At 41.9% G+C, this 65,445-nt stretch overlaps 1 protein-coding gene across 1 annotated transcript; it reads right to left on the bottom strand.

The window, feature by feature from the left end:
• Positions 1 to 16,937: 16,937 nt before the first annotated feature.
• blmh (bleomycin hydrolase) lies at positions 16,938 to 55,054 on the bottom strand. Its single transcript, XM_074680308.1, has 12 exons — positions 54,898 to 55,054; positions 53,134 to 53,331; positions 52,916 to 53,025; positions 51,519 to 51,660; positions 51,292 to 51,380; positions 51,093 to 51,185; positions 29,573 to 29,728; positions 29,331 to 29,489; positions 29,168 to 29,235; positions 27,231 to 27,348; positions 26,853 to 26,919; positions 16,938 to 17,244 (listed from the first exon to the last, which is right to left on the bottom strand). The coding sequence occupies exons 1-12, from the start codon at positions 54,905 to 54,907 to the stop codon at positions 17,096 to 17,098; spliced, it is 1,359 nt and encodes a 452-aa protein (XP_074536409.1). The 5' UTR covers positions 54,908 to 55,054; the 3' UTR covers positions 16,938 to 17,095.
• Positions 55,055 to 65,445: the final 10,391 nt, after the last annotated feature.

Below are 65,445 nucleotides of genomic sequence, written 5' to 3' on the forward strand. Positions count from 1 at the left end.
GTGTGTGTGTGTGTGTGTGTGTGTGTGTGTGTGTGTGTGTGTGTGTGTGTGTGTGTGTGTGTGTGTGTGGAGAGATGTAAACAACAGAACAGATACAGTCAGGGCTGGACTGTGGTAGGGAGGAGAGAAAGACAAAGAATGACATCTTGATCACAGTCTCTTTCCCCTCTCCGTCTCACCCAAACACAAACACACATGACGTGAAGCCCCTCCTTCCTGTTCAACACTGGCCTGTGTGTATGTGCAACGTCATTCCAATCAGTATCAGCTGAAGTACGAGGTTAATCCTCATTGCAATGCACACAAATCCTTACACACAAGCAGGAACGCACAAACAAGCGTGAACACACCAACATGACTGAGAAGGGGAGGGGAGAGAACAATGAGAGGACATAGTGTATTATGAATACACATGCATGGTTTGAAACAGTCTAATTACTCCTGTCAAACAAACAGATGAAAACAGTCTGGAAAATGGTACAGAGAGCATACAACACAGCTTCATAATAATCTAATCTTTTTTCTCTCTACTTCATCCCAAAAATGTAAAGATACACAATTTAGGCCTGATAGGATGCTGCTGAGGCAATGTGTAGGTTTACTCTGTTGGGAGTTCCAGGAGTCTGTAGAATCTGACTGAGGCTACGGTAGGCAATTAACTAAAAGTTAGCTTAACACTGATGTCATCTTTTCCTTATCTGGCTGCACGTACCCTGGCAAAATAGGCTGCCCAGAGCTGACACATAAAGCTGATTGTCAATCTGACAAGACAACAGAAGCTTGTTCTCAGAGAAAGGGGCAGGGTTTACAGCAATCGACTAATCCCTGAGATTTACAAGTCAGCAGATTGTTATATTTTTCTCAGAGCAAACTGTGTAACAAAAATACTGTAGGAAAATGTAGAAAGATGCAATCCAACAAACAAACAACAGTTACTGTGTGAATGCCCTCAAGCCTTGCTGTATCTCTTGGATCTCTTTAGAATGGAACGTGAGAAAAGTTATTTGTATTGAGCGTTATTCTAGTTTCAGGCAAATATTTAAGCCCTTTTTATCTCGTTCCATTGGCAGATTTTTTTCTAGTTACAAGCAATTTAGACCTCATTTTTGTCTTTAATAATTTGAAATAAGACATTTTTCTGGACTGATAAATTGAATGTGGCTCATATCAAGTGTAATAAGACATTTTTTACTTAAAACAAGACAGAAACACTTGATACATTTTATTTTTTGCAGTATAATAATGAAAATTAACACATACTCAGTGAGTACATTTTCATTTGAAGCTTACTTTCATTTTTTCAAAGAGCTTAATCCATGGAAGATGAAAAATAAGCAGAGATGTGGGCTACACTGGGTAGATCATCAGTTTATCACAGGACTTACCCAACCATCCACAGACACACTCACACCTAGAGTTGCACAATTCCAGAAATGTTCATGATTTGAAACTTTCCACAGGAATTTACAGGAATGAAAAGTAATGTATGGAAGAAAACTGAACTATAATAAGGAACCTAGGTTGGGCCATGGTTCCTAAACTTTTTACTGATTTTTTTTGTGGCACAATGATGTCTCTGTGGCAAAAAAAAGTTGTCTAAGTTTGGTTGTGAGACGACAGTGTTTTTCTCTGCTGAAAACGATTTCTGATTAATTTTGTAGTGATGGTGGACACTGGAGCCTATGTGTCAGACAGAAAATGTACAGAAGAGCAGAAGAAAGATAAACAGGAGAGTGATAGAGCATGAGGTAAAAGCTAAAACACTTGCTAATAACTAAAACATGAGTTAAAGGCTAAAACAATAGCTAAAGGCTAAAACATGAGCTAAAGGCTAAAACACATTGTTTCAATGTTCCTTCCAACTCACAGTCAGCAGTTATTCTGCAGTGGTCTGTTCAAACTGGAGTCTATCAATAAATTGAAGAGTGAAGTTACGTTAGCTCAGAGCACTGGGCTGTGAGAAATGCAAGCTACTAGACTATGGTACAAACTGAGTTTACACAGTTAGCTTATTGTCATGTTTCAAACAACAGTGCTACCACACTATTGATAAATATGTTACCTCATTGCATTTTATCTGTTAAAAATGTGTCTTGGATAAAGAAAGTCGGCCATCTGAAGCTCTGATCTGTGCTTCAGATCAAACACGCCTAGTTGAGGTTTATGTCATCAGTGTACCCACAATTCCAGCCAAAGGTGATGCTGCATTCCACTCCAAAGGGATGGTCCTCACAGCCTCTTTAAATTAAAAAAAAAAAAATTCATGTCAGCTCGCAAAATTCAGATTCAGTTTTACAATTCAACTTAAATTCAGAGTGGCATAGAATTAGGTTTAATCAGGTTTACCTTGAACTTCAAAGTTCATACAAACCCCTTTTCTTTAAGCAGACCCTTCAGTTTTATATTATGACTATAAAAATTAACTTACTAACATGTTTTGTAGTATGTTGAAAGCATCAAACAACCAATTACTGGATCACAATTGATTATGAAGGGTAACTACTCAGCCATTTAGAGCTAACACTTAAGATCATGACATTCCCAGACTTCATAACTACCACACATATAAACAAACTGTGTACATATGCATACTGTTACTGGCCAGCCCTGCCCCTTTAAGGCGGCGACAGACTGTGTGTGTGCGTGAGTGACGTAGACCGCAGGAGGGAGAATGTGAGTGTGGAAGACCGTCCGAGTGCTGATTATGTGTGAAGCAGGAGTTCTGCAGCAAGGGTATGATATTCTGGCTCTCCGTTATAATAGTGTCCATTACCTGGCCCAGAGTTAGCCGAACTGTTCTATGTGCCGACAATAAATGTGCGGCTGTGCACGAAGAGCACCTTTTTCTCCTGTTTTCCTCTTTTCCCACACTTTGGCCCGGACTCCTAGAAGCCGGTTACCAGCAACGAGCCAAGTAAGAAACTAATTCAGCTCTCCCAACTACGGTTCGGAGACAGACTGAACCCTAGGAGGTAACACTGGGGGCTCGTCCGGGATTTTAAAAAGTTTGCCTAAGAAGAAAAGGAGAAAAGAGGCGCGCGCGAGGGACCACATGGCGGCTAACGGAGGTAACGCTAATGCTGCTACAAGGAGACACATGAAGCTCATTAGCACCAATCCGTTTCTAACGGACCTCAGAGAGACAGTTCGAGCAGACATGGACTCGGCCGATCCAGCAGGCGGCACATACCTCGGCGGTGGAGAGAGCAGTAACCCTTTCCTAGAAGGTATGGAGCTAACCACCGGAGCAACGGAGCTAGCTGCCGCGGCTCTACCCCAGATAGTGCTGTTCACCGGAGCATGGCCACCGACCCCACCTTCTTCAGTACCTGCAAAATCTCTGCTAACACCAGTAAGGCAGGAGAGCACTGGGGGCGGTGAGTCTGTGTTTTCCCCTCAAGATGGTAATGACTGTCCCCAGATTATGACCTCTACCCCGGCTGCAGCCGTGCATTATGGCGCGGAAAATAGCTTTGATCAAACGTTTAACTACCCCCCAGCTAACCCGTTTACTCCTGTGAACAATCACTATGCCACGATAAATGCCCCATCCACTCCAGCCCATGCATCAGTCTCACGGCCCGCCATGGCCCTCTTCACACCATGTATACCTCACCATGTGGGACGTAGTTATCCAGACCAGGCTCAGGATTATTATTCAGCCCCCTGCCATGATGAGAAACTTAATAATGTTAAACAGCCTGGCCCCTGTGGTTGTGGACAGTCTAGTGACAACAGAGCCAAGCCTGCACCACGACAGTTTTCCTCCTGCAGAGTGCGGGGCGATGACTTTATGGACGGCAGCAATGATGAACAGTACGAAAGGAGGGAGAGAATCCCTACACTACTGCCTGGTCATTTTGATGGGTCGGGCTCATGGAAAGACTTTCTGCACGTGTTTGAAAGCTGTGCACATGCTAATAACTGGTTGGAGAAAACTATGGCTGTGCAGCTCAGGTTCAGTCTCACTGGTGCAGCTGGAGCTATCGTTCACAAGAACCCTAGAGCTGCTCAATGGAGTTATCAGCGGATCGTGGATGAGGTGGACGCTGCCTACGGGCCATGTTCAGAGCATGCAGCCGCCATAGGCATTGAACTGAGGCAGAGAGTCAGAGGGCCGGGTGCAGCACTGCATAGTTTGAGAGATGATATCTTGGAGAAAGTTTCTATAGTGTATGCTGATCGTACAGAGAGGGAGCAAGACATCATCAGTGTGGAGATCTTTACCAACGCTTTGGCTGACGCTGAGGTGGTTCAAAGACTCCTAGAGGAGCAACCTCGCACCCTGGCCAGAGCATATGAAATAGCACACAGATATGAGACCATCAGAAGAGCTGCCAGAGCCGTCACCCAGCTGATGCAACCAGGTCATCGGAGCTCAGCAGAGCGGAGAGCCAGAGCAGCTATGGTACGTGAAAATGCAAGTGTAATGATGTGTGATGAGCCAGCGGGGGTGGCCGCTGAGTCCACCAATTCACCCACTAGAAAACCCAGATATCACCAGCAGTGGCAGCCAAAGAAAAGCAGAAATATCAACATGAACTCAGCAGAGGTCGTCTGCCACAACTGCTCTGGTTTAGGGCATCTTCAGAGGAACTGCCCTTCTCCCCGTCGACCCAAACAGCACAGCTCAAGCATCAGCCCGACCCCAGCTCCTGACCCAGGTACAGTAGTTACCTGTACCAAAAGCCTGGAAAGTGAGATGAGTGTTAAGATAATGATACATGGACTGGAAATGTGTGCCCTGTTGGACTCTGGTGCCCGCAGAAATGTGCTACCTCTCCACCACTTTGATTCCATCCCTGTTGAGTCCAGACCTCCAGTACAGCCGTCAACAGCACAGGTCCTGCAGGGCATCGGACCCGAGGGCTTAACAGTCATCGGAGAAGTCACTCTGCCAGTGCATGCTGGGAGCAGAGTAACTAATGTGAATTTCATCATGGCCGACATGGCTGAGAGCACTGAGGTCATCCTGGGGCACCCTTTTCTGCGGCAGGCACGCGCCCACTTGGACTATGGCCGCCGAGAAATAACCCTCTTCGGTGAGAAGGTCCCCCGCTATAGCCCAAATCACCAGACTGGGACTTACATTGTCAGAGTGGCCCGCACAACAGTGTTAGAGTCAGGCCGTGAATATGTGGTACCCGGCACGGCCCGCCACAGCCCTGCTACTGATGGAGACATGATGCTGAGCCCCACCAAAGGCTTCATTTAGAAACACCATGTGTTAGTGGCCCGCATCGTTGTTCAAACGCAACAATCTACTAACATCCCCATCAGAGTCTTCAACCCTGGCACTGTGCCTGTCACCCTAAAGAAAGGAGCTGTGGCTGGACTCCTTCAGCCAGCAAAAGTTATGGGAGAGACAGAGCTCCAGCCAGCAGGGGTTTCAACAGTGTCTGAGCATGTTAATTCTATTTCTGCTTCTGTCCCCAGTCACCTGCAGTCCTTGTACGCAGAGAGCTGTGCCAGCCTGTCAGAGTCTGACCGTGCTCGGATGGCCTGCCTGCTTCAGTCATACAGTGATGTCTTCTCCACGGGGCCCACAGATCTTGGCCGCACCAACCTCGTGCAGCACAATATCCTGACCACCCCAGGACCACCCGTAAAACAGCCCCCACGTCGCATGGCCAACGATAAACAGCTTGCAGCAGACCAGCAGGTGCAGCAGAGCCTGGAGAGCGGCATAGCACAACCCAGCAACAGCAGTTGGGCTGCACCGATAGTGATGGTAAGAAAGAAGGACCAGAGCCCACGACTGTGTGTGGATTACAGACCTTTAAATGAAAGAACAATTAAAGACGCTTATCCACTGCCACGCATTCAGGACACACTAGACACGCTCTCCACTGCAAAATACTTTAGCACACTAGACTTAACATCAGGCTACTGGCAAGTTGAGATGACACCAAGGGCTCGCAAAGCTGCTGCATTCTGCACCCGTAAAGGGCTTTTCGAGTGGAATGTGATGCCGTTTGGACTTTGTAACGCTCCAGCCACGTTTCAAAGACTTATGGACCGTGTTCTTGCTGGACTGCAATGGGAGACATGCTTGGTGTATCTAGATGATATCATCGTTCTGGGGCGGGATGCTACTGAGATGCTGGAGCGTCTCAGTCAAGTGTTTACTAGGTTACGTGAAGCCAACCTTAAGCTGAAACCTTCCAAGTGCTGTCTGTTCCAGGAGCAAGTGGCTTATCTGGGGCACATCGTCTCTGCCAGAGGAGTCGCCACCGACCCCGAAAAGGTGCATAAAGTGGTAGAGTGGCCAACACCCCAAAACATCTCAGAGGTACGTCAGTTTGTTGGCCTGGCTTCCTATTACAGACGCTTCGTGCAGGATTTTGCCACAATTGCTAAGCCCCTCCACGAACTCACCAAAAAGTATGCACGTTTCAACTGGACAGATGAGTGCCAGAAGGCATTTGAGACCCTGAAAAGTCGACTAACGACAGCACCTGTGCTAGGCTATCCCCTCGACAGCGGCGAGTTATTCCTTGACACTGATGCAAGTGATTGGGGAATCGGGGCGGTCCTTTCCCAAATACAAGGGGGCGAAGAGAGGGTCCTGGCCTACGGGAGCAGGCGGCTGTCAGCTACAGAGCAAAATTACTGCACCACGAGACGTGAGCTCCTAGCAGGGGTGGAATTTACATCACACTTCAGACAATATCTGCTGGGGAGATCATTCACCCTCCGGACTGATCACAGCAGCCTGCGCTGGTTGACCAGGCTGAAAGAACCAGAGGGCCAGCTTGCCCGCTGGCTGGAGAAACTGGCGGAGTACGACTTCCAGGTGGTCCATCGGCCAGGGAGGCACCACCAGAATGCTGACGCTCTTTCCAGAAGACCGTGCCGGGAGTCATGTCCGTGCATGGTGGCAGAGCCTACCCTGAGCATCCAGCATCAGCATAAGGCAGTGCAGTACAGCCTGGATGATATTCAAGCTGAAGGGGTCGCCATGGTGTCCTGTGCGGTTCAAGCTCCAGTGGGGGTAGTGAAGCCTGATGACAGCTGTGAGGTCTGGCTAACATTTGAGCCAGAGTCTGCCCCCGTGGGGGTAGAAAACACCTCCAGAGATGACAGCTGCAACGACGCTCTCACCCATCCAAGCATCCACAGAGTAAGTGAACCACCTCAAATCAACATGTTCTGTGGTTGGACTCAAGAACAGTTGAACCAAGCCCAACTAACTGACCCAGATATAGCACCAGTGAGAGAATGGATGGATGCAAGGAACCGACCACCGTGGACTGAGATCACACACTGCAGTCCAGCTACCAAAACTTACTGGGCACAATGGAAACGACTCTTCCAGAAAGACGGAGTCCTGCTGAGGAAATTTTACTGCTCAGAAGGCAAAGTGTTCTACCCCCAGATTCTACTGCCCCACGTGTACCGTACCTCTGTGATGGAGCAGATGCATGATGGCCCTGTGGGTGGTCACTTTGGGGTAGAAAGGACTCTAGCACGCCTTAAGACCAGATATTTCTGGTACAACATGAAGGACGATGTAACACTGTGGTGCCGCACCTGCACCAGTTGTGCTGCCAGGGCCCGGCCAAAGAAAACTCCTCAGGCTGCTATGGGCACAGTGCGGGTTGGAGCGCCCATGGAGAGGATCGCAGTTGATCTGATGGGACCCTTGAATGAGACAGCCAGACATAATCGCTACATACTAGTGGTGCAGGACTACTTCAGTAAGTGGGTGGAAGCTTACCCTGTCCCCAATGAGCAGGCAACAACAGTGGCTGAAAAAATCGCATCAGAGTGGGTATGTAGATATGGGGCCCCACAGTGCCTGCACAGTGACCAGGGCACTAATTTTGAATCAGCTGTCTTCCAGGGGATGTGTGAGCTGCTGGGGATTGACAAAACGCGGACAACACCTTTTCATCCCCAGTCTGACGGCCAAGTGGAGCGCTTCAATGCCACCCTTCAGTCCATCTTAGCCGCCACTGCTGAGCGTTGCCACTGGGATTGGGACCTTATGATTCCTTTTGCAGTGATGGCTTATCGGGCGACAAAGCACAGCTCCACAGTTCTGACGCCCAACATGATGCTCTTTGGGAGAGAAACAACTGAGCCAGTCGACCTGGTTGCTGGTCTCCCTCCTGATACTGAAAACCCCATGACCCATCCAGAGTACGTCCAGCAGCTCAGGGAACGGTTGGAGCTCTCACACCAGCTGGCACGGGAGGCTTTGGGAAAAACTGTTGAACGTGCCAAACGACAGTACGACAAAAACATCTGTCAAGTCCAATACAAAGTCGGAGATGCAGTTTGGCACCTGATAAAAGGCACCAAGAGGGTGAAAAACAGAGTAAGAAAGTTCCTGCCATCCTATGAAGGTCCCTATTTCGTTGTAGGACTGCTGGACGACTTGGTCTACAGGATTAAGAAGAGCCCAAGAGCAAAAACCAAGGTAGTCCACCATGACAAGCTGAAGGCCTACCACTCCAGGGCCCCGCTGGATAACAGCTGGGTTTTCCAGGATGCTGACACCTGGACGCCAGTGGAGGTGCTACCACCTTTACCAGACTCTGGATCCTTCACCCCGAATGTCGGGCTCAGCGAGTTGAGAGAGACCCCATCAGACACCGAGGATGCAGCCCTGGAGTCAATTCAAAGTCTCTACTCGCCATCACCGCATCAGAGCAGCAGCCGGGTTCCCGACCTACCTCCTCAGCCTCAACTGGATGAGGCTGGGACCCAGTCTTTTGCAAGGGGATCAAGTCATCGTCCTCTTTTGAACTTAATGCCTCTTCGAAGAACCCAGAGAAGTCACAGACCACCCGACATGCTTGGTGACTGGATTAGTCACTGAACTGAGTTAAAAAGGATCTACCCCAAGGTAGGGTGTAGGCGGATCGCTGCCCTCCTTGGAAGAGAAAAAAAAAAAAAAAAAAAAAGTTCCAGAAATGTTTAAAGCTGTAAATGTTCTAAGAGTTTGCATATCTTCTTTGCATAATGTTCCTTGTATGGGCCTATTAGTTAGCTTGTTGACAGAAGTAATTTGGACACTGTTTAACTTTGCCTTTAAGTCATGATATCCTGCATGTTTATGTTCTAAAATGCTAAGACTTCAGTAGAGGTAGACACACGCAATTGAAGAAAAAAAAAAAAAAGATTTCAATTTGCTTACATGTGTTGCTAAGGTATAGTCTCATTTTCTCCTTTTTGAGTCTGATGTCGGAGGGTAACATCACATAAAGGTTTGATTTAAGTACTCTTAATGACAGCATCACTCCTTTTCAAGTGTGTGTATACTGCGGATGTTGTATTTTGTATGTGTTTGGTTACATTCCTACAGGAAGGTTATGCAGTATGCTTACATTGGCATTACATGGGCATTGTTTTCACCTGAAATTGTTTTACTACAAGAGGAGGACTCATTCAAGGACTGTGGGAAACAAAGGTTGTTATGTGGCATGCTTTATTTTGTAATGTTTTATGTGTACCTTCTATAGGAGTAACATGCTGGAGTGATGTTAAGGTTTTAATCATCATCCAGAGTGGGGGTAGTGTTACTGGCCAGCCCTGCCCCTTTAAGGCGGCGACAGACTGTGTGTGTGCGTGAGTGACGTAGACCGCAGGAGGGAGAATGTGAGTGTGGAAGACCGTCCGAGTGCTGATTATGTGTGAAGCAGGAGTTCTGCAGCAAGGGTATGATATTCTGGCTCTCCGTTATAATAGTGTCCATTACCTGGCCCAGAGTTAGCCGAACTGTTCTATGTGCCGACAATAAATGTGCGGCTGTGCACGAAGAGCACCTTTTTCTCCTGTTTTCCTCTTTTCCCACACTTTGGCCCGGACTCCTAGAAGCCGGTTACCAGCAACGAGCCAAGTAAGAAACTAATTCAGCTCTCCCAACTACGGTTCGGAGACAGACTGAACCCTAGGAGGTAACAATACTCAAAAGAAAAAAAAAGGTGGGGGGGGTGTCATATTGATGTGTTGTGATATCCGTTCGGTCACCGTGTTTAATCGAAAAGTCAGATCTACAAAATGTGCACGTAGCATATCCCGTCCCCTTTGCGCTGTCCCGGATAAACGGGAATTCTCTTTTCCACTCATTCTGGAATTTACATGAGTACTTTCTCTTCTTACTCATTTCTTCTTCTGCTTCTTCTTCCTCTGTTCTGTTTGCTGCGCTTGACTTTGAGCCGAGGTGTAACCGCTGTTAATGAGAAGGATGGTGTAGCACTATTGTTGTCTGGGTGGAAATCGTGAGAATTATGGGCCCAGGAGATTGTCGGGAGGGGCACTGAAATTCGGGAGTCTCTCGGGAAAATCGGGAGGGTTGGCATGTATGTACATATGTTTGTGACAATGCTCCAAGGGTCAGTGCACATGGTACCAAGAGTCAAACACTACTGGGGAGGGAGACGACTAACAAATATCTTAATGTTTGAATGACACGTGGTCTACTCCAACTACGTATTGGGCACCTTTGAGAACCCCGAGTTAAGGTAAGCACAGTGTACGATAACATTGACTAAAACAACTAGATTTAGTGCAAGTTCACATCAGAAGTAGGGCTATTGAGGCCACACTCCCTGAAAGCACTGTGTATGATGCCCTCAGCACAAGATCATTAAAGGCACCTCTTGAGGACTACACACACACATACACGTAAGAAATTAAACAAAACATCCCATCAACATAAAATCACAAAACACCCTTTTCTTGGGACATAAGGAAATAACTAATTTGTTATAATAAAAAAAAAGAAAATATAATAATGTGATTTTTTGATAGAAAAAGTATATTTAAAAATTTATGGATAACGAAGAAAAGGGTATTTTAGCATTGTATGTATGTATGTAGTTGATTATCAAAACACCTTTAAGTTTCTGTAAGGGTCAACAGGATGTTTAAGCTCTCTAAAAACGAATAATACATAAATACACTTGTACATACATACATTTCTACATACATACACACATATATACTGTTAATTATGGGCAGTGGTGGCCTGATACATTTGTTTGGCACTGTATGTCCATGCTTCCCGTCATGTATACTGATTTATTCCTTACCATCATGGAAACTGGCTGTTAAACAGTGAGTGCGCTGATGACAAACTGGATGGCCTCTACCCTCTTCAGTCTGGGTGATGCAGCATCCATAATTTTTAAACAGAATTCCAAATTCTGACCACTCAAACATTAAGACAGCTTTCCACTTAGAACAGAATTACACTGGATTTAGGTCTGCTGCCCTTTCTGGCCTCAGCTAATTCATGATGGACAAAGGCAAAGTGAACATCAGCAAATATATATTACAAGTGCTTTCACTACTAATCTGAATACATGTTTAATAAACTCTTGATCTCTCTACAGTACCTTAAAGCAGCTTATTCAATGTTCTCCTTATATTTGCACTGAGAGACTAGTTGTTTGTTTGTTTATCTGTTTTTCTCTCCCAATGACCTTAACTGCATATCAAAGTTAGCAGACTATTTTTCAGATAATAATAAGAAAATAAATAAAGCAGATGGTGAATCAGTGGTACCTGCCAGTAAAGACGAGCAGATTACCTTTTGTGAGTTAAACCTAAAAAACAGTTTCAGTAAACACAATTGAAAACAATTTCCATTCCTTTTAAAGGTGAATTCTAGACTGGGCAATGTTATCAAAAAACGTTCATCTTACAGGAGCATTTTTCTCACATCAGTAGGAGGTAATTTTTCACAAAACTTACAGTCATGAAAATAATTTTAAAATAATCCATAAAAAATGCCAATGTGCTTAAATCTAAGAGGACAAAATTCATCTTCTTTTGAATAACAATTAGAGATTGGTAGATAGAAGACAAAGCTTTTAGTTTAAGCCCAGTAGCATGCACAAGATAAGACGCGAGGAAAAGAAGAGATGAGATACTTTTGTTTTGGTATTAGGATTATTATTATAATCATTTTAGTTGTCCAGCCTCCATTTTTTGGATGACATTTGGAGACACCTGGTGGCCTAAAACCACTGCATAAAGTGTAAGAAATGTAAGTATTTCATACCTTTTTTAAATTTAAAAGTAATGATTAAATTAACTGATAGGACTTATGCATGACATTAAGTCCAAAACTGATAAAGGTATCAGAAACAGAAATATTTAGCAATTAGGAGGGGGGGTATATGTGGCTATATAAACTTTAACTAGGTCTTTATAAATGCTTCATTCATTCATTCATTCATTCATTCATTTATTCACAAATTCCTTCATATATACATATGTAAATACAAAATACATACATACATACATATGTAAATACATACATACATACATATGTAAATACATACATACATACATACATACATACCAGTGCCAAATACCAAGACATCTCCCTGAATAGCATCCTCTTCACAGGGACAAACTTCAATAGGAGTATGGTTATTTTTGACTTCCTACAATTTGTGAATAATGACTTAACAAAACAAATGACTAAACATCAAGGTGCAGCACAGATGTTTGGTAACAGCGCCACATCAGCTGGGGCCTGTCATGGCCTACACTGCACAAAACCACAATCTTATCAAGTGTTTTTGTCTTATTTTAAGTAAAATTTGTTTTGTTCTATTTGATATTAGCCACATTTAAAGGGTCATTCTAGAAAACATGTCTTGTTCAAGATATTTAATGACAAAAAAGAGGTCTGAATTGCTTGTAACAAGTAAAAAAAAATCTGCCAATGGAATCAGAAAAATTTGCTGGAAAATTTGCTTGAAACTAGAATAATGTCATAATACAAGTACCTTTTCTCTTGTTCCATTGGCAGATTTTTTTTTTTTTTTAACTTGTTACAATAAATTTAGACCTCATTTTTGTCTTTAAATAAAGTGAAATAAGACATTTTCTCAGCTGGTCAGGTGAATGTGGCTCATGTATAGTCTTAATAGACATTTTCTACTGAAAATAAGACAAAAACACTTCATAAGATTTTTTTCAGTGTCAGTTGGCAGGCCCAATGGGGGAAATGGGCATGCCCAGGTTCTGTTATGGGTGGCATTTTTGTGAAGAGTAGAAATAGAAATAGAAAATACTTTATTTATCCCCGAGGGGAAATTCAGGAGTCACCGCAGCATTTAAGAAAACAAAAGTAAGAAAGAGTATAGAAAGTGCAAAAAGGTCCATAAGAAATTAGATGACGACATCCCGTCCACCACTCGTCCACCACTCTCCAGCCCAGCCAGTCTCCACCTCCACAGGGTCCAGGACTGAGCCTCCCCAGCAGTCTGTTCAGTCTCTGTCTCCTGGATCCTGTCTGCTCACAGCAGGCGAGGCTCCTCCAATGTGGGGCCGGCGTCCGATGTCAGCTCCGTCAGCCACGTCCGTGAACAGCAAGATGCCACTGGGTTAGCACAGCTGGCTCGTCCATCCCCCGGAGCTAGATCCCACGTTCCCAACAACGATGGATGGAAGGACAGGTCCACGTCATCACCTCCCAGCTCACATCCGAGAACCAGCACGTCGTCCTCACCTCCTCCTCCTCAGCTCGAGGGAAATCATCAAGCCCTACACTAGTTAGCATTGACATGCTAGAGGCTGCTAACAGCTAATTTCGCATGTAAACAATGCAGCCATGGTTACATGTAGGATCTCCAGACAAACACAGGAGAAAAGTAGTAAAAAAATATCGCAGAAGCCACAAAAAGTTTGGTGTCTGTGACCGACAATGAACCATACAAAGTGATGATCCACTCCAAATACAAAGATTACGAAAAAGAGACGAAAAAAAATTATGAGAAACGGACAAAGATGAGAGAGCTGCTGCAACAGGCAGCTACTTGGGCAGCGCCTAGCAAGGGAGTAGTCTTTTCTCTTTCCACATTGCATTGATTCTCAGCAAAGAAAGAAGGGGCAGTTGTTTTTACTGGAACTAACTAGGAAAATTTAAGCCCAGTCAAACATTAGGCTACAGGAACATCTCCACAAAAGAGTGCTCTTCCTTTCAAAAAGAAAAAAGCATGCTGTGGGAAGCCAGAGGAGATGCCTTCACAGAACTTCAGTACCTGCTTTCTTATTTCTCTGTATGCCACTGTACAAAGAAATAGATGTCTTTTTGGATGCACTGACTGTTGCTATAGGATCTGTAACTATCATTTGGTCAGTTGATACAATAGGACAGTCATATTGGGTCATTCAATGGGCAGTCTGAGATTGCACTATTTCCTATTGACACAGCCCCTCATTTGAAGCTTTGTGCTCTTAGCAGTGGAGATTGTAGACCTAACAATGGATAAAACCCTTAGAGACTTTTACGAAGTCAAATTCTACACAAAGAGCAAGATTGCACTTGACTACATTCATCCTCTGACTTAACGTCTATGTTTGCAAACAGAGTTCCAAGATTAAGAAAGTCTACCTATCTAGATTTTGGAACTCGAAGAACACCAATCAAATGTTGCCGAGGATCACCCAAATAATTTCTGGTAGGACCCAAGATAGACAAGTTTTTACAGCAAGAGGATGACCTTTTACATATTGAGATTTCAACAAGACTTCTTCAAATGTCACTTTAAAAATAAAAAAATAAATACAATCTTTGGAAGTTTGACTCAGAAACATACCCGTCATCATTCCCAAGGGCCTTCATGTCACTACCTTTCAGATATAACACTGCCACAAAAAGGTTACCAACCACCTTACTCTATGTGCATTTCTGATAATTGGACTGTGGATAACATACAGGTGTTTGACAAATGGAACTGGGGGAAATTTCAAAGAGAAATTCCCTCATGTCTGACTTTACATCTCTTAAATAAAATCAGTCTCATTAGCCCAACAAATGCATGGTTGCTATGTTCACTTGTCTGAGTTTATCAGCAGTGCACATTCAAGCCAAAGAGTCAATGTTAACCTTTTGATTTAGTGATGCTTTAAAGAGACTTGCCACTCAAAGAGTGCTGCAAAGACAAAAAAATAACTGTTGAAACGTAACAGTTTTTTCTTATGTTTACTTAATGTAGTTTTGTCATTAGCCCACAGTTCAAAAGCCAGCCTCTCTTACAGTAAAGACACATGTGTGCCCATGGCATGCCTAGTGCCAAGCCTGGTCTAGGACAATGGCACAATGCCATAAATGCTAAGCATTAACTACACTTATCACAAAAAAGTGAGGAATATTCAGCTTTAAGGTGAAATTTCACAATGCACCTCAAATGCACTACAGCCTTTACAGGTGAACTTAATTTGACCCTCTCTAAAATTTTTAATGCACATGTCCAACTTTTTTGGTTCTACTGCATAACATACTGTTCTTCAAGAAGATAATCAACCCATGAGTGTCTGATCCATGAATCAACCTTTTAATGTTGTGATTCAATAACAATTTGTATACAAACAGTCCTCTTCATTATGCTGATCATACTTTGACACCATCATATCAAGACGACGTTCAACTATTGGCCAACAATACAGAGTGTTATTAGCAGGTTTTAATCAGACACCGAAAGACTGGCAGAGTCACGGAAAAGCATAGTGGTGGATGTCGTTTTAGCCATGCTATCAACTGCCTCATTGTAAACGATGCTCTGTGGAACTGGATGGTGATAGCCACTCAATTTCAGGCACATTTAAGTGAGAGGAGTGCTATGTCAGATCGTTGAAAACTGCTTACATGAGCATGGTCTGCATGTTAGACAAGGGTACCTTACCAAAACTCCAGGTACAGGCGTCATCATCTTATATGGGCCAGATAGAATTTGCACTAGGTGGGTAAAGAGCAGTGCTAGTCTCTGAAGAAAGTTGATTCACACTGAGCAGAAAGGATGACCGCTAACACTTTTTGAGACATCAAATAGAAATACTTTGCATCAGCCTCAGTTGTCACCAAGATGGACATTTGGAGGTGGTGGTGTGGCAGTCTGGTCAGGTGTGTAATGTCAATACAAAACTGCCCTCCACCTTGTACTGCAACAAGTTGATATTACCTGAATAACATCATTAATCCAGTGATTGTGCCGCTGCATGAGGAACAAAGGCCTGATTCTATCTCCATCTTGAGGCTGCATCATCAGGAAACTGCTGCTGGAGGCAGGGGGACTTCAAATAGAATAGCTTGCACTCTCTGTGGGCCTGAGTCCCACAGAAACCTGTGAGATCAGCTAAGTCGTCATGTAGAAGGGCATAACACTGCACGCTTCAATGACCTGACTGGACAGCCCTTCAAGAAGAGTGGAATGCTATAACTTGGCAGACTGTAGGTCGACTTGAAAACAGCATTAATTGATGCTCAAGCACAGCGAGTTTTTGTTTTGGTATTCTCACAATTGTTGTTAGCTTTTGTTTCATTAAATTGTATGAGATAAAAAAATCATAATCCAGATATAATTATAGCATTAACCTTTTTACATTTCTTTTATAAATTTCACCTGAAACAGCACAGATCTTTGCACATTTACTCCTCGGGCAGGTGTGTCGGATGAAGAGAAAAGAGCCCAAATTTAACAGAAGAAAACAAAAAATCCAACACACTGGCCAACTTCCAGAGAGAAAAAAACTTTAATAATGCAATGTTTCGGTCATAGACCTTTGTTATTAATTTCACCTGAAAGTCAAATACCCCTCAACTTTTAGAGTAGTTTTCAGGGTTTTGAACTAAACCCGCTGCCATCCAAACGAAGCAACTTACAGAAAACAACAGCCTAAAAAAACAAGAAGATGCCAAACTACGCACCACTGTGGGCATGGCTCTGAAGTAGAAAAGTCTGGGTGCATATAGCACTTCATCTCAAAAATATGACAAAGACTCTGAACTGCTGAGCAGCTAGAATATTATCCCATCAGGCAAGAATGGGACATTTTTTTTTCAAAACTGGTCTAAGTTGTTACTGTGTTGATGAATAAAGTGGCGATACACCTCAGTGGTAAACATGCCACTGTTCCATATATTCCAACTCCACTGCCTGGAAACACAAGTAGACAGAGGACACATGCAGTCAAGTAAAAAAGAAAACAATTTTTTTATTATTATATCTAGAATAACAGGCTTGTTTGGAAGGATGAGGGGAGTAGTAATTGGAGAAGTGAAAGCAGCCAAACAAAAGGGTGGAGTTGAAAAGACCCAAGGTTGGAGCATAAATTTTTATTTCCGTAGTTAGGCCAGAGCCCCCATTGGATCCCAAGCAGGAAGAACAACTGGCTCCTGTTCCATCACTTTAAGGACTTCGGAGGATAGGAATCTTTTGTCTACCACCACTTCGTACACATACTCGGAGAACCAGTCGTCCGTCATTATCAGGTAACCTATGGAGACAGAGCAGACAAGCAAATGAAGGTATACCGTGATTAAAGATCATTTGCACACAGTCATAAATCAGAAGATGAAAACCAAAACCAAACTTGGACCCCAGGTCGTAGCTACGCTGTGCAGAGGGTACTGCAGAATACTGCTGCCGATACTGTTTTTGGTTCAGGAAGCCTCTGACTCTGGATGACTCCTTTCCTGGTCATCTTTATGGCATTATATGCATTTCTGTTGTAAAATATTGTTCAATAATGGTGATAAGGGTATGGTACCGCAGTGTGTTTCAGGACTACTTTCACACAGATATGGTTCTCAACAAAACCTGAAGAAGGGGACTTATGGGAATTGGTAGCATTATCTTTCAAGGCTTCTTCAATCCCCAGGGCAACTGTCTCTGTACATTGCTGCATTCATCTTTCCCTCAGGCCTGACTCGTCTCCCAGTTCCTTTTACTGAAAAACATCCCCACAGCATGATGCTGCCACCACCATGCTTCACTGTTGGGATGGTATTGACCAGGTGATGAGCAGTGACTGGTTTCCTCCACACGTGACGCCTGTCATTCACACCAAAGTCTGAGAGTCCTTTAGGGTGCTTTTGACAATCTCCAGGTGCGCTTCCATGTACTTTTTTATTAAGGAGTGTACAGATGATGAAACCACTAGGCTCATTGGGACCTTCAAAGTAGCAGAAATGTTTCTGGACCCTTCCCCAGATTTGTGCCTCGATACAATCCATTCTCAGAGGTCTACAGACAGTTCCTTTGACTTCATGCTTGGTTTGTGCTCTAAATGCACTGTCACCTGTGGGACCTTCTATAGACAGGTGTGTGCCTTTCAAAATCAAGCCGAATGTACTGAATCAACAGATGGACCGCACTTGAGCTGTAGAAACATCTCGAGGAGGATCAGTGGAAACGGGTTGCACCTGAGCTCAAATTTGAGCTTTGTAGCAAAAGCTATGAATTCTTATAAACATTGGATTTCTTTGCAATTTTTTTTGTCATATTGTCACCATGGGTGTTGAGTGCAAAATTTTGAGGGCTAAAATCAAGTTATTCCATGTTTAAATGAGGTTGCATCATAACAAAATGTGGAAAAGGTGAAGTGCAGCAAATACTTTTAAGATGCACAGTACAATGGATGACTTTTAATTTCAACTATGAACATCTTTTGGAATAAATGAATATTTTAGGATGAAAATGATAGGTTTAAAGACTCACAAGAAAAAAAAGATATGTCTGAGTTTACAGAGATTCTTAATGACAATCATTGCAAGGTTCAATATAGCAAACTTTTTTGCACATTTCCACCGTTTGTTTTAACTTTTATGTTGTACTATATAAATGAAAAATTAAATCAATTACTGGTGCAAATAAACTGTTATACCTGTGCCTTGTATCATAAAAATAGACTGAAGTATGGATAAAGACAGGAACCCACCCCGTCCTGGGTTATGCCTACCCACCCTGCAGAGCTGAATGTGTTCAACTAATCTGCCATCACATGTGGTAAGGTCTGACATAACCAAACAATGACTGCTTTTTTCTGAAGCTTTGTGTATGTAGTCATACAACCACAATGGAGCTCAATCTGGTTAAAAAAGCGTATCCTCATGGCCCGTTTTGGGACAGACCGTACTGAACCCCTTACATTATACAAGAATACTACTCCCAATGTAGTAATACTACATGAACAATACCTTTGTGTGAGTCTGGGATAAAGTATTCCAACAAAATATCATGGCCAAGGAATCACGTGAAACCACAGCAGCTCATACCACGCTAATAGAAAAAGAAACACACAATGGAAGCTGGATAAAAACGTACAACCACAACCAAGAGTGAATAAACTTTTTTTACTGCATAATCTAACTTCACTCTTTTTCTTCCTCTTAAAGTCTTCTCTCCCTTTTCATGCTTTCAGAGTTAAGTAAATGAAAGCACTACTCCTACTACCAGGTTGATTGCGCAAAGACGTCAGGGTAACCACAAGAACGTGTCACAATTCAAAACAATGTGCCAGGGGTGGTGTGCCTATTGTGAATATGACATCTTCCAAGAACGCAAATCTTACATGACGCAGTGCCTGATTCTCACTGTGTCTGTGTGTTTATGTAAGGTTTCCAGGAACTGGCGTGTTGGGTGGCATGTTTTGTGAGAATGTGTGTGAATGAATGTTGGGTTTCATTATTTGTTTTTAGGGATAGGCTTACTGTCCCATCCTCAGAACAGATGGATGTAGTGTAGGCTAGAGGAAGGTCTGGCAGCCCTCTTGTCTCCCAGCCTTAGCAGCAATCCTTAACATGGGTCTATAACTTGAAAACATGGATCCCAATGTTTTGAGGAATTTTGCAATCACAGCATTTTAACAGGAGATATATTTAACATCTGTTAACAGGTTTAAATTCTAGATTTTGGCATTCAGTAAGACTTTCTAAGCCCATATTATCAATATAAAGTGAGTAAAACCAGTGTCTTGATTTTGAAAATCACTTGATTGCAATAACATGTACTTAATGAGCATAGCTTCATTATTGCTGTGAATGCATTGCTGCATTCATAACATATGTTCTTTGGGGCCCAAATTCTTTCATCCTCTTTGTTTTTACTTCTTCTTCCACCCATATTTTTTGGGAGCGCTACTCCTTCAACAAACTACTACAGATTTTCACTGTTCAAACTCCAAAAAGTGCGTCTCATTCAGTCGCATTCACGACTGCTGTAACTTTTCACATTGGTTTCACTAATACTTTCAGAGATATTTAGGTTTTTTGCATTTTCGGTCCCAAAGAGACTGAATGCGGAATCTTCCAAATTTTCTCCCTTCAGCACATTTTTCAGCCTGCTTCAGATGGGGGCGCGCACAGACGCAGCTGCTTGCAGCTCCGTGCTTTTCCTTCTTTTTTTGTGTGTTTCATATATCAAAACTCATCTACAGCTGCCAGGAGCTACTGGACATTGGATTTAATTCAAAACTGACAATAACAGCAGAGTCAAGCTGTTTTTACAACATTCCAAACGACATAGAGAGACCACCAGGTGCTTTGTGGATTGTTGTCGGCCCCGGCAGGCAGCGAAGAGAGAGGAAGCAGAAGCGAGGCTGCCAATCCGGTTTGCTAGCTAGACTGAGGAGAAGCCCACACAAGCCTCCCCTTCTGAGCATGTTTCTGACCAATGCACGATATTTAATCCACAAAATGGACGAGTTAGAACTGCCCATCGAAGGAAATCAATATGTGAGAGACTGCTTTGTTTCAATCATATCAGAAACCTGGCTTCACCCGCTGATTCCCGATGCTGCTGTACAGCTAGCAGGCCGCTCCATACACCGATGGGACTGAAACAGTGACTCCGGTAAGAGGAGAGGAGGTGGCCTGTGTATTTACGTACACAATGACTGGTCTACTAATAACATAATTATGCACACATATTGCTCACCGGACATAGATTTTATTTCTGTTAAAGCCTGTCCGTTTTTTCTGCCCAGGGAGCTAACAGCTGTGCTAATCACGGCTGTTTACATACCACTAGCTAACACTAGCATAGCTCTCGCGCTATTAGCAGACACATTAAATAAACTACTGCAGTCTCACCCCGACGGTGTACACATTGTTGCAGGAGACTTTAACCAGGCAGGTATCAGCCCAATTCCAATCTTGGTCCACACCTGGGCTTGAACCAGCGATCCTCCAAACCCTAAGCCAAGTCCCTACAGACTGAACTACTGCCACCCCAAATTCAGTATGGGGAATGTAACAGTGGATAAACGCATCAGAGTGTTCCCAAATCAGAAGCCCTGGATGAACAACCAGGTCAAGACACTTCTCAAAGACCATGACACCGCCTTCATGTCTGGAAACAAAGAACTGTACAGTGCTGCCAGAGCTGACCTAAAGAGAGGAATCAGGAAAGCGAAAGCAGAGCACAGACAAAGGATTGAAAGCCATCTCTCTGACAACAACTCTGCGCCGAACAACTCTCACAAGTATTCACCAAAATCTTCAGCCTCTCCCTGACACAGTCCACCATCCCAGCTTGCCTGAAGTCTGCCACCATCATCCCGGTGCCAAAGAAATCTGCCACCGTCAGCCACACAAAGCTTTGATAACAAAGCTTTGTTATCAAAGCTTTGTGAGCACTGAATCACAAAATGGCAAACTTTCAGGAAAAGTACAAAAAAAATCACCCCATGTACTTTAATATCAATCCCTGAGGGGTTTTCTCAGAGGTCGGTGGAGGATCACTCATTTGTTTTGCTGTCATGGCCACATTTCTGGGTCTACCAACATGAAACTAAAATGGACAGCTTCCTCAGGATCTCAGGACTCTCACTGTTGGGTCATTTTTCTGATTGCTTCTGCTATTTTGTTAGAATTAGAGGCACTTTAAGACCATGATTTCAGTGGGAATGTGTTGGGAATCAACAGACTCCAGTTGGTTAACAATGATCACCATGGCAACATCAGGCTTCAGACAAGCCTCAGCTGATAGGCTTACACTTTGACTGTATTTTAGAGATAAGACTTCCATTCCCCTTCAGTTAGGTCATTATTTCCATAAATGTTCTTTAAATTTTAAATCATTCCTTTAATTTTTGAATAGATGCAGCCATTTAAACATTAAATTCATCTATTCATTCCATTGATTCACCCATTTGTTTCCTTTCATCCAAGAGTTCATAGCAGGCTAATTCAGCATCCTGCATTAGCAATTGAGGGCAAGCTTCTCAGGACTTCTTTCAACCATTTTCAGACATATCTTCAGTCATTCATCTTCAGCATTCTCAATCAGCAGTTCAGTGCAAGCTGCTTCAGCATTCTGCATTCACGGTGCAATTTCTTCAGAAACTGCTTTTCCAGTTCAACTTGATGTTATTACACACAGCAGGCTGCTTTTCACTGCTTGATAACCTGGTACATCATCTAAAAAGGTAGCATGAGTTGGTTTGTTTTTCAGGTTATCAGAGTTATACATTTCTTAAGAAATGCTTGAAGTATGTTAAAGTAAGGGCTTTCCAGATTCTGTTTTTTGGAATTCCCCACCAGTCACTTTGTGGGCTCATGCAAGTATTATAACATCACTAGCTGCAGGGGTTCAACAGCAAGCCTTGAGTGAGTCAAACCTGAAAGAAAGCTTTGTTGATAAAGGTTGATAAAATCACCCCTAACAGAAACCAACTGCACCTTCTGACAGAATAGTGAGGCAAAACTTTGATTCTCATGACATGTTTTTTCAATCCATCATGGCCATGTTGTCCTTCTTTGAGGATGTCCAGTAACATCTGATAGTAAACTACTCTGTGCCTTCTGTTGCTGGTATTCTCCTCTGGAGCCACCTTCCTTCTCTTGCTCAGTAAAATAGTAAATGATGTGTGATCTACTCCCTGACTGAATACAGCTGAATGCAGCTCTTGGCTGTGTTGTAGAGTGATTGGTTTAGCTAAAGCATTTTTTAAAGTTATGTCCTTAAAACTGGAGACAGACCCAGGGCTGGGCGATATGGCCTAAAAATAAACTCTCTGATTTTTTCACAAAAATTCGATTTAGGATTTTCGGACGATTTATGTTTCCTTTTAAAGAAAAAAAGTACAAATGACAGAGATAACTCAAAACCAGTTTTGTTTTAATTTTTTCAAAAACTTAAAGTAACCTCTATTTGACTCTTGTAATTGAATTTTCAGCTTTTCTTCTGTTTCAGTAACTTCACTTAATAGTTTTAAAGGAGGCACATTCACATTGAGAGCTGCACCATTTTGTACATTTTGAATTTAAAAATACTGCTAGGAAAAGCTTGTACAGTACTGTTTCAGTGCACTACAGCAATGTCCAGTTAAATTCTACTTTTAAATGATTTTAAAAAAAACAAAACACTTTGTTTCTGTCTAGTTTTATTTTTTAAGGCAGTAGCCTGTTTATCCTTTAATTTAAATACAAACAAATGCTATTTATTCAAGTGTGGGCTCACAAATTTCATGCCTTCCTGCACAAGTCCGTGCCCTGGTCAGGGCACTCCAGTCTAAAAAGTCTTGTCCGCCCTTTCTTGTCAAAGCGCACCTCGATGCTGGTTCGTTATGTTGCTCTGCTCGTCAGCGGATGGATTACTGCTGAATGGAGGATTTAGTTGGCGGAGCAGAGGGAGTTGCAGGGAAAGACAGGACTCAGCTTTACCCAGGTAAAAGTCAAACAACTTTTCAGTCATGTCTGTCCACGCAGCGCACCGCTCTGTTCGATCGCCCATTGTCATCCCGTCTCCCACCCTGCAGTCTACTTCAACAAATCATGATTCATCCAAACCACCATAAGAGGGGATTTACTTCGGTAGAGTGAGGATGTCCTGAGAAAAACTAAAGTACATTTCTTTCCTTATTCAAATTTAGAAATGATCAGAGAAGAACTTAGAAGAGCAGCAGGTTTTACGCGCGGCAATCACATCATTAATAATCTGCAGGTGGACCTAAAAGGGTCCCTTGCTTTGTAAATGTATTTTAGTCAAAGATCTAATCAAACTCCTGAAAGGTGACAGATAGAAAACAGAGTAATGGAGGAAAGGGATTTGAACGTCTTCTGACGGGAGGTCTAGTTTAACCTCTTTGGGCTGTTGATATGGACTATCAGGAACATGTGTCCGTCAAGGTGCTGGGTCTCCAAGATGCACAAGAACATTTTTATGACATTTCGGTTTCTGTTGCTTTGTTGAGGATACTGTTAAATCACGCTGCACACACGAGGAGTCACGCTTTCTGCGGTATAAAAGGTGTGAAATAGTGGGGAGAAAAATTTGAATTTTTCATTTTTTAAATCTTCCACAAGCAATAATTCGAATTAATCGATATAATCGATATGTTGCCCAGGTTTAGACAGACCGATGTTTTTTTTTATGGCTGTTACTGATTCTCAGTAGTCAAAGAAGCCAATAACCAATATTTTTGGGGCTGATATTCATTTGCAGTCAAAGTGAAAATATTGTTGTCAAAATTTGGAATAATACAAACTCCAACAAATAGCTCCCTAAAGTTTTCTACAGTTTTCCCCAAAAAGGCTCTACGTGTCATCAGTTAGATCAGAATAGCGACAGAATAGCGACTGCAGACAGAGAGAAGCAGCTGGTTTAAAACCAAAATAACAGTCTTAAAGTTAATTTCTTATCGACTGCCAGATTTTAAAAAAAGGCAGATGCCAATAATAGGTCTATCCATACTTAAAACTAATATTTCTGTGGTTTCTAAATGTAAATGCACATCCACATACAGTGGTGGCCAAAATTATTAAACGTCTTATGAACTGGGTAGGTATCAGGGACACTGCACTTAGCTGGTTTCAGTCATATCTTTTAGAGCAAACCTTTGCGGTCACCATAGGCAATCACAGCTTCTCTACTTCTGCCGTTGCCTGTGGTGTACAGCAAGGTTCAGTTTTAGGTCCAATTTCATTTTCTATTTATATACTGCTCTTTGGCCAATTAATTCAGCTCCACCAGGTCTCCTTTCACTGCTACGCAAACAACACACAGATATACCTTCCTCTGAGACCTGAGGACACACAGGGCCTAGCTGCTGTCATGAACTGTCTCAGTGATATCAACTGTTGGATGGCAGAAAATTTCCTTCAATTAAACAACTCAAAATCTGAAATAATTCTCTATAACATACCAAATTCCCCCCTGATACAGTCCTCTCTATGTCCACTCTCAGTAAACATCAAACCATCAGCCAGAAATCTAGGAGTCATCTTTGACTCTAAACTCACCTTCTCCACCCACATCAATAAAATCACCCAGTCCTGTTTTTTCCATCTGCACTCCATTTCAAAAATTAAACAAATACTCACCCCTCCAGATCTTGAAAAAATAATTCATGCATTCATATTCTCAAGACTGGACTATTGTAACTTCCCCCTCCCTGGTTTAAATAAAAAAAATCTCTCTCTCGCCTCCAACTAGTACAGAATGCAGCAGCCAAGGTTTTAACTGGTTTTAATAGACAGCATCACATCACTCCAGTTTTAGCCACCCTCCACTGGCTTCCTGTCAGTTTTAGAATTGATTTTAAGATTTTATTGATCACTTTTAAAGCTCTCACGGGACTTGCCCCTACCTAGATTTCTGAGCTTTTAATTAAATATGAGCCAGCTCGCAGCCTCAGATCCTCTGGCGAAGGTCTTCTGGTTGTTCCAAAGTCGAGGCTCAAAACTAAAGGTGACAGAGCTTTCTCTGCCACAGCTCCTCGAATTTGGAACGACCTACCAGAGGAGATAAGGCATGCAGAGTCTGTTGCTTCTTTTAAATCACTTTTAAAAACCCACTTTTATAGGCTGGCTCTTTTGTGATGCCGTCTTTCTTCTTTCATTCTTTCATTTTTTGCTCTCTTATTTTGCCTTTATTGTTTTTTAGCCTTTCTGTATTCTTATTGTTCTTACCTTTTTAAATCCATGCTCTTTTGTTTATATGTATTTATTTATTTATTCCATTTTATTTTAGCATTATTGTAAATACCTTCTACTATTCCTGATTTTACCTGACTTATGTTTCACGCTTGTTTCACTTTTAACCTTTTCACTTATACCCTTTAGGCCTTAAATTGTTTTACTTTTGTTCATATCTTTGCTGAATTATAATTATTCTTTTATTATTTTGCTCACATTTATTTTAAAATTGTATATATTTATATTTGATGTCCTGATTTTGTCTGTAACTATCTTTTATTGCCCTTTGCATTGCCATTTTCTTCTTTCTCTCACTGAGTTTTATGTTTTTAGCTTTTATTTCTGTCCTCATGGTCTCATTTTATGTTGTATGGTTCTTGTATTGTCTGGGTCCCTTTGCTTTCTGATATTTTCATAAATGTTGTCTTTCTGCTTAAGTGCCTCTTGGAACTGTGTGTTTTGTTTTGTTTTTGTGTTTCTGTGCTTTGTTGTCATTTGTTAAAGCACTTTGTAAACTTTGTTTTTAAAAGGTACTATATTATAAATAAACTTATTATTATCATTATTATTATAAGACTTGGCACATTTAAGAATTTTCAGTTGTTTTATTAAATTGGCCATTAAAATATCCACATATTAAATCCACATAAAAAAATGACTTTCATTATAATATCTTCAAAGTCATCATGACGCTGTGATGCCCTGTATCATATAGACATTTATGTCATTTTAATTATTAAAAGGAACCCTGAAATTGATGGACCAGCCCCCTCAAGTCCAGACCTAAAACCTATCCAGCAAACTTTGGCGAGTTGGAAGGTTAACAGAAGAGATCTATTGCACAGTCAGAGGAAAACCTTTGGCTTGAGTTGCAGAAAGCATGGAACCACATTAGTGTTGAAGTTCTCAAAAAAAGAAAATGTTGACACTAGTCAGGGAAACGTGCAGCTGTACCTGCTGCAAAAAACAGTCAAACCAAATTATAAAGTTAAATCAATGTTTTTATAAATAAAAACAGTCAATTTCACATCATTTTTGATCATGTTTTGGATGCAAAAAAAGGTCCATACTTTCAGGTTGCTTTGTTCTATCAATTTTGGCCACCACCATGTTTGGCCATGTTTTAGCTACACTGAAACCACAGACCATGGACATGACTAAAAGACAAAGTTCAATCAAATGTTACCTTTGTTCCCACGATCATCTCCCCAGGAGTTTTCCACCCTCCACTTCTCGTAGCCGTTTTTCTCATCCTGAAGGAGGGAAACACAGAAAATGATCAGGAGATAAGAGTGAGAAACAGAGAACAGAGGAACGGAGAGTGTCCCAGCAGCTGGGGTTACTTATACAGCGAGAAATTGACATCATTTGAAAAACTGAAGCTGATTATAGTATCATTATCATTGACCTCCACTGCATAAACATGTAGCAAGGCTTTGATATATTACACCCCAGAAAGCTCTAAATGTGTGTATCCTTGTTGGTTTGCTTATACATGAGCTGTGTGTTCAAACAAGATAACTGAGCTGTACCACATCTGAACTGTGTGCTTGTGTGGAGGTACCTTGTCTGTGACTGCAGTGAGGATCATGGCGTGGGTCATGAGGGAGTCTCCGTAGATCAGCCGCTCTGCCTTGGAGAGGTTCTTCACAGAAATCCCAAACACAAGCTCATGGTTGAACCTGCACATAAACACACAAAATAATCACAGTGAATACATTCCAAGTCTATGTTAAACTGGATTTAAACACTGGAAAATTCAGACAAAGGCCAGGTTTTGATACCTTCATGGAATTACTCCCCATACCACATCTCCACATGTCGCATAGATCATACAGTGTTTGTAAGACATACTTTTTAAAACCTTTTTGTCATCTAAAAGTGAGCTGCATCTTGCATAACAGTGTGACTAATATATAAATGCAAAGAGTTGATTTAAAGGAACATGTTTTTGGGACTTTTTTGCTGATATATAAAATAACTGAGAAGAGAAGGAAGTAGAGAGTAGGGCACAACATGCAGTGAAATGTCTGTAAATATAAGACTGCATTATGCATTTAACTCTTTCCAGTAATGATCTGTCGGCACCAGAAAGGAGCTGCCTGGAGGATGGGCCTCCAGAGAGACTTCCAGACTCACGGCACCATTCTGGTTTGGTTAAGTGTGCAAATTAATGCCTGGCGCCAGCAACTCAGACACAGATGTTTCTGCACCTGCAGGACAAAGATAAGCAACTTCTCCCATACAGAGAGATTGACTAATTATAAGGGAAGATAAAGTCTGGTCCTGCAAAGTTACATTACTGGCACACAACTAATAGGCCAGTTCCTGAGCTGGCTGGGAGGTAAAATCATGATAAATGAAAAAATAATAATTTCCATATCTTATTTATTTTTTCTTTGAGTTCTTTTACATTACTCAAAAATGACAAGTCCAAGCTCACAGGCAAAATTTCTCTTAATACTTTAATAACAGTTGTTGCTTTTCAGTTGCACGCTAGAATTGAAACAGGAGTTGGCAGAGACCTAAGACATTGTTCAAAAGTTAATCAATCTCGTATGTCAACATTTTGACTTACAACAAAAATTACTTTGGTTTTTAACGGTAGAGTCTTCAGGATTTTCCATTAAATATAAAATGTCAACTTTTACAGGAATAATCCTGCTGAATTATCTCCTCTGAACCTCTATAGATGTGTGTCAGTGTCTGTGTCTGTCTCAGCCCCCTCCTCTACCTGTATGTTGATGTTTTGGTTATATTAGGATGTTTCTGGGCAGAGTGTAAGCGTAGTTACATCAGCCACAGCGTGCCCAGTGTGCATGTGACTTTAGGCGTCCATGATAGTGAGTGGAAAAAGGCATCCTGAGCAGCTACGATAGTGGACATAGCATGGAGGAAGAAAAACACAACCAGAGTAAAACAAAACTCCAAACAGATAAAGCTTTTCTTTAATGAGGGTGAAGCTTGGCTCCACTTTCACTAGCTTTCAGGAACTTGGAGAGCAGCACGGGAGGAAGAGCGATGCAAGTTTGCTTTCTGCTAACCAGGTATGGGTCAAATACCTGTGATTAGCCTGTAACATATGCTATATACATATGTGTAAAGTATGCTAAGTCAGGTGCACGGCTCTCCAGTCTCTCCCACGTGGAAACTTGATGCTACAGGTGGTTGCTGGGCAAGTGAGTGTGTTCACAGAGTCACGGTCAGAGATGTGTGCTGACACTGGCACTGATCCAAGGGAGAGGAGCCCAACCTTTCCGTTACCTGTTAGTAATGGAAATTCCTGAGACCCTACCTTCGGTACACTTTTGCATTCAACTATATGCTTTTCCCCACCAACAGATTTGGAATTACAGGCCTATGTATGGAAAATCCCAAACCATCAAAATGATCCCTTACAGTTTACACTTTATTTGGGAGTTTGGGATTCTTATCCCCACTAGGATACAAGCATTTCAAAAAGGACACAACAAACACCAGATGTGTTGAAATGATACTCACACATTCAAGTCATTAATGCCCAGCTTGCCATGGAAATGTTTTCCGACATCACAACCAAACCAGACTGCCTAAGGAAAAACACCAGGCATGTAAGATTTATTAGGTCCAAACAGCAGGCGCTGTCAAATTTTATCTGTACAGTTGTCTGTTTTCACAAACCTACCTCCCCCTCCTTGATGGAATCAGCCGCAGCCTTTTTCAGCAGCTGGATGGGCTGATTGTTGTACAGAGTCCTGCGGCCCTCAACCATGTTACCTAGAAACTCCACGCTGTACAGCTTCCCATAAGGGTTTTGGGGTCTGGGATCATTGACAAGGCAGACCTGAGGAAAGAGAGGAACAATATAATTATAACAAAGGATTTAAATTCCTACAAGTGTAATGTCCAATGTAATGGCTCTCATACTTTGTCCTGAATGTTGTATAAGGGCTTGACATGGTCTCTGTAAAACTCCTGAGGGGTGAGGGGTCCTACGCGGTGGAAGTTCTTGTCCTTGTCTCTGTACTCCCAGCAGATCGTCTCAGGGGGACTTCCAAGACAAACACTGGCCACTCGAAACACCTGCACATCAAGGTTACAACATCAACATTTTTAACAGATGTACTGTGAAAAAAAAGCTCTTTACTTTGGGTTAAACTCATATTTAACAAGTGAAGATGGTTATCAATTTGATCAGAGGCACAGAAAGGCTCTAAACAAAGGTGAATAGAAAAAAAACCTGAGGTAAATGCACCAGGGGTGTGGTGGTCAGACTTTTACAACAGACGAGGGCCATGGTGTTATTTTTCCATTTACACAGTCAAATCCCAACACTGGCACTTGCTTTGAATCCTTTTTTTTTTACTGCAGTCTAGGGCATATATGCTTATACCTGATGAGAGAAGGCACTGTTGTGTCTTAAGGCCCTCATTGTGTTCTCATCCCAGAAATCTAGCCCAATGTTTGTCCTTGAATCAACTCATCAGTCAGCATCTGCACCTCTGTCAACACCCCCACCTCAGCCTGATTTCCCCCTCTTTCACATCTGCAAAGCAATCTAACATCTACATTTTTAATATCCTTTCATCTCCCCATTTACCTACCCCAGCCTTCCCCCTTCTCCACGTCTCCTGTGGCACGAAAGTTCAGAGCGTGTTTCTGGAGGCAAACTGTGATTGTTTGGACTGCCTGTCTTTCAGGCCCCTTTAACTTATGATAAAGTCATCTCAGGAATTTTCCACTTTTGCTTTTTGACTCAAGACAGCTGGATCTGGTTGATGCTTTTATTTTCAGAAAGGAGCTCAGAAATTGAGATGTGGCTCAACTTCTTTTAAGTGGCCGTTAAAAATTTGTTGGAAAAGCAAGTGATGTAGGCTACTGATTTTAAAAAACAGCCTGATGTGCATGTATCATAAGCTACAATAAAGAACTCCAGTGAGTAATGACTTAGCAATGAGGATTTATGGTGAATCATCACAACTTTGGATGTCACTCAAGCTGAGGTTACAGATAGTGAAAGTTGCATTATGTTGACTGAAGCTACTGATATCAGGACAAAAACAAAGTTTTCAAAGTAGAGCTGAAACGATTCCTCGGATAATTAGAGGTACTCGATTACAAAAAATGCTTAAGGAATTTCCTCCATCTCAAGGAATCGTTAGATTTTAAAAAAGATCAAAGAGTGGTATTTCAATTCGATCTGACGCTATATTTAGAGTTTTCAGACCCTTCAAGCCACCTTTTTTTTTTTTTTTTGAAAATAGCGACTGACAAATCTAGCTTCTTTTCTGGAGTTTGGAGACTGATATGAAAGCATATATTGAGCTGCATCAGCTGCTTGTCAACGAGCCGCACGTGCTGAGCCCCTCCCCTACCCAAAATTTTTCACACATCACAGACAGATGTATCACTCGCAGCAGTCTCTCATCGCTGTCACACTGGTTATCTGAACTGTTTTCATGCACTCTTCAAAGTCCATTTTGCTCCAACACGTTCACAGACACACAAACACATGTGCGCATTTACACACGCAGACAAGCTCATTCCCTAAAGAGGACAAATAAACCACACCACCACAAGAAACATCTCCCAATGCTTTCTCCGTGAAGATCCCACTCTCGTTCTACTGCGCCCCCCCCCCCCCCCCCCGCTGCTGATAACGTCGCTGCTCCACCAAACTGTTCACCCAGGAGGAACACTGATGTGATACACGCTTTCTGTCCCTCATACATTATTATTCCTCTCTCCTTCAGTGTCCACAACCGTGACATACAAATGACTTGTTATGCAAATTAGTTGATTACTGATTTAGTGTTGTTGATAATCTACATAACACAGCACTGAAGAGTGGAGAAGCTGAAAACAAAAACACAATAGAGTTAACTGGGCAGGTGTCAAATTCAGCTCACAGGTCAATGATAATAGATAGGTGATAGGTCAATGATGAGGGATAAAATATCAAGTAGAAATGGAGCCCTATGTGCATTTTAGTCTGAACCATAGACTTTTAAAAGAACGGACTTCTGCTTGCTCGGCTTGAAGTGAGGTCTCCACAAAAACTGCTTTTTTGTATTCCAATTTGCCTGATCTCAAAACTTTTCTCCTGGGGTGCATGGACTTCAAGTGGATGCTCCTTTTGGTGTAATCAAGCTCATCAAGCGAAAGAGCGGCAGAGGAGATCGGCATCAGGTTACGTGTCTTTGGCTCAGGTCATGTTCCCACGTAGCAGGGTACGTGGAAAACCGCATATACTTTTATACATTTAGGCCTGTAGACCAGACGAAACCGCAGTTTTACATAGCTGAAAATAATTTTTTTGTTTAACTCCAGCCAAAGTGAAGATTTTGGAAAATTCCGGTTTCATGGGTTTATGTTTGAAAATACCCGGCTTCATGTACAAGGCCTCAGACAGCTGACTTCTGCCGTCTGTTTTGGTTTTATGGAGGCCGAAGCCCCGTTCTGCTGCTAAACTACAGACTGGAATGACCACTTCTGCTTCAGCATTTTAAAGTCTAGAAACATGCCCGCTCGCCACACACTGGACAGGGGGTGAACTGCAGGCATTGTATGTCATTAATGAATAGTTGTGTGACAGTGAAAGCAATGGACTGAATTGCTCTTGGTGTTCCTAATCCGTCAAAATGACAAACAACCTTCAGATTTTTCTGTCATTGCTCCAAAATTCGGTCTAAGACGGAGAATAATCGGTTAATGTGACCTCTAATGGTGGGCCAGTCTTTTGCTGTACTATCAGTATGGTCCACAGGACTGAATGACAGTAAACACGCCTTATACCATTTTAATTCTAAAATAAAGACTGGGTTAATACCAAATAAATTAAATGTCCAACTTCATTAGCCTGTTACGAGGTTGTTACTGTTACGTACATGGAGGAAATAAAGTGTTTTCAATAACAGTTATTTGCACAAGGATTTTAACTTCAAGCATAACAAAATCTGAATCAAAATCTGCTCATAGCAAACTTTGATATGCATGTCTCATTTGTTCTCTGTGGTCAATTTATAACTCGTTTCCAAAAACTGGACTTGTGAGTGTAAGCAAATGACACCATACAAACAGTTTGGATAAAAATGAGCAAGGTTTTGATTAAACTTCCATGTTTTGTAAACACGCAACACATGTGGTCATTGTTAGATTTTAACAGAAGAGGAAAAAAAAGCCAGAATGTGAGTGGACATCCCTGACCGGCAAAGCTACCGCACGACCCCTCGAGACAACGTATCTACAGGAATTCAGCAAACAGCAAAGTGAGCTCATAGCACAGCAGTCTTCGTGATTTTGATGGCTGTCTCATAAACTAATGTCCACAGAACCCCTCTCTTTGCATTCAGAGCCAAGACCAGAACCACACATGGTGTTTCTGATTCCATGACGCAATGGAGCATGGAAGGGATACCATCTGTGTGCACTCATGTGTTTGAAGAACAGTATGGCCCTGTACACTCCTGTGTCTGAAGATTTGTATGACCATGAACAGTCAGTGTGTATGTTTCCCCAAGTGAAAGTTGAGAAATAAGGACAAATACTGGATATGTATCGAAGAAAAAGACTGATACTGAAATGAAAACAATTCTTCTCTGCATGAATAATGCAGTGTGTGGATTCATCATCCTGAAAGCTTCTATCTAAATACTTTAACAGTGTCTGACACATGCCTGCAGGTTTTAATAAAATGTAAATTTAAAAAACAATGTTAAAACATTTCTGACCCATGTGAATTTGGAGAATTAAACCCAAACATAGGTTCACTATAAGCAGAGTGAGTGAAAGCGGAGATGTTGACCCCGGTTGCCTGTCATGAGAGTGTGAGGGGGTCTGACATGATGAAGTGCAGGCTATAATCACATCTGCCAGGTAAGGAGAATGGACAGCATCACATCCATACATGTCAAAGTAGGACTGACACTTTGATATTGAAAAACACTTGAGCGCATCAAGATGAAATGAATGTAAACATGCAAGAAAAACAATGTTTCCTGATGTTAAGGATACATAAAAGCCCACAAAACCCAACCAGAACACAACTCGCACTATAAAATTAACATTTTCTATTGACAGCACCTTTGTAAAAAGTGAGATAATGCAAAGTTTGTGGGTTATTATAACAAAGAGACCCCTATAAGGTAAAGCAATTCTTCATCCTCTAGTCAGGGTCATGAGCTCAGCCTGTCAAGGGTTTCAATTAGGGGTGCTGAAAAAAAAAGATTATCAATTGACTGAGATTATGTCACGGGAGAGAATGAACTGATCATTGAATTTTCAAAAATTGATTCTTTTTCATCATTTTATTTTTTTTAAATGTTATCCCTGGTCAATGGGAGTTAAACGCTATGTATGTGCCCAGTGCAATGGCTAGAGCAAGTGACCGGTGCATGCAACTGGGCATGAAAATTGACGAAGAACAACCAGAAATCAACCAATCCACTGAGCCCGATCCAGGCTAAAAGTGAGCATGTCGATTCATTTTGGATTTCATGGATCGAAACATGTGGAAAAGAAAACACGCCATTTGTGGGCTGCGGGCAGTGTATCAGCACAACAGAGCGTACTCACACACAGTATATGGGGTTCAATGTTTCCCTTGGGTTTACAGCCTTAGGGAGGCGGGGACGGCAGGAAAGCGTTTCTTGTGGTGGTTTTGACATTGCTTTTCCCGACTCTCTGTCCCCTATACAGAGTGTGCTGCTCTTCAGTGTGTGTGGGCACATGTTTGTGTGTCTGTGAAGGCATCCGGGCGTGAAGGAACTCTGCTGTGCACAATACAGAGAGCAGAGGAGAGTTTTGACCACGCTACCATGTAGCAACAGAAGTAACAACCCATTATGTCACAGGAGAACCACCAAACGCCATGGGAACATCCTCTAAAGCGCCCTTCACACCGCCACGCGGTAACCGTCCCCAAAACTGCTTCTCTGCCGGCAGAGACCCCTAAAATGCAGAGCATTTTTCAAAGCGGGCGGCTGCCGCCAGAAAGTTCAACACGCTGGACTCCGGGCGGCAGGGGAAAATCTATGCGCGTGCACGTGGGCGGCAACTGCTTCTGGGTCCTACCACCGCAGCCAAAACCGCCTGCCGTCTGCCGCCCGACCCTCATTAAAATGACTGGAGGCGGCGCGTTGCCGCGCGGTGGTGTGAAGCCCCCTTAACTCTGTCTTCTTCATTCACCATGTACACAATAGGGTTGCACGGTACACCGATACTGAGAAAGTATCGATACTCCCTGTTTTCAAAAATGAAACAATACCACGCGTTTTAAGTATTGATACCCCTAGGCATTTTTTTTGTCTGGATCAGAGACATTCTGGCTCAGGTAACTTGTGAGTCTGCAGCCACCGAGCTGGGTCCTCTCTCTTCTCTGGGGAGTGGGAGACTTGCTCTCTTTCTAAAGTGTGTGTGTTGTTGTGAAGTTCGACAGCGAGCCAGTATTAGTTACGCGTGTCGATGCTTGGTCGTTTTTAGTAGTTGTTAATGTGCATCTTAATCATCCGATCTGATTATCTCACAGTTTGATTTCTTAAGCTGCATGCAAAAGTACAGAAGGAGTTACAGACATGGCTAAAACTTCCAGCGCTCCTGTGAATCGGCCGCAGCTTGTTGAAAAAGCCGGTGCACGGAGCGAAATCTGGCATCACTATGCTTGCGAGCTGACAGTCGGTGCGACTTCGTAAGCTAACACATTTCAAAGCCCGTCTGCAAAGCTTACTACTGACACACACATGGAGGAAACGCTACAAACATGATGAAGCGCCTCACCGTTCAGCATCCTCACCTCCTTAAAGAGCAAGAGTGACAGATTCAAACAAGGTGCCCAAACACAAAGGTCAAACAAGTTTCAGTTACTTTGAGACAAGCAAACTAGTCCACCACTGCTTGTAGTTGATTCGACAAATAATCAGCGTCATACACACATGAGCTGCAGGGAGCACACGCAGCCCTGAGTCACAGAGCTGTGTGGCGTTGACACAGTTCAAATAAGTGACAAGTAGTTTTCTAACTTTAATGATGATAGAAACCTTTAGGAGACACTCAAGTGTTGCATCTGTGAAAGAGCTTAAATAACACCGGTACATTTTTTGTAAGGTATTCATGTTAAAAGTGTGCTTTTTAGTGTCTCAACACACACAGCGTGAGCTAAACTACAGTGTGCTAAGCATGAAAACAACTGATGGCTGTTAAAGTCTGGCAGTGTTATTTTACCTGCTCATTACTGTACAACAATGACTATTTTCTGGTTTTCTATTTCATTGAACTATTTTTGAGAATAATAAATGAGTTCAGGTTCCCTCCAGGAATTGATTCTACATGTAATCTATGAAACTTTGTGTGTGTGTGTGTGTGTGTGTGTGTGTGTGTGTGTGTGTGTATTTGTATATGAAATATTAGCACAATTTACAAATCGCCCTTAGCCCCACAAACACAAAAGGAGATGTCAGAAAACTTACTTGAGGCAGCCTTCCTGCCAAGCTGCTTTTTTGAATTTATTTTCTGATGATTTAGGTTTCGCCATGATATCAATAAAGTATCTGTATCAAATTTTTTTAGGCAGGTACCGTATCGAATCTCAATTTTGATGTTGTGACAACACTAGTACACAACACACACGCCTCCCTCCACAAGTGTCCTGCTGTACTCCTTCACCTCACTTTGTGCATGCATATTACGGAACCACACACACTCAAAACTGAGTAGCAGTATGACGAAAAAAGAAAAAAAAACGAACCAAACGACGTGCACCCTAAACCAAGTCGAGTTAACTGTTTAGATATCAATAACTATTCCATCACTGGAAGCTGGTAAAGCTTATACTTTTTGCCATTCAAGTAATGATGAAGGTGCAAGGCATTACACAGCTGTGAACACATAGTTCCAAAACTGCATTTATGTTCTACGTGGAAAAAAAAAAACTGGACATTTATTTGCAAGTGTTGACATTTTTTTTCCCCCAAGTTAAATGATTCTGAAATTCAATTACACTACAGAAAAAGTACTTTGAGTTGGTACTCGATAAAAGAGAAGTAACTAAGCAAATGATTCTTTTTTTTTGTTTTTTTCGTTCGAAGTCTCTCACCATCTTCTTAGAGTTGTGTTCAGGGCAGCCTCTGACTTTCACATGCTGTATTACATGCATTCAAGTTGTCCACTGTTTAGGATTTGCTGAAAGCCTTGAGAGGCATAGACATTTTTTTTCCAACTATATTTAGCCAGCAAACCGGTCATTTTCTGCAAATGTTCTGAGAAGACATGAAATTCAAAGCAATGTTGATGAAATTCTACCGTCTTTTGCGTCATTTTAAGTAGGGCTGCAACTCACGATTATTTTCTTAATCGACTAATCGGGCGATTATATTAGTGATTACTCTATGAATCGGATTATGACACATTTTTGCACTTTCCTTTGCAATTTGGCTTTTTGCACTTTCCTTTGCAATTTGGCTTTAAATTGTTTTAGGTATTTTCTAAACAGCAATGAAGACAATAAAAAGTATTTTTCCTTTAGTAATATTTTATTACAGATTTTTCTTTCTCTGAAGTAGTGCTGAATCTGCAAATAGAATTGGCCACTGACTCATTTTCTGCAAACAAACTCATTCAATAACAGCAAAATATTCTTTTCTTTTTTTTTTTTTTTCTTCCGTTAACCAAGGACATAACAGTATAACACAAACTAAAAAAGAACAGAAGGGTGCAATTTGTAAACAGTGAACACTGCAGGGAAAGTTTGTGTGCCATTGAGGTAGAAAGGCTAGTAGTAGGCTACATGTTCATCATATCTTATTCAAAGTGAGGAATGTCAGCATCTCAACATGTTCTGGCGCAAACATTCCCTGCTGCAGAAAAGATTTGTTCTGTCGAAGTGGATGTTGCAGGAATGCAGAGAAATGATTTAGCCAACTTTGTCAGTGTGGGAAAACTCTTCTCATTTCCCCCCCACCTGCTGATCTTCAATCCTCACTAATTCAATCTTTTTGTCCTCCTGGCTTTCCTCTTCTTCATCATCCGACTTTTCCGTCTGTCTGTGTCAGAATTATGGAGGTAATCCAGTGCGGATATTTTTGCTTGAACATCTGTGGTTTTCTGCAGTGGAGAATCTCCAGCGCTGTTGCTCTGAGTGCTCTTTACTTCTTTGATGGCAAGGACCTGAAGAGCTCCTTGCACCCTTGTGCATTCTTCTTCAGCTGCCAGAAATGTCATTTTCTTATACCTTGGGTCAAGAGAAGCTGCCAGAAGAATTGGGTCTTTCTCTAGGTCTTGGTGTAAATAGTCCCCCATATTTCAGTTATCCCTTTTTTATGCGCTGGACAGAAAGGCTTTTCCTGAGCTCGTCTCAAAGCAGCTTTTCACTGTGGACAGTTGCAGCTCTTTGACAACCTGTGGGAGACAGGAGACAGTTGCATACTCCGCATCACTGTGGCAAACTGTAGCTGTTTTAAAAGGCTTCAGCCCCTGCACCAGCTCTTCAAGAAGTACCCACTGCTATGGCTTTAGATCCAAGTAGTGTTTGTGCTTTATTTCAGGATCAGAGAGAGTTGCAGTGACTGGCCAATGCTGTTCCAGGAGTCTCTCGATCTTGTAGTAAGTGCTGTTCCACCTTGTGCTCACATTCTGGATCAGCTTGTGATTTTGTGTGTTTATCTGATGCTGTTTTTCCTTCAGTTTTGTGGAGGCCTGCTCACTCTTGTGGAAGTATTCCACTATGCTTCTTGAGGCTCCTAGAGCTCTTAAGACATGTTTCCAGCTTTGTATGCGACACATTCATGTATCATTGAAAAATTGAGAATCTGACAATTACCCTGGCGTTTTCAGTTTTTGGATTGGACAAATGGCTTGTAAATGCCAGTCATTTAAAAATAAGTGGTAATTTGATCCCACTGACGGGTTTGGGATCCAGAGGGTTTTAACTTCAAAATTAGCTGGACTAAGTTAAATGGACTTAATAAGCTTTAACTATTATTTTTACTATTCTGTATCGTTTACACACAAAACAAAATGACTGTGCTGCTTCACTTTCTCAAAGTTTACTTCAGCAAAGTTTATCTCCAAACCCAAAAATCTGAACGGGACTCGGTATCGGCATCGTGGGCAAAAAATGCTGATCGGGACATCCCTAAAATTGATTAGACCCCTGTCCTAAAAATGAGAAAACCAGCCAGCATCATCAATGCTTAAATTCAGACTCTCTCTGTGAGTACTCACGCTTCACCATTGAGACCAGGAGTGAGGACTTCTAAACCAAATTCATGTTTTTAAGCACAATTTAAAGCCAGTACACTGGAATTCTCTGAGAAGTCACAAATTAATCAAGAAGAAATATACAACCATGTATGTTTGTTTGGGGATGCAAGTATGAACTGTAATTGGACAACCAAAAAATAATGATGGGCTTTACTATATTTTCCCGTTTTTTGTAGTTGTTTTGTTTTTAAAGGTAAATTTAAAAACTCAAAAAAACTTAAATTTCATAATTAAAGATATCGTTTGATTATAGAGCTTGCACAAACTGGTGAACAGACCTGATCATAATCTTCAGACCAGTTGAAAAATTGCTAGAATTTACCTTTTGCACATTTGGATCTTAATGGGGTTTTAAGCAGAGCTACAATATGTAAAAGCGAGAAGGGGGAGTGTGACAAAAAACACTTTGAACAAGTAATTTCTTAAAACAAGTAAACTGGAATAGGTTGTTTATCAGCTGATCAAAAGTTTAGACCGTTGCTCAAAAAATTACAAAAAAAACAGAACCAAACCAGAAACAAAAAAATCCTCAGCAGGACCCAGTAATGGGTAGCTCCACCATTCTAGTTAATCACATCAAAAATTAGTTTGTGCATGCTTGATGTAAGTGTTTCCAGGAAGCTTTTGGGGACATTGCTCCAAGTAGTGAAGATGGCTTCATGAAGGGCATCAACTGTCTGGAACTGACGGCCATTTTTATAAACTTTCCTTGCCATCCATCCCCAAATGTTCTCCATTGGATTTATATCAGGGAAACATGTAGGATGGTCCAAAAGAGTGATGTTATTCTCCCTGAAGAAGTCCTTCATCAAGCCAGCATTGTGAACTGCAGCGTTGTCCCCAATGAAAAAAACAGCTGTTACCACACAGACCAGGGCCCTCAGTCATGAGGGATGCCCTCTGCAACATCTGCACGTAACCAGCCGCCGTTTGACCACCTTGCACCACCTGAAGCTCCAGTGTTCACTGAATGGAAAAGCCCCAGATCATGATGGACCCCCCTCCACTGCGCCGGGTAGAAAACATATCAGGTGGGATCTCCTTTTAATGCCAGTAACGTTGAAGCCATCTGGACCATCAAGGTTCAATTTTTTCTCATCAGAGAATAAAACTTTTTTCCACCTTTTTAATGTCCCATGTTTGACGCTCCATGGCAAAGTCAAAATGGACAGTTTTGTGGCATTGGAGACGGGTCTTCGAATTCATTTTTTGTTTTTGAAACTCTTCCCACAGATGCCATCTGATGGTTGCTGTGCTGCAGTCGGCTCCAGTAAGGGCCTTAATTTGTGTCGAGGAACGCCCTGTGTCTTAATGGACAGCCAATCTGGCTCCGGCTCAGTGCATGTGTAATTTTTTGGGGTCTACCACTTCACTTTTTTGTTCCATAATGCTCAGGATCTTTCAAAAAATTTAGAATGACTGTCTTACTGTGTCCAACCTCAGCAGCAATGGCGCTGTGAGAGGCCTTGCTTATGCAACACATCAAATCACATCGAAGACGAGACAGCTTCTTAGCTTTAGCCATCAGGAGGGCAAGACCGTGTGACTGCCTGACAGAAAATGAAAATTTTCAGCAGATTTTGGCTTTAATAGCCTGTGGTCTTAAAGGTGTTAAACAACTTATTTCATTTTCTTTGTTTTTAAATTACAAGTTCCAAATGTTTTTCGTTGCACTCCCATTTCTTGCTTTTGCATATTGTAGCTCTACAAAGAACCTCATTAAGGTCCAAATGTGCAAAATGCATATTATAGCAATTTTTCAACTGGTCTCAAGATTTTGATCAGGTCTGTATTAACCATTACAGAAACTCAAAACTATTTCTATTTTCTTTCTACTTGTGTGCTGGTTCTATTCTTTGGTGCAACTGCTGCTGGAATCTGAATTTCCTGGGGTAACCTTCCCGAGGGACTAATGAAGTTCCTGTATATCTATCTATCTATCTATCTATCTATCTATCTATCTATCTATCTATCTATCTATCTATCGATCTATCGATCTATCGATCTATCGATCTTAAAGGACTCTGGCTTCTGGTTCGATTCAAATGAATATCTTTTCACTACAGTAAATGAGGTTCACTTATTTTTTTTTCTGCAACTTACACATCGTAAAAAAAAACAATAATAATGGACACACAAAAATTTCCCAACAACTCTCAAATTTGGATAAAAAGATTTTTTGCTCTCATGAGGTTATGTTTCAGAGAAGTTTATTACAAAATATGCAATGGAAACACCTTTAATCGCAAAAATATGTCATCATATCATAACAACGCAACTCCCTCACCTTCACGTACGTGTCACAAACGGACTCTGGCGTTCATACTGTAACATTTCTGTTGTTAACTCTGTGTTCAGTGCAGATGTTTGTGTTTTTGACCGTCAGTATGAAGGCATCATGACGGCTGTGAGCGGGTCAGAGTCAGAGAGCAGCAGGAGGGAGGGGCGGAGGTGTGTGTGAGTAAGATCTCACTCAGTGTGTAAGTATGTGAGCTGGAGATGATGATTTTCATTTAGTGTTTTGTTCGTGCCTATTTTGAGTCAGCGTGATCACAGTTTGAGCCGCGAATAAAAACAGTAATGTTCATGAATCGTCATCGTCAGTGCAGAGTCCGAACAGACGTTACGCCTTTCTGTACTCAAGTTGTGCTTGATTCTAGTCATAATGGAAACGCCAAGGCGCAATTGTACTTTATAATAACTTCTGAAATATCGCTTTTATTTCGAAAAAAGGTGTAATGGAAACACAGCTACAGAGAGAGAGAGAGAGAGAGAGAGAGAGAGAGAAGGAGAGGATAAACTACAAGCTTTACTACTTATAAAGATGGCACATGTTCTGACCTGACAATGTATTCTTAACAATTCTTAAATAACCTTAGCCCGTGGGCCATGTTCGGCAAATTTCTTGGATTTTTCAAGTGTGTAAGACCCAGTAGCTTCGTTACGGTTGGCTTTACATTATCAGCGTCTTTAGCATCCCAGGTGTCCTCATACATTCAAAACTCTGTCGAAGCGATGGTTGCGTTTCAGCTGACTGATTAGGTTTGAAGTATAGTGTCCCTTTTCCTCCTCATGGAACTTTCCTGGAATAACTGTCTTCTTCAGAAACTTTAAAGAGGTCCCACACAGTCAACTCCATGTTTTCTCTTTTGAAGCGTCAACATGCTAGGCGCTACCCAAGTAGCTGCCTGTTGCAGCAGCTCTCTCTTCTTTGTCCGTTTCTTGTAATTTTTTCGTCTCTTTTTCGTCATCTTTGTATTTGGAGTGGATCATCACTTTGTATGGTTCATTGTCGGTCACGGACACCAAACCTTTTGTGGCTTCAGCGGTATTTTTTACTACTTTTCTCCTGTGTTTGTCTGGAGATCCTACATGTAACCATGGCTGCATTGTTTACATGTGAAATTAGCTGTTAGCAGCCTCTAGCATGTCAATGCTAACTAGTGTAAGGCTTGATGATTTCCCTCGAGCTGAGGAGGAGGAGGTGAGGACGACGTGCTGGTTCTCGGATGTGAGCTGGGAGGTGACGACGTGGACCTGTCCTTCCATCCATCGTTGTTGGGAACGTGGGATCTCGCTCCGGGGGATGGATGAGCTAGCTGTGCTAATCCAGCGGCATCATGCTGTTCACGGACGTGGCTGACGGAGCAGACATCGGACGCCGCGACACATCGGAGGAGCTTCGCCTGCTGTGAGCAGACAGGATCCAGGAGACAGAGACTGAACAGACTGCTGGGGAGGCTCAGTCCTGGACCCTGTGGAGGTGGAGACTGGCTGGGCTGGAGAGTGGTGGACGAGTGGTGGACGGGCTGTCGTCATCTAATTTCTTATGGACATTTTTGCACTTTCTATACTCTTTCTTACTTTTGTTTTCTTAAATGCTGCGGTGACTCCTGAATTTCCCCTCGGGGATAAATAAAGTATTTTCTATTCTATTCTATTCTATTCTATGCTGCTGTGTTGTGATGCATTTAGGGCTTGACGGGAAATCATGGTTCCTACATTTGCTAGTCCTTTCGCTTTTTGAGTTTATATTTGGGGGGGGGGGGGGGGGGGGGGGGGGCGCGCAGGAGAATGAGTGTGGCATCTTTACAGAGAAAGCATTGGGTGTTTGTGTGTCTGTTAAACCCGTGGGAGCAGAACTTCGCCATGCCCTAAAGATCACGCGCTCTTTCTCACACTGTAAAGTTCTACAGGGAGAAATGTGAACCCAATGATGTACAAACGACATCCCATCATAAAATAAAGAGATATAGAGACAAATAACGTAAGGCTATTTAGTCTGTTAGATTAAAAAAAAAGGTATTGACCTGATTTATGAAAGAGGGAACTCTAACTCACTTCTGCTGTGATCTGGTGCTGTATGAAAAATAAAATTAACTGGACATTCAGGGGAGCAGGCAGCCCCCCTGGATGTAATGGTAGGGGAAACACTGCACACTGTTAGTGTGTTTAGAACTACAGATAAACTTTGTTTGATTGACTCTTTTTGAATATCGATCCTCCTCCACCATTCATTTATACGCAGTCTCCTGCACGGTCACTCTGGCCACCCAAGCCGTGCCATACTCTACCCGCCTGCACAATGAGGCACAGAGAACACTGCTACAACTTCAGTGACTTTTAGGCTCATATTAAGCAATCGTATGACATTGATCATACCGGATGTCCGCGTTTGTGCGCGTGTATGAAGTGTACCGTGCTCCTAAGGTGCCAAAGAGGAGAAGAGAGCCTTGTGGTCACACTGGTGAAACAAAATGGACTTTGAAGAGTGCATGAAAACAGTTCAGATAGCCAGTGTGACAGCGATGAGAGACTGCTGCGAGTGAGACATCCGTCTGTGATGTGTGAGTGATTTTAGGTAGGGGAGGGGCTCAGCACGTGCGGCTCGTTGACAAGCAGCTGATGCAGCTCAATATATGCTTTCATATCAGTCTCCAAACTCCAGAAAAGAAGCTAAATTTGATGTCTGTTGCCATTTTGAAAAAGAGGTAACTTGAGGGGTCTAAAAACTCTCTAAATATGCCGTCAGCTCTGATGGAAATACCACTCTTTGATCTTTTTCAAAATTAAATGATTCCTCTAGGCTGAGAAAATTCCTCGAGCATTTTTTCTAATCGAGTACTTTGAATTGTTCAAGGGATCATTTCAGCTCTAATGAAAACTATATCGGGCTGTGTACTGAATATTTAATCATATCCTGCCGGTATGTGACGCTCCATGAAGAACAGCGAATACCCCAGTAAACAAAAAGGAATAATCTGATTGGTCAATTCTTCTATTGGTTGATCCGCAAAATATTCAAGAGCAGACAGAGATCTGTGAGCAGAAATTCCCTCAGTGCAAGAGGAAGAACCTGAGTGTGAGCGCAGGAAATCTGTGCGAGCAGCATTATAACCAAGTGCACACAGTTTGAGCACGTGCAGAGCAAGTTGCACAAGAGCAGAGTTTTGAGAGACAATATCACGAAATCTGGGCTTGAAATCGATAAAAACACTCAAATTGAAAATGCTCTTGATTTAAGATAGGAAATTAATTCCATAATATTGATGTTTATAAATTTAAGTAAAAAAAAAAGCACACTGACATATTCACATTCAGCAAACCTGTAACACATTTTCCTGAATGTAGTTAAAGAATACTCTTGGGGAACTCCACTGTCCCTATGTTGAGCGTTCTCTAGACATGACCTAGTCTTTTATTTCCACTTGGCTTTGACAGAGTGGTGCTTCACAAAAACAAACCAATTCCAGGTGAACAAACAAAGACAATGACAGCCCTCCACCCTCACACTGTCGTGCAGTGTGGTGGGAACAGACTTAACTGTTGCACAACGTGTTTGTGTGTGGGTGGTGACAGCTGGGCATCCATGAAAGCACATTGAGATACAAACGACTGTTTAAACAAGCAACCATCCAGCAGCAACCATGCAATGAGCTCACAACAAAGGCTGTTAAACAGGACCCCTTCTCTGTGTGCTCCACCTCAATAGGAGGCTGATTGACTGACTGTTTGTAAAAACACACAGGAAGTATAGACCATGCTTCTCATGTGAGCTTTCAGAGTTGAATTATTATTGTATCAAACTGTCACAGTCCCAAAATATGACCACAGACTAGTGCCGCACGATTTGGGGAAAAGGTGCGATTTGCGATTAGGTGGACAATATTGCGATTGCGATTGTGCTTGCGATTTAATAAAAAAAGTGGTGTCATGATGAGTCTACAGACTTGCTTGGTTATCATGGAGAAAAATCTGAATTGCATGTGCTGACATTGCTATTGCGATTGCGATAACCTCTTTTGCGATTACGTAATTGCATGCGCTGACATTGCGATTGCGATAATCGTGCAGCCCTACCACAGACCCATCTAAGCACTCATGACCAGGGCTCAACAGTGCAAGGAGGTACTCGCATTTGCTACTAAAAATAATACAGTGCAAGTTGTGATTTTAATTTGGTAGCACCTGTGCAACTACGCATGACCGTTCATAACATGTTTTATCTTGTGTTGAATACGTTGAAAGTTGTGGCCGGTGTTATTCCTGAATGCAACCTCAGCTGAAAACGTGTTCAGTTTTGAAACGTTTGACCTAACTGCACCGCTAGCTAGCCTTTAGTACACCCGACATGCCTCCTCGCCCTGCCTGAGGTACAGACAAACATAACCAGACGCTCCCAAAGCCTCATCTCAACCAATCACAGCAGTGGGATTGGTTGCCGGGCAACATACACTGACAGAACAGCGAGCAACATTTTTAAGTATTTTAGAAGAAAGACCAAACCATTAATAACACCAATATGAAGCCACCAGCTATTATTTTAAAAGACCTACACAACAGGCTCATGTGGGCTCTGAATTGAGGCAAGAGGAAGAAATGGAGCAAGGAGGAGAAATTGACGGCAAGGTAGAGTTTGTGTTAGATTCAGACATTGTGTCTCAAGACCCCGAAGAGGCAACAACGCTGTGTAAGAGATACAAGTTAAATGCTGACTGGCAGAAAGCTTTCCCTTGGCTCCTCTACGAGAACACATTTACGTATGGTAAATACTGCATGGCGCATAAAAAAACAGCTGGGAAGTCTGATTTTGTCACCCTAATCTTAAACGAGATACTGTAGTGAAACACAGTAAATTAAACAGTCATGTCGCATACCGAGAAGCGTAATTAAGCGTCCTTTGTAATTAAAGGACATACATTGATGGGAACCCTTCCCTCAAAGTTCAAGCACCTTCTGTAAAACTTCATTAATGTTGTATAGAGAGATTATCAGTCTGTCATCATAAAGATGCGCACGCATCTCGACCACAGAAGCAGCATTTAGCTCCATTCATTCAGACAAGTTAATGTTTTTTAAACACTAAACTCAACCTGTTAGAAGCATCAAAATGTACATTTTTTATGTGGACAGCTATGGGGTTATATTTGTGCCATCAGAAACGAAATTTGAATTAAAATATTGCATTCGAAAAGCATGATGTGTAATGGAATTCAATGTTTTGAAATTGAATTAATTTTTTTAATTGAATTAATTTTTTTGTCTGAATTTGAATTTGTATTTTGCCTATGGAAATTTGACCCTTTATAAACTTTAATTCAACTATTTTTCAACTTAAAATTCAAAAACACAGAATTCAATTTCAATTCACAAAAAGCAGATTCAGTTTTAAAATTCAATTTCAATTCAAAGTGACACGACCATTAGGTCATCTTGTGCCTGTAGGGAGATTAATCGAGCACAGATTTACAGACACCCTTTACCGCTACACATCTCTGGACTCTCCTGTGTTGTGTCTAGCTGTACTCCTCCTCCCCTGAGCTGATGGTGAGTTCAACGCTGGCTGAAGACCAGCGCTTGAATAATCAAGTTTGAAACCACATTATACACATGGTTGTCTGTCTACTATGTTACCCTGCGATCGACTGGCGACCGGTACCGCCACTCGCTTAGTGACAGCTGGGATAGGCTCCTGCACCCGCCCCGCAACCCCGAAAGGGGCTAGCCGGTATAGAAATGAATGGAATCTCATACACGCCCCTCACCACCCCCGAGTTGACAATCGAAGATGGCTGCCTCCCATTCTAAACAGTTATCAAGCTCCTGTAATAATCAGTTCATAAGCACTTCTGACAAATATCCGTAACACTAAATCAGCTGTATACATAGTATCATTAAACTTATATGTGTAGAAATGCTGTCACAGTGTTATTAACATCCCTCATGTGGCATTTGTGAACAGGACGTGCTAACAACAGCTAACACAACAGCCCTGGTTTGTCTGCACTGTCAGCAGGCGTGTAGAAGGTGTCTGCGAATCTGCTCGATTAGTCTCCCCAACGGGCACAAGATGACATAATGGTCGTGCCACTCTGAATTGAAATTGAATTGTAAAACTGAATCTGCCTTTGTAAATTGACATTAAATTCTGTGTTTTCGAATTTAAAGTAGAAAAAGAGTTTAATTTTTCTGTTTTTTAATTGAAAGTATAAAAAGAGTTGAATTTTCATAGGTAAAATACAATTTCAAATTCAAATAAAAAAATAACTTCAATTAAAAAAAAAAATTAAATTTTAAAACATTAAATTCCATTACACATCATGCTTTTTCAAATTCAATATTTTAATTCAAATTCAGTTTCTGATGGCACAAATTTAACCTCATAGACAGCTGTCAAAAACAATCCTACACAATAGAGGCAACTACTGTCAAGTTTTGACCATTACAGCGCACCATGCTTACTGGTGACTTTCAGTCGTGATTAACAGCCGAGAGTCACCAGTTACACTTTACACTGATACACCAGCGACATCTGCGTGTGTGTAATTAAATGTGTATTCTTTATCCAACCTCAGTTAACCAGGTTTGACTGCAAACAAGCAATAATAACAGCTGTTATTCAAAATGAAGATTTCACTTTGCTTATCTAACGAAAAAGTTGGTTTGGGGCTGAGGTTCTGACCAAACATGGACTCAATATGGACAGTAAATAATGAGTGAACCTATAAATTATTATTAACAGAGACTGTTTTTATGACCAAAGTAAAATTAAGGAATATTAAGAAACAATGTTAACATCTTGGTCTGTCACAGCCTGATAAGTGTCCATGGATAATGCAGTAATGAGCATCAAGTGAGAGTTGTGTTTCCTCTCTGGGTACACACTAGGTTTCTCTGCTAAAAACGTCTGTCTACCTAATATCTGTCCTCTGCTGATCTCTTCTGTCCACTTACTGCTGTTTCACAAACCTGGGAGCATTTTACCATCCATCAAAGTGATGACATTGAGGCAAAATGTGTTTTTTGGTGGTCAACTCCCCCATGTCAGTTGACAAACCATTATACTCAACAGTGCTTCTGCACCCAAGTTGCGCGTGCATCTGCCGTTGTTGATAAACGAATAATCCCTCTGTATTACAACACAGTTTAAATAAGATTAAGTCTGTTAGAGAAAAGTTTTGGGTTAGGATTACTCATTAACAAAAAGCATTTGTTATATTATTATATTTTTTATTGTCTTTTTTTTATACCATTCCCAGGGCTCTACACTAACTTTTTCACTGGTATCACTGTTTTACTGGTTTCACCATTTATTTATTTGTGTGAAGTAACTCTTGCTATGATTTTGCTAAATATTTCACTGTAAATATGAAGTTTGTCTGCAACAAGCTCTGGATGACAAAACAGGTTATTTCTTTTGTGTAACTCTAAAAGAAAACAATAAAAATGCTTCTTAAATAAAAGCAAATAATAACAACAGACATGCATGTGTGTACATATCTGGGTTATTATAGTTAAAAACATTTTCGTTGAAAAAACAAAATATAAAATAAAAACTAGGCTTTAAATAAAAAAATGACTAAAATCCCTACGTGAGTTCAAAAAACTTACTTAAATAACCTAAAATGATACAGAAAATGTCTTAAGTTTTTCGTCTTTGTCAATCTGTCTCATACATAAACTCGTTACTTTTACCAATCAAGAGTGCTGGCAGACTGCCAACACTCCTGAATATGGAGGGAGTCTCTCATCCTTTCACCCTTTTTCCGGCTCTTCTCCTGGCTTGTGATTTCTCCTGATTGTCCCCCAACTTTAAGTATGCTCATGTGAGCGCTAATATTTTTCTAAGTCAAATCAAGTCCCGTACTTGTGCATTATATCAAAAACTCAAAGACTATCCACCCCTCTCTCTTTGTTGGTTTGATCCAAAGACGCTGCAGGAGACAGAGACAGATAACTGTGCAGCACTTGTTGATGAAGAGTTTATCAGAGCCTTAGCTGTTTTCTTTCTTTCTTTTTTAAGTGATATGTTGTGAGTTAAACTAACGTAGCTCTGCTCTAACGTAGCACCCTCTTCAATAAGGAGAGTTTAGAACAGCGTGAATCTTACAGTGAGAAGGCTGACTCTAAAATAGTGAAACACGTGTCGTGAAGATCTGTCTGTCTTCGGTGTGTGATGCGCATATGCGCTGCCCGTGTACGCGACGGTGCGCTCTCTTTGGAACAGGAGAGAGTTTAGGTGGAGGAGACTGACTGATCCAGTGAAAGAGAGAACAAATTCAATGTACAATGTCTTGTTCAGTGCCCGTGATAGAGTATTAAAACACATGCACTCGCACGAGTGCGACCAGATGAATTTTTTTACTCGCACACGCTGAAAAAATGGTTGCATATGCAACCAATTTGGTTGCAGTCTCGAGCCGATTCCTGGGTTTCACTTAGCACATAAATTCACTATAATTCACTTTAAGTCTATGTTCATGTCACTTCTGAATGTATATTTTTTATTCAAATAAATTAAATTATTCTGCTTACCAAGACCTCCTCCTTGACCGCATATTGTTGTATTAAAGAAAAACATACTACTTGGTAACTTTTCATTGTGCTACTAAAAATATTTGTGTGCTACAAGATTTTTCAACTTGGTAGCACCCGTGCTCCTTGGGAAAATTCTAAGCGCCAAGCCCTGCTCATGACACCTGTTCAATTTAGTGAAGTGATAAAAGAAGAAAAAGTATGAAATATGCTTAGACTTTCATAAAAAAATCCTTTGTGTGTAGATGGTGCTATAACAATGTGTGCGTTTTTAAAAAAATCAACAGCCTTCACTCAAAACTTGTTATAGACCTTAATCACAATTTCTGCAGGAAAAGTTCAAACCAAATCATCCATACTCTGACATCACTTGGAGTTGCTGTTCCAACAATGTATTGTTCAACAGCCCCCTCTTCTGGTCAAAGAAGAACTGTGCCACAAAGTCCGAAAAATACACCTATATCGTCCTTGCTATTGTATAAAACTGCTCTGATTAAACATGTACAAGTTTTCAAATACAGATTTTTGTCCAGGGCCTCAAATTTGAATTTTAATGTTTTTGAGGCGAAAGTCAAAATAGGTTTTTATTACTTGCCCATTAAATTCAATAGAAGATAACAAAATAAGAAGCACCTCTCGATACAGTTCAACTCATCAAATTCTACCAGTGGGTCTACTCATATCAGAGGTGCCTGCAGGTACAGTGGTTTGTATCCCCACATCTCAGAGTGGATATGTAGTGGATTAACACCATGGGATCCTACGTCATCTCACAAGGAAGCCAATGTAAACAAAAGCACAAAAATGGAGACAGACGCAGTGCTGCTGGCTGCAGCTGTTATTTGCAGTGAAAGAAGGAAAAAGAAGAGTGAACGCATCTGGATGAAGAAGTGTCTGGACAGGTGTAGACACCTTGTGTTGTCTGGTTATTGTGGGTCCCTATAGGTGCCTCCCTCTGATTGGCTATTGTCAACCTCAGCAAATTGAATTATTACATGTAATTAAGGGGCCGACGAGTCTGTTAGCCAATCGTAGGGCTAAGATTGATCCTTCCCACTCACACTAAAAGATAATCTGGGCCGAAAATGGGGCTGACCTTGGTCCCGAACCAGATTCCTTTGCCTTTTGTTGGGAGCCGGGAAATCATGCAGTGTGTGCAAGGCTTATGAGAGATTCCACAATTGTACAATGTCAGTTAACAAAAGCTTTCATCTAAATCGACATACAACACAAGCATGAATTTAGACCAGAGATAAAACTTATTCAGCTTCCCCTCTTGTGGACAAAGGTCACTCTTGAATCCTCTTTTGTTCCAAACGCTCCTACTCATCTGTAAAACCCTCCATATGTGATGCTGAATGTGGTTTTTCAGTCTCACCTCCTCGATCATGGTGTCCACTGCATCATGCAGCTCAGCCTTGGATGCATCACTTGCCACCATGTTCCTCAGTCTTAGGCAGTATTCTCGCAGCTAGAAAACGCATTCAGACATCAACCACATTGTTACCTTCACAATCACATGGTGCACCAATGTGTGAGCTTTGCAAGTTTGAGCTGAGGGATCTGTGAATACATACCTTATGGTTGAGGATGTCATTCATTCTTCGGGAGGCCTCCGAACTGTGAGACTCTGGAAAGCACTTCTTTGGAATGACTCCATATTTGTCTGTGCACAGATTCACACATCAAGAGTCCGTTAGGGCCCCACTTCCAAATATATGTGTATCTGCACAAAATAATGGGATATAGCAAGGCAATCAACTTAAATGTTTCAACGCAAGCATGATCAATGAGGGAAACTAACTGATGAGGTTGGCGAGCATGTCCCACTGTCCTCCATCATTGGTTGGATTTGAGAGTAGGAACTGAACAAGGCGTCCATCCACTGGTTCCTTCCTCTGTGCTGTCTCCACACAGGCATTGAGGAAGTAGTAGCATCGCTCAACCTAAAGAAAACAAAACAGAAATACAAACTGATCCAGAAACTGCTGTGCTGTGCATTTTATGAATTCTATCTGTAGGGTGTCTACAGAAATGAACACTTGATTGGGCTTTAAGTTTCTCCAATATCAAATCATTCTTTGTATAGTATCAATTGTATAGTATCAAAAGTAAAAATTGTCTTTTTTAAAACTTGTAGGGCTAGGTGAAAAAAATTAATGTATCGTGGTATCAGGATTTTTCGTTCAACGATTTTAAATCAGGACTTTTTTTTGTTCAAAAATCTTTTTTTTTTCTTTAAATTTAAGTTCATTTTACTCTTTGCTTATAAGCTGGATTGGAAAAAAAATTGAGATGTCAGATCCCCATGAAAAGTCTTAAAAACTGACACATGTGATGTGCATTTTTTGGGAAACAATGGTTTCTGATAGTCTGTAGACATCATCATCATCATCATTCAACTTTATCACTTGGTCTCGTGTTAAAAAAGCAAACTAAAACTCTGAAATATGGAAGAATTACAATTTAAATGGGATTGACACCCCAAAAATCATAAAAGAATCAAATCAGGGGAAGGGCATATCGTCCCAGCCCTGAAAACTAGCAGTATGTTTACATCTGAAAAACAGTTCAACTTCTTCTTGAACTGAACTTAATTTTCTGTATCATTGGGTTTATCTATTAACCGTTGCACATTATCTCTAACTGTATAAATCTGTTGACTAGAATGTGTTTTTGATTGTACTTCATGACAGTTTTAGTACTTACAAATAAAACAGGAAGGTTCAACTCAGTGCTTAAACATATTTGGGAAAAACTATTCAGCCAGTTTAAAGCAGATTTAACACTCAACTATGTTTTCGCTGTGATTTCAATCCTGAAAGAGCATGTTACCACACAAAGAGGGTTTTAGGTGGACAATGGTGGTAAAGCAGTGGACCACAGGACAAAACCACAGTAGTACATACATGGGTATAGTCACAAAAACAATATGTATTGACTGCAAAACGGTAACAGTGCCCATTTACCACAAGCCTACAACACTTGTAAGGCAGATTTCAAAAGGCAAAAAAAGAAAACAAACACACTTGACAAAACGCCTAAAACACTATCATCAAACAGTAAGTTTTTCAATGTCTACTAATGTGAAAGTCAATAAATGAGGATTCAATAAATCTACAAAGGACAGAGAGCAGACATACAATGGACTTTTATGAATATGAAGAGTGAAAACATGGAAAGAGTGGTCCCATGTCTTACCTTGTCCCAGAAAAACAGATAAGATTGACTAAACTCAAACTCCTCTATGTTAAACTTTTTCATGAAGGGAAGCCGCATGACATTGAGACATGAGAAGATCCAACATCTCCCTGATGAAAGAAAGAGGACAAAAAAAAATAAAAATAAAAAGTGAGAAGTTTGCAGGCAATGCAGAGTCCAACGCTTGTATAAAGACATCAACATTTTTGATCATATACCTGAGTTTTTCTGGTTGGTGATGGGCTTGCCCTCAGTGGGAATAGAGTGCTGAAAAATATGCACTGTGTCCTGGACAGTCTGCCGGTGCAAACAGACCTCTAATGGGTCAATGCAAGTGGATACATTCTGGGCCAACAGGTAGCGTGGCTCAGCTCGCAGCCGCTTAATGAAAGTGGCTACCTTCTCTGGACTCAGACCTTGAAAAGATAGAAGCATGAGACAGAGAAGTCATGATAAAGAGAATGAGAACCAAACAAAACAGGGGAGTGCCTGGGTAATAGCAGAACTTGCTAAACTTGTTGTTGCTTATGCTCATGAGACACAATAGATGTCCAGCAAATTAATCTATCATGGCTCAACTTCAGAGGCTTTGATAACTCAAGGCCTTCAGAGGCTGTAAAGTTGCACACTTCCTGATTAGATCACATTTAAAAGCACTTGACTGGGAAACTACCAGTTTATACTGCAACTAAGTACAGAGAGCCTGATGGAGAATCAATGACATGCTCGGAGAAGAAGAGAAACAAGGACAGAATCCAGAGTGCATTCTAGTGAAGCTACAATTGATCTGGGGAAGCTGAGGGCTAAACAGATCTAACTGCTGCGCATTTATTTGGCTCCCTGTTTGATAAGAGCACTCTAAAAAGCTTGTCTGGGCTCCCTGGAGAGGAGGTTAAACACAATCCTTAACAGAATGCGTTCACTGACATGTGGTCTGTAGATGTACTGCATAGCTTTGTAGAACACTTAAACTATACAGAGGACTTGCTAAGTTATGCATGCTACCCAGACCTTAACATCCTCTTAGTCAAAGCTTGATGGCTGTCCATCCACACTGAGGTGGGAGATAAATTGGGATAGGTCCACCGTCATCAAGCTAACTCTCCCAGAACTTTGTCATAAAACAGGAGGACGTGGCATTAGTTTGGGAATACCTGAATACCTGATTTTTTTTTTCCTTGGGTCCCTACACTTAAAAAAAAATCACTGTTCTGTCTATGATGAAGTCTGTCAAACCATTCAACAAGTGCAACCCTGAGTAGTGGGCACAGGTATCACAGCAGTTTTCTATGGCGGGAGGCCAAGCGCAGGCTAGCAGGGTAAATTCACTACACAATAGTAGCCACTCTAATGTTGTTTACTAGCTTAACACTCCACGTTGCCCTTCGTGTGCAGATGGGAAAAATGGCCGACACTTCGCCAAAACTGTAATACGAAACCAAAAATCTTTGAGCAATAAAGTCACAACCATCACTTAAAAAACAACATAGCCCAACAATCCTGGACCAACTTCAAGAGTTGCTACGACTTTAACGGGTATAGGTGAAGTCTAAGGTAGTCCTCCAAAGCAAAACAAAACAAGACACAAACACCGTCAAGACAAATCGAAACTATCACAGAGGGTTTGACAGCTCCTGATATTTCTAGCTTCATTCATTACTAGCCAACGTTAGCACAGGCTAACATTTCCGGGCTCTTGTTCCGACAGCAGTCCGAGGATATTAAAGTCTTTACCTCCATTTACTTAAGCTGAGCTGTCAGTACCCTCTTTCAACACCATTTAAAAACGTTAATAGCGTATAAGAGGGACAGTTAAGTCTTGCTGGTAAGCTGCCATTGTACGCGACTAAAGCTAACTTAGCAGGTAGACGTTAGCTTGCTTAGCTGTCCAGCTGTGAATCCAAGCTGCGTTCAAAGCTAACGTCGACAAAAATCTCCATCATCAAAACAGTTTCAGAAGAAAGAAACTAAGATCAACCCACCGGTTTCCATCTTTAAAATTTTCGGGGAAGTTTCTCTGTTTTCCGGAAAGTCGGTGGGCTCTTTGTTTCTCTTTTTCAGCCACAGTCTGAACACAGTGGGTGCGCACAAGGTGCGCTCGTTTATCTCCCGACGGTCTGTTTCTGACGTAGAGGCTGGGCGGAGTTATACTTGTGCCCAGTTCACTAAAGTCTATCATTTACTACACCTCCTTCGCCCAACGGTGTCGCACTGCCACTTGTTCTCACCTGTTGTCAAATGAATTACCAACACTCAGACTGTATGTTAACACATCACTGTTCTTCACTCATACAGCATGGGGCAGACTGATCTGGAAGCTCTGGTCAGAAAGTCGAGGGCGCCACACAGTCTTCTTAGTGTTATTCGATGTATATTTGTTCATTTTAAACAGCGCCGAAAAGGTTCTCGTTGCATCCGCAGTGTTAGGCATTATATTTTATTTAGAGACTAAATTATACCTAAATCCAAGTCCACTACATCGGACATCATGCGTACAATATTTTAGGTAATGTTCAACAGGCTGTTGTCTGTTATTGCTGCTGTTCTGAAAAAACGCCATCATCCGAACAAATTTTGTTTGTCTTTAAATAAACTTGTTTATGCTTTTAAGAGAATAAAAGTTTTGTATTTATTGCTGAGCTCAGGCTTGTGGCTGTGATCCTCTGATTCTTTAACTTGTGAATTTTCTTTTATTATTATTATTATTATTATTATTATTATTATTATTATTATTATTATTATATATTGCAATAGACAAAAGATAATTCACAACTCCAGACCACCTATGTTGGGTTTCCATTGCTCCATTGAAGTGACCATAAGGGATATTTTAGATTGTGTGGACACTTAAATATGATCATAAATCTGTTGGTTTTCCTTCTCTTCATAGTGTAGTAGTGAGCCCCTTCAGCAGTGTTGAGTAGCTAAGGTATTTGAAAAAAGGAAAGAGCTAAGCTACCAGTTACATGGTGTTGAATCAAGTTTCACTACAGTGAAGCTGTGACCCACATAAATGAAACAAGCCAAGTTAAAGCAATATGGACAAAGCAGCTTAATACATTCATGCCTTCATACATGAAAATACATGCGCTTGTCTCCAGCAGGTTAGATTACTGTAACGGCCTGCACACTGGACTCTCAAAACGAGCTGTAAGACAGCTGCAGTACATCCAGAACGCTGCTGCTAGGGTCCTGACCAGAACCAGGAAATACGACCATATTAGTCCAGTGCTCAGGTCTCTGCACTGGCTTCCTGTGGCTCAGAGAATAGACTTTAAAACAGCTCTGCTTATTTACAAGTCTCTTCATGGTTCAGCACTAAAGTTCATCTCTGACATGCTAAAACCATATGAACCTCAGGGAGGGGTCTCCTGCTGGTGCCCAGAGTCAGGACTAAACATGGTGAGGCTGCATTCCAGTTTTATGCTCCCTAAATCTGGGACAGTCTGCCAGAAGATGTGAGACAGGCCTCAACTCTGACATTGTTCAAATCCCGGCTGAAAACAGTTCTGTTTAGCATAGCATACAACAACTGAAAGTATTTTATCTGCACTCCCCTCTTTTAATTTAATTAATCATTTTTGATGTTTTATGATATGATTATATGCAATGATTTTATTTTGCCTTTTGTGATTTTATTTTATTTTAGCTGTAAAGCAATGCCTTGTGTTTGAATTGTGTTCTACAAATAAACTTGGCTTGCCTTGCCTCGCCTTCAAGTTACATTTTTCTCCACACTGAACCAACTTAATTCACACAACAATCAGGGTGTTGAGTTTTGTGTTCCCATTCACAGATTGTTCATTCAGCTTTTATTTTTGGTAAATCCTGTGAAAGACTCATTCTCAGTTTTGTCTTGAAGTATGTTAAAAGCTGTCGTAATGTTTTGATTTACGAACCACTTTGTGCCATTGACGTATTACGTTACCCTGAATTGTGGAAGCGGAAGAACGTGATGTAGCCACTGAAGTGAAGACGTACCGGTGGCTATGAAAGACTGTAAAATAAAAGTTCCGAGTGAAGACATCAAGCGTCATCTTTGCTAACAGGGCTGATGAAACAGCAACTACAACACAGGGACTACTTACTGCTTTCCTACTGTGACACTTTTCTGCCTGCTCTCTCCCCTGCACAGACTTCTCTGCTTATATTTCCTTAATTTCCAGTTTCTCATCAAATAATCAATAGCGGTGGCTCCTGGAGACCTAAAAGACCCAGGATTAACATTTGTTTTTCGAGATTCAAGGGACAATTTTTCGACTTCCCTGATGCTGCATGAGGGCGGCCTGCCAACCGCACTGTATCAGGATGCCTCCGTTTCCCTCGATGAATATGACTATCACAGGCTTCTCCAGGAGATAGCAGTCCTGGAAACAAAATTCCTCTGGCTCGAAATAAATGCAGAGGTACCCTTACGAAAGAAAAATACATGTACCAATATATTTTTTGAAATGTATTGTAATATATTATTTTTCCAATTTATTATATATTTGATATACATGGAATAATATATTGAGGGCACATATACAATTTATTGTATATTCATGAAATATATTGCAAAATTTACAAATGATTGCCACTTTCCATATATTGCAATATATTGGAAAATAAAAATACTAAATCTCATATATGGGAACATATTACCTAATATATGGCATGATATTTTCCAATATGCTGCACTATATTTTTCTTTTTCGTAAGGGTAAATGGACAATGTGGAAATGATACCTCTCTTTCAATGATCCAAGGCAGTGGACAAGAGCAGGTTAACAGACAGCTGACAAGCTACAGGACCAAGATAGAGGACACCTGTTTAAAAGGCAATAAATCAGCCAGTAGCCCTCCTTAGAATCTACTTGGAGCAAAACCAAAGAGGAATCTGGGAAGAGAGTTAACAGGCAGAATCCAGCACCCAGAGATTTGTGATGAGACTGGTTGGCCTGCACTACCAGCCCACAGGAGTGTTGCTTCAACTCCAGTACCAAGGAGAAAACAGTCATGGACAGTGGCTACAACAAAAAGTAAGAGCAAACCAAACCAAGCCAAGACACTGGGATTCAGCTAAGGTATAGGTCTGCTCCATTTCTTTGCCCCAAGAATGCACATCTTTCGACACCAGAGAGGTATGAAGTAAAATCACACAGTGAAAAGCTACAGAAAAGGGCTAACGACTGAGCCTCAAACCTTGATAGTGGGTGACGGAGCTGTGAATGAGATAAAACGCTTTTGCAGCCTGAAAAACACCAAAGTACTGTGCTTTACCAATGACATGGTGTCTGATATCTCCAATAAAATTCTGTTGATCACTGCTGGGCATCCATCAGTGAACCTCTCATCATACACACAGGAGCCCATGATATTGCAAAGCAACAATCAGAGGTACTGAAACTGGACTTTACTGATCTGCTCAACAAAACTTCAATCTCTTAAAACTGAGGTGTATGTGAGTGGACCTCTACCAACAGTATGACAAGGAGATGAGAGATTCAGCAGGCTGATGATGGCTAAAAGATACATGTACTGATTGATCAGTAAACTTCATTCACAATATCTTCATTTTTCAGGAATGCAGATACCTTTTTAAGGCGGATGGATTCCACCTTAACAAATCAGGAGTACAACTGCTCACCCCCTGCCAAAGACAAGAAGCCTGACCCAGACAGAGGCCTCAGCTTCATTGTCATCATCCTCATTTCAACAAATGGAATCTCCTTCATCCCCCACAGCTCAGCAACAGGATTTTTCCCTGCCTCGATCAGGAGGCTTTCAATTTCCACCTTAACAGTCCCCACCTTGAAGGATTTTATTATTGCAGTAGAGTTTGGTTGGTGAGAGAGAGTGTCCAACAGTCTCCAAGAAAATCCAAAGACACACATGCACCAAAAAACACGAGAGATACATTCATGGCCTGATTACCACTGAGAGAGGAGGAATCTACTGGCGTCGGCCCATCCTTCCAGCAGAGGTTTAGGCCCCCCTCACACGAGGACGGCCCCGTATCGTCTTGGCGTCGGCATCAAAACATGCATCGCTGTTTACACATCGTATTGTACATAGGCTTGTGCATTTACATGACAACGCAAAACTGTCGTCGGGTTGCCCATCTGGTTCTGCTCCTAGGCGGATTCCACGTCAACAAGTGCTCATTCATGCGTAACATGCTGCGTCTCTGCATGAGCACTTGTTGTTGTTGCTGTAGCTGGTGTTGTTCATGCTCTCTGAGAAAATGTTGATATAATAGTCTAAGCAATATTTGTAGCTGCTGGAACAATACCAGTGGCCTGTACTACGAAGCCGGTTTTCTGGCTTATCAGGGTAACTTCGGGAGTAACTTCACCACTTGCAGCCTAACTTCCCGGCTAACCGGGACTACGAAAGGTGGATATGTTGAAACGGGGGAATGTTGCCATGGCAATATACGCCACATCTCAAACCTGGTCGTCTCAGAGTTAGATGCTGCTTAACCCCAGGTTTCCAATTAACCACGACCTATTTAAACAGCACTCCTCCACTGATGTGTCCTCTTGACAATGACAGCGTACCTGGACGACCCGTTCGACATTGGCGCGTGGATTGTGAGGGGCTCTCTTTGGAGGGCACGGGTATTTAGAGACCGCCAGAATCCACTGGCGTACCCGGATGATGTTCTCCATGAAAAATATAGATTTTCATCTGAGGGAATTCGTTACTTATGCCAGCTGATCGAGGCGGACGTCTCAAATATAACCCGCCGAAGTCAGGCCCTCACAATCGAGCAGATTGTGTGCCTGTCATTGCGCTATTTTGCCAGCGGACAATATCTGTATTCCATCGGTGATGCTGAATATCTGAGTAAGAACACTGTATGCCGTGCGATTCGGAAAGTGGTACTTGCTCTTACTAAACTGGTGGATGCATTTGTCGTGTTCCCTGGCCATCTAACTGCGCTTCAAATCAAAGAAGGCTTCTATGCAATAGCAGGTAATTTGCTACTAATCATTGTATGCAATTGGCTATTTTGCCTTTTATCAAACTGAATTATGACCGGTTACTGATTTGACTAACAATATAGGTTTCCCAAGAGTAATAGGAGCCATTGATTGCACCCACATTCCCATCAGTGCACCTCTGGGAGAGCATGAGAGGGATTTTGTGAATAGGAAATCCCAACATACCATCAATGTGCAGGTAAAAGATGTAAATTATAGGCATACATTGAAATAGGACATGGCCACATCTCAAAATTAACTAGTCAACTGTTTGTCCCATTTTGCATTACTTTTTGTCCCTCACATGGTTTGATTTTCAGGGGTGACAAGTACTTGAACCTCTTATGTTCCTCACCTTTGCATATATTCTTAGATGACATGTGATCACCAGTACATGATTACAAGTGTGGATGCAAGATGGCCAGGGTCTGTACATGATGCTCGCATTTTTCGAGAATCAATACTGTCTCAGAGATTCCAAGAAGGTAGGATCCTGCATGTTGAACAGAATATAGTAGCCCATCTTTTCAGGAAACATCAATCAGCATGCTACTGCTATGCCATTGTTTCACACTAACTTGCCTCCATTTCATCTAAGGGCGTTTTGATGGAATCCTGCTGGGGGACCGTGGCTACCCGTGTCTGAAACAGCTGATGACACCATTTGCAGACCCACAATCAAGGGCTCAGAGAGCCTTCAACCATGCCCACAGTGTCACGAGGGTCAGAATAGAGAACACCTTTGGCATTTTGAAGGCTCGATTCGCATGTCTGAAAGGCCTTAGCGTGAAGCCTGAGAGGGCCTGCCAGACAATAGCAGCTTGTGTGGTACTGCACAATAGAGCCACAATAAGAAAAGAGAGGGTACCAAATCACAATCCTCCCCCCCCAGATGTTACTGACCCCATGACCCTTGACCATCCCACAGGACATGCAGTGAGGGATGCAATTGCCAACCAATTGTTCAATCACTAACACAATTGAAATAAAGACACAAGAATGAAATGTTGCAATTATATATTCATTTATTTGCAGTCTCCCATGCCTGAAAAGAGAACATGAAGTCAAACTGAATGCTACACATTAATGGAGTGATAATATGTACTAGGCTAATACCTTTTTGTCGTGCTCCAGCTTTTCAATTTCAAGCTTTAACTTTTTTATCTGAAGTCTCTTCTTTTCACAATCCAATTCCAGCATGTTTTTGTAGAGATTGCGGACATTGTCCACTCCGGCCTACAGAACCCCCACCCCCCAGAATGAACATATTAGCCTAGTATGTATAAGATTCTGTACTTCTTTTCAACCAAGGAGGAAGAAACTGTACTTTATGGGATTGCGAGGTTCCTGGAAGGGAGGCGTCAGGAGGGAACAGGTGCGGTGCCAAGTCCTCCTTTAAAAGAAGTACACAGATTCATAGCATTAATCACACAACTTACTCGATTCAGACACGCTACTTAAGAGTAAGGGTCACTATTCCTACAATATTCACACAGCCTACGGTAGCAGTGGTAAAGTCTTTTAACCTGCATTGGGGCATCAGAGATGGCAGTTAGGGTGTCATCATCTCCATCTCCATCCTGAAAAGACAAATAATTACAGTCTGCACCTACATACTTTATGGACGGCATAATTTAGAGGTCATGTAATGTTATGAGTTTTAATTACCTGGGCCTGCGTTTCACTGTTCAAAGGCTGTGGTGGAGTAGTGGTCGTCATGTGTCCATCCTCAACTGCATAAAAAAAACACATGACATGTCACTGTTTTGAATAAAAACACAAGTCCTTTTAACATGAATACTCAATGCCATATATTACCCCACACATAGAGGGTGGACATTTCCACTGCACCAGGGGTGGACTGCACCCCCTCCACCCCCTCCAAAATTGGCCTGCCACTGTTGTTGGCTAGGGCCAACTCTTCAGCCACAGTGAAGGACTCTGGTGCCCTTCCTCCTCCTGTGCCCCTCACAGCAACTTTCTTCTTGTTGGCTGTGAGAAAGACAAAAGCATATTTTCATTCTCTCTCTCTCTTCTCTCCCCCCATCCCCACCACACACACACTTACCATTTTGGATGATGTTCTTATATTTCATTTTGACCTGTTGCCAGGTGCGTTTTCTGCTGCTGTTGCCTCTGAAAATGTTCATTCATACAGTCAAGGGGACTAAACATACAATCATCCTGCTTCATGTGGTGATGTAAATACGATAAATTATTTCTTACAGTTAACGTACCAAATCTTATTTTATTGTCCTGACGGCAGGCTTTATTTCTTTTCACGGACATAAGTAAAATGGCATACTTACGCATTCACACGATCTGTAATACGCTGCCAACAGACCAGTCGCGCTCTGTTCGCTGAAGCGGTGTTGGATTTCGCGGTGAGGGTGGATTTAAACTCCTCATAACTCCGCATTATGATTGCACATTCCTCGTCCGAGAAGTAAGGTGCCCGTGCCATCGTCAAAAGTGGTGTTTCACTCTGGTATCCGCCCCCTTTTATGTAAACGCGCAGTAACTCTGATTGAGTTCACACAGGTTCAACAAATTAACTTCATAATCAGCGTCGTGGTACCGATTAACCCCTAACTAGATAACCAGGTTTCGTCAACCCCGGTTTCCCACTGGAACCCTGGGTTACTTCTGGGTAGGCTGAGCTCCGTTCGTAGTACAGGCCTCAGGGGGGTATTCCACGAAGCTGGCTAAAGAAGGCTGGGCTATCGCCGGTAAGCGTGGCTTGAATAAGCTGCCACTTCAATCTTAGCTGCAACTCGTTCCACTAACGAGGCTCAGCTGATTTTCGGAGACGCTTATTCAAGCCAGGCTGATCTAAGCTGTGGCTAAGCGCGCGTCCGCAGTGGATAAAAAGCCCCGACGTGTCGATTGTCGAAATGACCAAATCATGTCAAAACCGAGAGCGGAGATGTTTCCCTCAGCGGAGAAAACACTCCCCATGGAGTCGTATGATGACTACAAAGTGAAAATCACATAAAAGGGTGACACGGTGGCAATTAATAAAGCCAGAGACGCTGCTGGTTCAAGAATATCATGCTTATGTGTCAAATCAACACTGACTGTTTCTGCTGAGTTTGATCACCCTTTTTCTTCTCACTCTGAAGCTCCTCACACTGCTGTGGCCCAGAGGAGATTGATCTTGATTGAATTAAAGCTGTTCATAAATACAGGCCTATATACTTCATGGGGTGATGTTTCATCAAACACTGACTAAAACTGCAGAAAAAGACATGTAGATGAGATGTCTTTTTTTTTTATTAGAGATGATTCAGCTGTCAGATGAGATGTGTCAGTGATACAGTGCTTTATATTTAAATAAGGAGGAAGACACAAAGTTATATCACCATGTGGAATCACCTTTACATTATCATCACGATCAGAACGGACCGCCGGTAAAGGAGGGTATTTCTATGGAAAATTGAGGCTGTTGTCACCTTTTATATCATAAGACAATTTGTGCCTTTATTCTGTTATATGTTGACTGTACTTTGAGGGTGACAGAAGAAAGAAAATCAGTTATTTTCAAATAGTTACCACAAGTGGGATCAAACCCACGCTGCAAATAAAGCATGGATCCCCGTGCGCCTGTGCCCTACTCTCTAACCTCTCAGCCACCAACTTTCCTACATTGAGGACAGACAGTCTAGTATCTGACATGTCTTGACTCACGGTTATTCCAGTCTACTATAACTGGGGCGGTTCACCTGTCAAAGGATCACGCAGGTGTCCTAAAGCGAGCTCAGGGAGGACGGAAACCTTCCGTGGAGCTGAAGGGAAAAGCTCGCTTGATCTTGATTTTCAGTATGAATACGGACCGTGAAAGCGGAGCCTCACGATCCTTCTGACTTTTTGGGTTTTAAGCAGGTGTCAGAAAAGTTACCAAAAGGTCTCAGTTTATGTTTCTGAACAAGAACATCATCTACTACAGGTATAGATTAATTTAAGTTTTAGAAGCCTGTCTGACCTTCTCTGAGACGCAGCTAAGGTAAGCCTGACGTTTAGCCTGACCGGGACCAGGCTAGTCGCACTGGCTAATTTACCAAGCCACGCTAGCCCTAGGCCTCGTTTGTGGAACCAAACTCTCGCTAAAGTTAGCGCGGCTAACCCAAATAAGCCAGGCTTTGAGCTAAGCCAGCTTCATGGAATACCCCCCAGAATCAGTCCGCCTGCCGCCATTGTTGTTGTTGTTTGTGACAACGTGGGTTGGGGGGCGGGGAGTAGGAGGGCTGCTATGAGGTCACCGTCTTTTCCGGACTTTTCTGTTTATACCAAATACGGCATGAAGACGAATACGCAGATATCCACCTGTTTTCAAAAAAGATGCGGAGTCATGGACAAATACGCGTCTCCGTGTGTCAATATCACCGGATCGATAGTTTATTTCACCAGAGTTGTAGAAATTCGTCTAAAGCCCACCTAAGTGCGGGCGCTCCTAATCACCAAACTCGCTGCAGGTGTGAGAGGTGCGGCCACCGGAGAATCAGCGCAGCTGCTCAGGGAGGGGGAGTGGGAGAGAAAGAGCAGCCACACTGCAGCCAGGATCATCAAACTAATATCGGTAACATTTTTATCCAGAAAAAGTCAGGGCCCTTTGGAATTCAACGAGTCTTTCAAATCCCTATGATGAATACAAGAAAACAGAGGACTCTGATGGAAAAAAAGAAGAAGAAACATATGTAGATTTGTAAATTAACCAAATTTGGTATCTATTTCCTGTGAGTCACAGCTTGACACAAAAACGTGGCATGGGGCCCCAAATGCACCACAAATGGCTTTATGAGGTCTTTAGCAGGCACTGAGGTCCTTATCACTGAGCACAAACTTGATTTTATGTCTTTAACTGAAACATGGTTGAGTGAAAATAACTTATCGAGTCAACCCCTCCAAACTGCAGTTTGATCAGTGAAGCCAGGGCTCACAGGAGAGGAGGTGGAGATACAGTTTTATTTAACGACTCCCTCAAATGCAAACAGGTAACTTTTGGAGGTTTTGAGTCTTTTAAATATGTTGCTCTTCAGCTGAAGTCCACCTTCGGAGCCATGATCATACATATTTACAGGCCTCCTAAGTACTGTACAAGCTTTTTTTGATGATCTAAGTGAAGTGTTGTCTACAATATGTGTTGAATTTGATGATGTAATTATTGTTGGTGATTTTAACATCCATGTTGACAACCCCCAGGACAGAGGGACCAAAGAACTGAGTTGTCTTGTAAACAGACCCTTGCTCTGGACAGCTTTGGGCTGACTCAGCATGTGACGGAGCCCACGCACAATAAGGGCCACACTCTTGACCTACTTATTTCCAAGAGTCTGAACATTTCCAAGGTTGTTGTGACTGATGTTTCTCTGTCTGATCATTCCTGTGTTTTCTTTGGGAGCACTATCTCAGTGCAAATAAAGATTCAAACAGAAATAATCCAAAAAAGGTGCATTACTGAAAGCACCAGTGAAATCTTTAACCAGGTGTTCTCCTCCACACCCTGCTGTCCTGTAGCAGTTCAGTCAATGAACTTATGTAGCATTTTTCCCTGGAGATCTTTTC

Source organism: Halichoeres trimaculatus, unplaced genomic scaffold, assembly GCF_033239565.1.
Source record: "Halichoeres trimaculatus isolate MK-OKI-2021-1 unplaced genomic scaffold, fHalTri1.1 fHalTri1_scaffold_9, whole genome shotgun sequence".
Taxonomy (NCBI): domain Eukaryota; kingdom Metazoa; phylum Chordata; class Actinopteri; order Labriformes; family Labridae; genus Halichoeres; species Halichoeres trimaculatus.

Coding starts and splice junctions, on each gene's coding strand:
- blmh (XM_074680308.1), bottom strand. Junction 51,661..52,915: donor ATCTGTTTTTCTGGGACAAG/GTAAGACATGGG, acceptor TGTTTTCTTTAG/GTTGAGCGATGCTACTACTT. Junction 51,381..51,518: donor CATGCTCGCCAACCTCATCA/GTTAGTTTCCCT, acceptor ATCTGTGCACAG/ACAAATATGGAGTCATTCCA.